The sequence below is a fragment of the Adelges cooleyi genome, unplaced genomic scaffold, assembly GCF_023614345.1.
Source record: "Adelges cooleyi isolate 19-005CV unplaced genomic scaffold, UGA_ACOO_1.1 ACOO_flye_CR_arks_rails_tigmint_CR_PRNA_11, whole genome shotgun sequence".
Classification (NCBI taxonomy): Eukaryota; Metazoa; Arthropoda; class Insecta; order Hemiptera; family Adelgidae; genus Adelges; species Adelges cooleyi.
Genome location: NW_026095763.1, coordinates 487866 through 558913, shown reverse-complemented (window position 1 = coordinate 558913; position 71048 = coordinate 487866). Strand labels below are relative to the sequence as shown.

At 34.8% G+C, this 71048-nt stretch overlaps 1 protein-coding gene and 1 long non-coding RNA gene across 3 annotated transcripts; one reads left to right on the top strand and one right to left on the bottom strand.

Annotated features, from left to right (window-relative positions):
- The first annotated feature begins 18823 nt into the window (after positions 1–18823).
- LOC126847612 (uncharacterized) lies at positions 18824–65781 on the top strand. 2 transcript variants are annotated; one of them, XM_050587919.1, is made up of 3 exons: positions 18824–19035; positions 64669–64801; positions 64926–65781. In XM_050587919.1, exons 1-3 carry the CDS (start codon positions 18973–18975, stop codon positions 65354–65356), a joined length of 627 nt encoding a protein of 208 aa, XP_050443876.1. In that variant the 5' UTR covers positions 18824–18972; the 3' UTR covers positions 65357–65781. The 2 variants fall into 2 exon arrangements, 1 of the variants encoding a protein (XP_050443876.1); XR_007687101.1 differs by lacking the exon at positions 64669–64801.
- Positions 55293–56489, bottom strand: LOC126847613 (uncharacterized). The gene is made up of 5 exons (XR_007687102.1): positions 56309–56489; positions 56127–56225; positions 55877–56068; positions 55698–55818; positions 55293–55629 (listed from the first exon to the last, which is right to left on the bottom strand). It is a non-coding gene; the product is annotated as an uncharacterized LOC126847613 (long non-coding RNA).
- Positions 65782–71048: the final 5267 nt, after the last annotated feature.

Genomic DNA, 71048 nt, shown 5'->3' with positions numbered 1-71048 from the left:
GAAATAAAAGACAAATGTAGTAAAATAGGTTTAAATGCGAATGACGCAGGGGATATAAATGTAGAAAACACGACATTGGAATGTATTGGGTCACAGAACAAGGATTTAGTCGATATAGACGGGGCTCATAATGATAGTAATGTAAATAAATTAGTAAAAAGCATATGTAATAAGTTTCATTTAGATGACAGGATAATAAACAATGTAAGTAGCGCAAAACTAAGCGACACAAAAAGTAGGCAGGTAGCCAAGAATAATGACGACGGTATAATACTGCAGCCGAGGTCAGAGACGGTCATAACAGTACCAATAGCTGATTTGGACGGGCAGGAGATATTAATACATAAACAAGAATTAGTTAGAGACGTATATTGTAGCAGCGCGATTTCTCTTGTCAAGGATGGTGGGTTTATAGTAGGACTATTAAATATCGGGGAAACCGAGACATGTTTAAGTAGACACGATTTAAGTAAAATAACTTATGAAGGACAAACCAGTTATAGTATTTACAATATTAATGTAGAAAATATCGAAGAAGACAGAATCAATAAGATTAAAACATTAATTAGGAGCGATCATATGAACGCTGAGGAAAAAGAATCTATTTTAGGAATATGTGGGGATTATGCAGATATATTTCATTTAGAGGGAGATAAATTATCTTGTACTAATACAATAGAACACGAAATTAGAATAAAACCAGATCAAAAGCCCGTGTACCTAAGACCGTATAGATTGCCTTTCGCGCAGCAAGAAGAAATAAGTAGACAGGTATCGCAAATGGAACAGGACGGGATAATACAGGAAAGCTTCTCTCCTTGGAATTCACCACTGTTGTTAGTAAAGAAAAAGTTAGACGCTAGTGGGATTCAAAAGTACCGTATAGTAGTTGATTTTCGGGGGTTAAATGCTGTTACATTAGATGAATTTTATCCGATACCTAATATTACCGAGATACTTGACCAACTAGGCCGAAGTCAGATTTTTAGCGTCCTAGATTTAGCCTCGGGATTTTATCAAATTCCCTTATCAGAAGCGTCACGGGAACTTACTGGATTCACCGTAATGAACTCCAGGCACGGAGCCAGACATTTTTCGTTTTCTAGAACAGTTATGGGACTTAAAGGAAGCCCTTTGACCTTTTCACGTCTTATGGCTACAGTACTATCAGAGCTAATAGGACTTAAGGCATTGCTATACATGGATGACATAATCGTGTATTCGAGCACGCTTACCGAGCATAACTCTAAGCTACGTGACGTTTTCGATCGGTTAAGACAGCATAATTTAAAGATTCAACCAGATAAATGCCATTTTATTCAAAGGGAATGTGTATTCCTCGGGCATGTTATTTCAGCTGATGGTATTCGTCCGGACCAATCGAAGGTCCAAGCGGTTCTAAACTTCCCTATCCCCAGAACGCCAAAAGAAATTAAGAGCTTTTTAGGTCTCTCAGGTTTCTATAGAAAATTTATTGATAAATATAGTAGCATTGCAAAACCATTAACTAATCTATTAAGAAAAGGGGTAAAATTTGTATGGACAGAAAGTTGTCAGGAAGCATTTGATACATTAAAAAACGCGCTATGTTCAGAACCCGTTTTGCAATACCCAGATTTTACTAGGCCATTTATATTAACTACGGATGCTAGTTTAAAGGGATTGGCAGCCATATTGTCACAGGGGGAGCCTAAAGAAGAAAAGCCTATAGCATATGCCTCTAGGACTTTAAATAAAAGTGAGAGTAACTACTCAACGACCGAACTCGAATGTTTAGCAATAGTATTTGGGGTAAAGACGTTCAGGCCTTATCTCTATGGACGAAAGTTCACAATATATTCAGATCACAGAGCTTTGCAGTGGCTCTTTAACTTAAAAGACCCTTTATCAAAATTAGCCCGATGGCGAATATTATTAGAAGAATACGATTATGAAATACGTTATAAGCCGGGAGTACAAAATTCGAACGTAGACGCGCTAAGCCGAGTATACAGTATTACGGAAGTTAAAGACTTAACGTACCCAGTTTTCCTTGAAAAATTTGAAACACAGTTGATTACTAATAAAAATGTATCCGAAGTAACGGGGGAATTAATAGACGCACCCGACGAATATCACATAGTGTCAGAGATCGCGAAGCAATTTAATTTTAGAACCGGTATTAACTACCAGTTAAACCAGAAATTCGGAGCCGACCAAAACGTACAGGCCGGTGATATTGGAGAAACGACTTTCATAAAAAATAGCGACCGGTACATTATATTTTTAATAACGAAAACACGCGATCAGCAGGTAACGACGTGTGAAAACCTGTTTTTATCGTTAGTAGCATTACGGCAGTTCTGTGAAGAAAACAACTTAAACAAACTAGCCATGAATAAATTAGGTCATGATGACGATGTAGACTGGTCACACGTGAGGTCAATGATACGGTATGTTTTCCGTGATACCGACATAAATATTATTATTTGTTCACGCATAGAGTTTACACCGGAAGAAAAACGTACTATTTTTGCGCAATATCATGACTCAAAGCTTGCCGGCGGTCATTCAGGTCTGCATGGGACGCTTAGAAAAATAAAGCAATACTTTAACTGGAAGGGGCTTAAGAAAGAACTAAAGGAATATATTAAAAAATGCGATTCTTGCCAGCGCAACAAAATATCGAATCACCACATCAAACAACCTCTTGCTATCACTAGTACAAGTTCACGAGTTTTTCAGACCATTCAATTAGATATAGTTGGCCCTATGAAGACCACTGAATTAGGCAACAGTTATATTTTGACTTTCAAAGATGATTTTTCTAAATTTGCCTGGGGAGTTGCTTTACCTGACCACAAAGCTAATACAGTCGCAGAAGCCCTTGTAATACATTTTGTGTGTTTACATGGACTTCCAGAGCGAATTTTGACCGATCAAGGGACGGATTTCTTATCAAAAACTTTTGCTCAAGTATGCAAGTTGCTAAATATAGATAAAGCTCAAACTTCAGCTCATCACGCGATGTCGCTTGGGTCCCTGGAACGATGGCACAGGAATTTGGCAGAATATCTGCGTGCTTATTCAAATAAGAACTTAGATGATTGGGATAAAAATCTAATGTACGCTATCTTTGTTTACAATAATACTGTGCATACGTCGACTAACTACAGCCCTTATCAATTGGTATATGGTAGAGCCATAGAAATACCTTTTAAATTACAGCGCGAACCAGAACCTCGTTATAATTATGATGATTACTATTTTGATTTAAAGCAGCGTATGCAAGTAGCTCATAAAATAGCTAGGGAAAATTTAATAAAGAAAAAAGTAGAGTCAAAGGAACGCTATGATAAGAAAATTAATCCAATAGAATTAGAGGTGGGAGACGACGTTTTGTTAATGGATCATACTCAAAGAAATAAATTAGCTCCACTTTGGAAAGGACCATATAAGGTAACAGAAGTAATAGGGTCCCACAACGTACAGATATTACGGGGAAACAGACACGTGGTTGTTCATAAAAATAATGTAAAGAAATATTTCAGTCATAGTTCCGATGAAGAAGAGTAATACTAAGACTGCCATGTTTCTATAATATTGCACTTTTAAATCAAATTAATAAAAAAAAAAAGAGAAAACACTTTTAGTTCACTAAAAAAAACACTGCACATAAATAAAATAGCTTTCACTAACCTGTAGTTGTTTCGCCATGATGAATATAAAACAAGTTCTTTAGTAAAGCCGGAATTCGGTGTGCGATTTGTCTCCCCGAGTAGGTCTATGATTTATTTTTTCAAAAAAAAATAGTAATGAAAAAAAAAATGGCGTAATGACGCCTGACGCATATTTTAAATATGAATTATTTTATATTATGCTATTACTTTAACGTTATGGTTATTAATTAATTTTCTGAAATACATTAATACATATTAATAATTATATAACTTAAAATATAACTTAAAAGAAAATATAAAATGTAAAATTTTATATTAAAACAACACAAAAACGTTTGAAATAATACTAACAACGGTATAAGAATATGGCGGGACACATACTAAACAGCGGCGAGAATCGAAAACCTGTGTAGGGCGATTTCATCACGATACTCTAAGACAGGTACACGCTGGACCAACAGAAGGTCGACAATAAAAACCGCATTCCTTTTGGGGTGTTACAACGTTGTCACGTTGTGTCACTACTCAAACCGTTTTTGGTGACACACGTAACACACAACGACCAGTTTAAACCGCTTACAACGAATAGTAAGGGCAGACCAGTTTATTGAGAAATGTACGGTAACATTCAAGTATTATAAACGTTTGGTATTTTCTGTATAACAGGTACCTTGCTTAAAAAAAAAAACGTAAAATTACAACTACGGTTCCAAAACATTTAGGACATCTTATATAATTTTAAACAAGGGGTTCTATAAAAAGTGTCTTTTAACGCATTGTTATATCACTTCTTTTCAGTCAATTGGACAAACGGAGAAAGCTAATAAATAATGTTCCACTATCTAATTACTTAATTTTCATTCCTAGAAAATAATCTTTTTCTAACTTAGACAGTAATACCTGTATTTTTGTTTTATTGACTGACGCAATAAGAATTGATTCACAATTTTACGGTTAAAATTTCAGAACACTACCACTACTATTTGTCGTACGACTGGTTAAGTCAACCACACCTTATCAAGATGACAGACTGTTAACCACTGCGGGTTTACTGTATGAAAGTTTGGGACAAATGAGAGTTCAACAAACAACTTACGATTTTACCGCATATCTAGATTTAAGCTATTATAATACTAATTCAGACCAATTAAAACTACGTATTACCGAATTAAAAGAATATTGTAAAAATTATGATAATCGCACCTTTGAATGGAATTCAATAAATAATGTCACTACTACTGATAAAACTCTATCACAGCGATGTGCCTTTATAGTAGATAAAATAGATTTTATTCGCGAAGAAGTTGGGCGAAAAATAGATTTAAGTCTAAAATCTGTAGGACATACTAAAGTCAGAAATCGACCATGGTCAACTTTGGCGAAAACAGCTAAGACCATCTTTGGGCTTTGTAGCGATACATGCTTAGAAAAATCCGAATCTCTTATAAAAAATTATCTAGACGGAGGCGAAACTGCCTTGCCGCAAAATACTAGAGTATTTAAAATATCACAGAATGTCAAACCTGGTCAAACTTTGCCACCACAAATAAAACCTCCAAATGACATCTTTACCACAGGGATGATGGAATTATTCCGCTTAGGTAATGTCGCTGAAATTGAATTGTTATTATCGCAATACATTTATGAATCTAATCTCATATTTGAAATACTACAATTAGCACGGTTAGGTCAACTTCATTCTAGTTTAATAAGTATTGACGAACTTCAGACGCAATTTGTTTTTATAGCAAACCAATTGGAATCAAATACTCAGCTTCCATTTGATACTAGTCTTGATCACTTAGCTGAAACAATTAAATTGTCACAAATTATTATTTATTATGCTGATGGGAAAATTGTATTTAAAATAAACTTACCAGTAATTTTAAAAGATCGGCTAATTTTGTACCACATTGTTCCTTTGCCAATTTGTAATAATCAGACTTGTATGTATATCAAGCCAAAATTTCACTATATTGCTGTAACAAACAATCATGAACGATATTCGACATTCGAAAAAATTGATCAGTTAAACTGTAAACGAAGCTTAAATTTCTTACTATGTGACGAATTATATCCACTCCATGCTTACAGCAATTTGCAAGTTTGTGAGCTTTTACTATTAAAACAACAAAGAATTGTTCCTAGTAATTGCAAAATCCTTTATAACAGAATATCTAGTACTATTTTCTATAAACTTACAAATAAAAATAAATGGCTGTATATTTCACCTGGGGAAACTATTTTTATAGCCTGTGGGGATCGCCCCGCAGAAAGGATACAATTAGAAAATAATGGGATACTAAGTTTAAATTCTTCTTGTAGAGCTTACAGTGACCAAGATGTATTAATACCAGGAAAAGAAATTATTTCTGAAGGATATAATGATTTTATTGCTAATATCACTATGCCTGAACCAACATATTTAAGTTCAAGGTTTAATAACCACTTTTTAAATGCCTTTCACACACAAGCTCGTTCAATTAGTGATCTTTTAACTAACGAGAAGTCAACAAGACAACTCGAAGCAGAAGCCGATAATTTTCATGTACCATTTATACAAAGTATTTATGTATACGTTTTGTTAGGTCTCAGCATAGCTAACCTAATAATAATTTTAGTAGTATTATATATAAACGATATATTACAGTATAATCGCTTAAGGCGAGCACGAGCCAATAGGATTGGACAAGCCGTGCGCGCAGGAGAGGAAATACCTTTGTAAAATATTAAGTAACAAAATAACAAGTAGCAAGTAGAAATATATAAATATTTAAATATATATATATAAGAAAAAAAAAATCATGGTGAAGGACGACTAATATACGTATGATGTTATATCTGTAGTAATGTAATGAAACCTGTTTTAGCGCAAACATAAAGATCATAGTGGCCGATTTCGAGTTTCTGCCGAAAGCTCACAGTGAATATGTCACTGTGTCGGGCTGCCTGTTGTCAACGCACAAAAATAATGACCCAGTGAAGCTATCGGGACATCCGATAGTGGTAACCACGAATTATGCGCCACGACAGGCTACATCACAGGAACTCAAATCGCTCACCCGCCAGTGCAATAGATTTAAGGAAACAAAACCAGCATTTGGCTCGTTATTAAACGAGTTAAATAAGGGACTGTGTCAAAAAGGGCCCTCGACGATGAATTTATCCTCCATCTCAAAGTATATCCACAAAGGTTCAAGGAAACCCATCGTAGTGTTTTGGAACGGTAACCATGACTACAAAATATTGCAGCAAATAGGACTAAAAAATGTCTATAAATACTTGAATATGACCGCCTGGGATAACAACAATGACGGGCGGTTCAATTTGAAGTTGATAAACATGGTGACCGGAAAAATCTATTACGATGAGTTTCTAGGGGAGGTAAAGAAGGGGGGAAGGGATCTGAACCTACGGGAAGCTCACGAATTAACGTGTACAGAAACACACCCTCCCCCCACATGAATTACCATAATCCGGTTTTTGACACGATTGCTTCTCGCTGTGTTTTGAACTATATTATTAGAAAATTAAGGCCAATTAGATTTTATAGATTAATTAAGGACATGCCTAGTTTAAGAAAAAAGAAAAAACAAAAAAAGAAAAAAAAACATAACTAACATTACGAAATAAGTAGCATAAGTGTCACTAACATTTAAATTCTAAAAAATATGTTTTAATGTTCTAGGTGAATGGAAAACTTTCCTACCTACATTAGCATTAATACATTAGACATAATGAGTACGAGCAATCCCCGTGTAGTCTTTATGAAAAAAATCATAAATCATGCTTTAAACAATTGCACTAACCATCTTGCACCCAGACACACATTGAAAACCATAATAACTGAAGTAAATTCAGAATTAATTATAAAATTTGATAAACAGTATTTGAAAAGCATTGAAAAAGATATTGCAAATTTAATGAGGGAACTTTATGGGTCGTTACGACCATACAACATCTCAATGGCACTCGTTATCGCGGCCATAGAGGGGGATAACCTATTAGATCCAATTTTTGAACATAAAAATGCGACAGATAGAGCAAAGTATTTTACTAGGGTACTGAGAATAGCCTTTGAAAACTGCACTATTTATAAAAGAAGACGAACACTTTGGGATATATTGGTAGAGGCTAATACAGTCAATTTTCCCAATAGTTTCCTTAAACGTACCGAAAAACAAGTTAAAACTACATTTAGAGAACGTTTTAGTAATTTACGACCCTATAACATTAGCATGGCCATAGTCATAGCTGTCCAAGACAGAAACTAATTAATATCACAAATTACGGGGGAACTACCTAATATGGATTATGAAGTGGACGAAATCATAGACTAGGCTATGCCTAAAAAGTTCTAAGGGGGACAGGACTTGTCTCTCTTCACACCGAACTGGTATGGCCCTGTCTTGATTAAGTCCACCCTTCCTTATTTATTTAAAGAAAATTGCTCGTACCTCATTTAATGAAGACGAAGGTGTTGTTCCCCATGGTTCTAGGAAAGGCAGGACTTGTCTTTTCTCACACCGAGCTCAAGGACACACACCGACGTCAGGTAGATTGTGATTAATAATAATTAATAAGATTATAACTCAGTCAAAATTATAAAGAGAAAAAGATGTTTTTATCATAGATTCTAAATTAACTGAAGATATTATCTAAGGTAATAAATTGTAATTGTATTTTAAAAATATTATAATGTCAATTTAAAAACTTTAACCTCACAAAATGTTGGAAATTCCACAAACTGACTTTGTCGCTTACTACTTAATGAAACAAAGTTGTACGCATTTCTAGCAAGATCCTCACGTCTAGGGAGCGATTTATATGCTTGACTAGAGCAAAGATGTAATGAATGACAAATACATTTGCAAATGAAAATATCAGGGAACATTTCTTTCAATTGACTCGATATAGAGTTGTTTTTTCCCATCATAGTTGCACAGCCATCACTACAAAAACCATAATATGGCTTGTTTTAACATTGTGTTTGTTTAAACTTGCAATGATGGAATTAAATAGGTTCTCTGCTGTTGCCTCCGCATTGGCAGCATTTGGATTATGGATATCATACACTTATATAACAAACATGATTCATAATGTAAATTTATATAAATAATAAAAACACCGCAAATTTTAGTAAATTTAAATACAGAAATTACATTGGTAGTGTAAACACTGCAGCGCAGCACCGACAGGATTCAGGACTTCAGTACACCACTTGTCAAAAGTATTTGTTTGGCACTATTTGTCTTCAAGGTTTAAGTCCATGAGTTTGTTTATTCAATATCCTTGACTTTTTCCTTATCATATACACTTGTCTTGCGTTTCGTTCGCACAGTGTACATAACTTTCTAAAGAACACGTGTCTTGCGATTTGTTCGCACCTTGTACCTATTCTATTTTCATTCAATCTTATTTAGCTCACTATGACAACAGTTCTTCGACATCTGAGAAGAAACCGGGCGACTAACCTTGACACTGTCAGCAACTCAACCAAGTCATAATGATGTTTTTCTCCACCCCGATAAAAGACTCAAATCAAGGCATCCAATATGGAACGCGGATATAGGACAAGAAACCCCACAAGAGTTATGGAAAAACAATGGAAAGAATCCGGCGTTAAAAACAGCTTTCTGGTTGACGACCCAAACATAAAACCGCCTGGTTTTGAGCTGCCTCGACCAATCTGGTCAACACTAAACAGGATCCGTTCTGACCAGGGAAGATGTAATTACATTTTATACAAATGGGGTTTCACAGAATCACCTGCTTGCACATGCGGAGCGGAACAAACAGTGAAGCACATCGTGCAGGAATGCCCTCAAACAAAATTTGAAGGTGGGATTGAAAGCATTCACGGGTGCGATTCCGAGGCAGTGGACTGGATGCGCGAACTGGATGTGCGTCTATAGTCCCCTATTTCTACCCACAACATCGTACTGCCTACCCCGGTTTCCACCTCAAGATATTGTATGCTACTTATTTTTCTTCTAATTTTGTACTGTTACTTAGTTAAAATTAAATTTATATTTATATCTATTAATTAATTTATATTCATATATTATTATTTATTATTATTGTAATTCGTATTACTTAATATTTTTCGCCGAAGCCATATGCATTAAAAATCAACAACGAATTTTATATTACGAACAGAAGAAAATTATAAAACCTTACAGTAACCTAAGTATTATTAGTGAAATGATACAGTAGAACATAATTATATATTTTAACAGCATCTCCATGATTATTTTAACTCGGTTCAACGCATGAATGCTTATACCAAAGGTGTGTCTGTATACATAGCGGATTTAAGTTACTTATGAGTTATGATGTTTGCAAAAAAATGATAACTAGTTGGACTACAACAATTAACAAGGCATCTTTGTACCAAATAAAAAATTATTTGTTATTTTTTTTGTTTTCATCAATTGACTAAGCGTAAACTGATGGTTAAGATCTAGATGTCCTTGCAGCTGTATTGCTGTAAACCACAACTCGTCTGGTACCTAGGTTGTCGCATATTGTACGGTCGCTTTTCTACCAGCTCAAACATATTACGGCTATATACAAAGCAGCGTCGCAAATGTAATTGTTTTTAAATTATGTGAACTATAAAAATACTGAATGTTTCTATGACTTGTTAAAAATAAAAAAATAAAACATAAATGGTACCATCTAACACAAATTGGACTCGTCAAACGCAGAGCAAGCTTTCGACACCTCAAATTTGGTACCAGAAAACGAATAGTTTATAATCCGGTCGAGTTGTAGATATGGTATTATAAAAATACATCAATAACAGATAGAAACAAAAGTGTGTGATCGGCCGAACCGCCATAAGACTTGACTCGGTCGTTAGTGGAGTCTCTGAAAAAATCTCATAGCTGTGTGTACAACAGCGTGCAAAGACCGTTTATTGAAAACGTGAAAGGCGTTCGTTTAACATTTAATTTTGCCCGGAAAACATTCGAACGGCACTTCGTTTTTAGTATTACAACAATCGCGATTAACTAGCTAAATAACAGACGTATCGATTCAACTGATATACAACCGAGCCCAAAAACTACGGCCGGATCGCAGTACGGATACGCCCCGGCAGCGCACTTGTCGCGTTCAGAAAAATATTAAAAATATAACCACGGGCGAGTGACCTTTTTCCCTATACTCGTCCTATGGGAAATTTTCTTAGCTTTTTGAATATATAAGTTTAATTAGCGGACTCGGCCCGGAAAATTTACCCGAGCCATAGACCTACGGCCGGGCCGCACTACGATTTTCGCACCGGGCCGCGCACTTGTCGCGTACACAAAAATATTAAAAATATAACCCCTGGCGAGTGACCTCTAATAAATATATATTTTATTATAAACACTACTAACTTACTTTAATATATTTTTTTATCTATAATGTATCTGTAATTTTTTGCCAGTATAGTTTTTAATTTAAAACATTTTAAAAACATATTATGTACAGTCGTCGTCAGATAACGTGGCACAGCTGAGGCGGTGTGAAAATTTCAAAGCCAGGGGCTCTCAGTATTTTATATTGTCTTTCTATTATGCCTTGTCGAAGCATAGTTGGTAGTTTATTTTTATAAAATGTTTTATAATAATAATAATAGTAATAGCTACAACAATAATAAAGAACCGTGGCGGCCGAACTATGATCGTCCTAGCCGACGGACGGTCGAGGAAAAAAACTAGTTTGGGCTACACTTGCTGAAAATCTTAATATTATATCGTATTAATATTATTATGTTATACCTAACCTAACCTAACCGTATTCAGAGATCCAATACAATTGTGTCGTGACCTGCTAGTAGAGATGGGAGAAAGTGACAAAATGTAATAACGGTTACAATGGTGACTTGTCACCACTTATTCTACTGATCGAATATTTAACATTTCACAAAGTCGCCATCACGTATCAGCCTAAGAACGGTCGCCGGTCAGCCGTCGCGTTCTGCGGCGAAGTGAGAAAGCGCCAGTGACCACAGCTGTCACGGACGGTTGTGTGTAACCATGGTTGAAATATACAGGTTATTGCATATCGTCTCGAATCGTTATCTTCAGAAAAAAAATTGCCGCGTAACGGGATATCAATTTAACTACTACTGTATATAAATACTTGTAGAAGCACACACTTGTGAAACAACAACCATCTGTTGTTTCAGGTAAGTACCTAACATTAAATAAGCCATGATATTATGTACATTTATATATATATATATATATATATGTATTAAATAACTACAAATAATATAGTATGTATTCATTGACAAATATTTAACTAAAAGTAGTATAATAAAATATACTACAATTTTTAAGCTGTAAATACTATTGGTAGTAGGTACACTAATAGTTATTATAATTATTATTGTTATAATTATATAAAACTATAGTCAAGTAAAATAAGTTAATAAATTTCAGATTATTTCAGAAAATCTAAATAATAGCCTAAGTAAGGTATTATAATACGTGAATTTTAACATGGTGGTATTTTCAGATTTTTCACTATTGCAATTAGTTTTAAATAAGGCTTTTGGTTTTTTCTGCCATGATATGGAAAATCTAAAAAGTATTCTACTTTCACATTTTTTTTAACATACACGTGATTGTGGTCACGTGACTTCCCCTCGTGTGATTTTGCCAATATTTTCAGCCTTATCGTCTTATGCCTTCTAAATATTCACATTGATTTCTTTAACAGCTAGTGTAAATCGTAAAAAAAACTATCTTAATTATAATTCATAAGATTTGTCATCTGTGTAATATTAAAATAAAGATAGTTCTACTTAAGTTATAACTGAATTTTATCATGAGTGACTCGAGAAAACGAACTAGTGAACTATGGCAGTTTTTTACTTATATTGACTCAAATCATGCCAAATGGGATGCATGTCATGTAAAAATTTCACATAAAACTACCATGTCTAATTTAAAAAAACTTATGGAAAGGAGGCATCCATTGGTTAATTTAGGAATACCCTCTACATTTGAGTTACCACAAGTAAGCTCAGACAAGTTTATTTTACTTGAATTTAGAGTTTTCTATAATTTATTTAAAATAATTATCAGTGTACTACCAATAGTATTTACAACTTAAAAATAATTGTATTATATTTTATCATACTATTTTTAGTTTAATATTTGACAATGAATACTTATCTATTTTATTTTTAATTATTTAGTATATATTTATTATATGTACATAATATCATGGCTCCTTTAACTTTAGGTACAACAACCACTTGTTGTTGCCTCTACAAGTGGTTGTCGCATGGATGTTGCCTCTACTAGTAGTTGTCGTATGGAAGAAAATGCGGACGATCCATTGGCTAATGAAGATACACCTACAATTAAAAAAGGGTATGTAGCTAAAAGAAAGGCTAGCAACCAACTTTCTTTACACGCTTATGTCCCAAAGAAAATATCTGCAAGCGGTAAAAAAACTTTAGATGATGGTTTATTAAAATTATTTTATATTGACTGTAGACAATTTAGTATGGTAGAAGACACAGGGTTCAAGAATTTTATTAAATTATTAAATCCATCATACACCCTGCCAAGTCGAAAGACTTTATCAAATACATCACTACCTTTTTTGTATGAGAAATGTGTAACCGATATGAAAATTAAAATGAAAGCAGAAGCGTTTTTTGTATGTTTAACAACAGATTGTTGGACTTCCATTAACAATCAAAGCTTCTTAGCGTTAACTGCCCATTATTTAGATAGTAACTTTAGTTTAAATTCGGTTTAGCTGCAATGTTCTCCTTTTGAAGAGACACATACTAGTTCAAATTTGAGTAAAGAAATGCAGACTATTATAACTGACTAGGAGCTAGATGACAAAATTGTATTAATTGTATCTGACAATGCCTATAATATTAAAGGAGCAATAGTTTGAAATAGTAAATAGCAAATAGTTTGAATCTAAAGCATTTTGGATGTTTGCCCATTCGCTCAATTTAATTGTCCAAGAATCTTTAAAAATAACTGAAATAACTAATATAATAATTTAAATTAAATCATTGGTGGGGCATTTCAAAAGAAGTGTGAATGCCTCTCATGAACTTGATAAATATCAACGAAATTTGGGAGCTACACCAAAAAAATATTGTAAGATGTAGCCACACGGTGGAATTCTACCTATTATATGTTAAGCCGTTTCATAGAATTGGAAAATGCGTTAAAAGCAACAGTTGCTATTCTCGATATTAATTTGCCCGCTTTATTACCAAATGATTAGAAAATTTGTAAGGAACTTTGTCTTATTTTAAAGCCATTTGAAGAAGTTACTAAAGCAGTAAGTGGAGAGAACTATATGAGTGCTTCTCTGGCAATTGTAATGGCTAATAGTCTAAAGGCAATAAGTGAAAAGATGTATATGAAAAATTATTATATTAATATTAAAAAAGTTATTTTAGAGTTAAAAAATGGACTAGACAAACGTTTCTCCAACTTAGAAAATAGTAACACTCTTACCAATTGTACATTTTTAGATCCCAGGTTTATACAGTTACCCATAAGTGAGAAAGTTGCCACCCGTACGAAAAATAGAACAATAAGTGCTACAGCAGACAAAGTTAAAATTAATAAAACAATACAAGATAATATGACAACAACTAGCTGCAATGAGGAGATAGAAAATGATGAGTTTAGTATTTGGAATAGTTTTGACATGATTAGATCAAATGTTACACCCCAAGGGATAAATACATCCAAAGGCATAATTGAGGTTAATAGATATTTAGAAGAAGATCTTTTGATTAGAACTGGTGATCCCTTGGCTTGGTGGAAAGAGCATGGGTACAACTACCCACATTTACGAATTTTGGCCCGAGAAAAGTGTTATACCATGCGAAAGAGTTTTTTCGAAGGCAGGATATGTGTTTAATGATCGCCGTAACCGCCTAAAACCAACTAAAGTCAACCAAATACTATTTTTCAACCATAATTATAAATTTTAAATATAATATTAATTAAAAAGAAAAGTTCTTTTTTTAAATTTAAATGTGTACATCTTGTACAAAGTATATAAGAGTAATAAAGATAATTAAATATAATATATTTTAACATAAGTAAAAAACATTACAAAAGTTTAAACTACAGAATAAAATTTCAATTTCTAACATCCATATTTTAATTGTTTTACAACAAATGTAAAATTAAGTGATTACAGATATTTACTATTTTTTAGTTTATCACGGTGATAGTGATAATATTATCGTAGTAGTGGGGTCACCACTGGCAGTGTCGCCACAAGTTTTGAATTTTTTTTTGTAAATATATATTTTACTACTTTAATCACCGGTCACCATATATTTTACCCAAGTGTCGCCGTGACAAAGTCGCAGCGACGAGTTTACTTACTCTACTCTACCTGCTAGTTCAATAGCAAAAACAAAATTGAAAATAAATATCATTAAACAAGAAATTAAAGAATGTACAATCACTATATATAACTAAAGTACTCTGGCAAAGCTTTTTATTTATTTATCATTATAATTGTTTTTTTTTGATACGACCAGGTGAAGTTCGAGAGGTGTCAACTGTCCACCAAAACATATTTGTAGTTTTCTCGGGTTTCTATTTAAAGGTCCCTAGCCTCTTGTTTTTGTTATTTTTATTATTTGTTTTAAAACGAATTTTACAAAATAAATACCAATCGCATTCGATTTCGGGTCACTAGATATTAAAAAAAAAAAATGTGTTATATGCAAAATTTCTTATTTTATACACACGTTCGCTGTCAATACTTATTTTACAATACGTCACTGACAAGTAAAGATCAAAATTAATTGAACTTATAAGAGGTCATACTGCGTTGTACGACTTGAGCGATGCAAAATATAGTGTCCTCTAGAATGTGTACTGATAAGAATTTTTAATTGAAACGTATTAGCATGGTAAACGTTAGATTTTTTATACGTTTTTTTGTTTTGTTTTAACGAATGTATTTGCCAATATTTTAAATATTTTTTCCTAAAATAATTTTTTTGAAGTTTAAAAAATGATGTATTAATCGTTTTAAAAACATTTTACTAATATTTTTTCGTGATCAATAAGTATCTACACTAGCATATTACCATGAGCGCAGTTAGAGTGGGGCTTAGGGGGTATTCGCACTCCGAATATTTTTCGTGTTTATGTATTAAAATCAGAAGTTTTTGCAGAGTTGATTACAGTATTTATTATTCAGTATTATTTATCAATTACATGTGGTTCTCACACATTCCATTTCTTCTGCATCTTTTGAATGTTCGTTTTCTGCTTTAAGAAAAATAAAGATTTGGCTTAGGGTTTGTCCATTAAGTCTGCCCAGACTATATAAAAAAAAGTAAATGACAAATTTGATTAATAAATTACTTAAACTACATTATTGCATTACCACATTTGCAGAATAAGCAAATTGTATAACTCTTGTATAAAATACTTGTTAATTGTAATGCTATATTATTTTTTGTTATAAAAATAAATTTCTAATAAACTTAAGTCTTTGCGGAGCACCCAACTGTTATTAAAAATATCTACTTGAAATTAATTCTATATTTTAAACGTTCTACAGAAATTCTGTATGATCGGGTAAACGCATTACCTCTCCCTTCAAAACTTCTCAAAGTAAACCATTTAAATATAAATTTTACTATTCATTATTGCTATCTAGAATATTTTCCTTGCACTAGAATTCCAATCGCTGGTTTGATTCACTGCAATGTGCATACTTTAACTTTAAATGGATCTGTTGGTTTTTTGTATGGCGTATAACGACAAATTGAGAAATTAGTATGAGTTGACTTACTTTTGATCAAGGTACGAAGTAGCCCTTAATGTTTCACTTTTTGTGTTTGTATTAAATACATAAGAAATAAATAACTATTTTTAAAAATATATAAAATATATACTTAGCTTCATTAAATTTGTAAAAAAATGTCCGTACTCTGTAATATACTATTACAAAAAAAATAATTATCTATAATTAGGCCAAGATATATTAATTCTTTAACATTTTCAAGTTTAACACATTTCGGACTAAATTTAGTATTCCAGTTAGGGATTACACTTTAGGTAATAAACTATTAAATGATTTCTATGTAATTCATTAGCGGCAGCCAGCATGTAGTTTAAAAGCATATAAATTTTGATTTTGGTCAGTTTAAATAATATTCTTTAGAACAAAGTTATTAACCGAAAAAATGCATAAGTTCTTGACAATACAGTTCTAAAACCAGTGTAAATTTTAGGTAGGTACCGTAAAATGGGGTGAATGGCAACACTTTTGAACTTTGAAGTGTAATTAAAACTGTTCTATTTGAGATACATAGTTCATCAATACGCCAAAATACTGGTCTCTGTGAGTATTTTAAGTATGTTTTATCAACATTTTTTCATATATCAAAAGAATATTTTATATATTTTTAATGTGCTCTGTTTCTATTCACCCGCAAAATGGTGTCAATAGAAACATTCATGGTTTTCTTATACATTTTTCTATTTTACAAACTGAATGATGAATAAAAACAATTTTTGATATTTAAAAAAAAAAAAAAGACAAAATTGTCAATGTAATAAAATGTTTTATTTAATTTTAACACTGGTATATAAACAAATTAATAAACATAACAATTGAGGCAAACTTAACACATTTAAAATACAGTTTTTAAATTTAATTTTGTCAGTCTAAGGGTTTCTTTCCCAGTTTTGGACGTGGTAATACAAATAGAACAAAAAATGTATTTTTAATCATAGTTCAAACGCTCAAGTTCAACTATGATTTCAACTAGATTTATGACTTAGGTTATACAAATAGATTAGGAATTTGATTTGCAATCATAGTTGAACTTGAACAGTCCTCTTCCGTTAAGAACAGGTTTTTCAAGTTTCCCTACAACTTGGGAAGTTTTGAACACACAAACATCTCTGACTTCTGGAAAACCATACACCATGCCTTTATGATCCCTGGTTGTTTTTGATCTTAAAAAAGTGCCTTCAAAAGTGGCTTTATCTATTTTTTTTATAATTTGGCCAATGTAGTACAAAAAGTTCATATTTTTACTCCCATTGTTTCTGTTTCTTTTCACCCCTAAAATGGCTTAAGTCATTAAAATTGACCTATTAAAATGTTTAAGTTATAACAGTAAATAATACTTACAATTAATTAAACTTAATAATATTTTAAATACTTTAAAAGTAAGAAAACAAAAAACTTTAACAAAACAACATCATAACGAGTAACTTAGATTTTAATAATAATATGATATGAAAATTATCACGAGTGCTTATCAATGTTTATCCGTATGGAGGTAAAAATAAATGCAACGTTTAGTATTACTCGAATTCTGTACTAATGTGAGTTCGATTTAATGAAGGTTTTAGATTGATAACTTGAAAACTCAACTGTGGGGACATCGAAGTAATAACTTTTCAGATTTTGTTTCTATTCACCCCTTTTTACGGTAGCCTTGTTTTGATACATTTTTCAAAAGTGTTTGATTAAGTTAATGATAGTGAGATCGGTCGATAGTTGCCACATGCAGCACTAGTCTTTACTCGTTAAACGTACAAGACGAAATTAAAAATGTCGAGAGTATTGAAAAATATGAACCATAAAGAATGGGAACAAACAATTTTTCAAAATATTAATATTTTTCGAGAAAACGAGTGCCTTGTACATCAGCGGTATTTGTCGTATACCTAACCAAATATATTATACCGATACATTTGTACCGTAGGACCATCCCTAGCCTTCGACCCTTGTACATCTATACATTTTATAAATTCTATGTAAACTGTGTGACGGCGACTTGCACCGCACCTTTCGACATTTTTTTACGTGCCTAGGTATAATAAATAATAGTATAGCATTATACTGTATACGGTACATATACTATAATAATGCTGTTGTCATTGTAAGAGTAAGACCCTTGGTCGTTTTATCAGTGTTCACATGTACCTACCACCTGCCGACGCCGGTTGTGTTTGGTTGGCAGGTAATAACGCGTAGAACGGGGCCCGGCCGTCGCGCCGATAACCATGTATAATACAACCATAGTAACCATGATATGACGCGGTGGGGAGAGCCACGACGTTCGTAGCGCTGTACAGCCGCCTGCTTTCCACATGTCGCTATCGGCGTACGCCCCGCACCGCCGTCCGGCGCCTTCAATTTACATTTGTCATTCGGGCTTGTAGTACGTCGACGGCGGTTTATAAATATTGTTACTGTTAATGAAAAATACTAACACCTATGTCTTGTCCGGTTCGAGTTAATTAAACATTTTAACAATTTACTATTTAACGCGACCATGCCGCTAGAATTATTGTTCAGTCACATTGCCGTTTTGCCGTCAACGCCATACGTCTCGTCGGTGAGTACCAGTAGTTGTTACAAAGTTATTTTATACAAACCAAAAAAAAAAAAAAATGACATGCGATTCGGAAGCGTCTGATTAGTACTTAAGTTTTTCCCACTTGATTAGATTTCAAAATGACATAATATCGTCACTAGGTAATACTGTGTTTTTTTTTAATAATTCGTAGATAATGTGTTACCATTTATGATCCATGTCGTTTAATCGATGGCCTTGATTTGAGTATTGTCTTAACATAAAATAAATGACATCTGTTATTTGTAAATTGAGTTCCTTCAACTTTCATATTTTCCCATTCACGTGTTAGTTTTCTAAACACTGTGCTCGCCTAGCAATATATAAAGAATTAGTAGGTTCTATTATATATAATAATATATATATATATATATGTGTGTATCTGTAGATTGTTAGATTGGGCCCAACTGATTGTTTTTTCATCTAAATCCGCATTACATATGACCAAATTTATATCTGTATCAAAAAATTTGTTTAATTGATACATAAGTTGTTTAATTTTGGTCAATCCATAAATCATTATATATTTTATATATGTATAATGATATAACAATAATATATCATGGTTATTATTCTTACTATATACTATTACTAATTTCATATACTATAATCTTTAATACTAAACATAGTTTCTTACTGTTTTACTGTAAACTGGTAAATTACTGAGAGTATGAAAATCATTACAATTACTGATATTGTTTTTTGGATCATGTGTGTCAGTAGTGGCTGGTATTGTACAGTCAAAAAAAATATGAGTGTCTTCAAATACCTAGAATTAATATTACAATAACTCGCATAATAAATAGATAATTAATAAGAGGCTAATTGACAATAAACACTATTCGTACCCCCATTCATGGGAATTAGTTTGATATGCTGTGGTGTTACCTTTTATGATCCATGTCGTTTAATCGATAGCCATAAGATTTGAGTATTGTTTTAACATATATTAAATGGCATCTGTTATTTATGAATAAAATCCGTGTAAACTGTCACATTGTGTGATTGTAGATGACGGAATGTGGACTGTGTTGAGAATCCAATGATTGTTTAACAAAAGTGTCGGCAAAAACAAATTATGTTAACAAAAATCCTTTATCCTTTACGTTAAAATGTGTTTGTGTAAAGGGTGTTGAAGGTTATGTACATAACAATATGAACTGTAGATAACATAAGGACATCTCTTATCTTTATCTTTACCTTTGCACTTACAAGCTTAAATGTTAGACCTTTTAGTAATTACTAATTTACATTCTCCTCTTCTTAATTTTTTATTTAAATTTAGTATACCAGGATAATTTGGATACAAATAAGAAAAAATAAAAAATGTATCCTTTTTTAAATAAAATATATGATTAAATAAAGAAAATTACCTAGACGTTCTGTCACCTTGTGTAATTAATAATTTACTGTAAGTACTGTTTCCACTAGTACACCACAAAACATGAAAAATAAAATATAGTTATACAAAGAGGACTTACAGAAATACAATTTATTTTAAACTAATAATATACTTCTTTCTTTTTGACGAGCAAACTGGTTTCAAACTTGTTCAGTATTAACCGTAATATCTCTATGGACACTTGTTAAAATAATTTAAGAGGAACACAAAAGAAATAATAAAAACAATTGAAGTAATAATACAGTTAGTATTGTATTTAAGTTATAACAGTTAAACTAATAATAATAAAAATTATAAGTAAAATACATCATAGAAAAATGCATACATCTATAGATACAAGCATAATGACGATATACTAGCTGTATAACGAGTGTATCGCTTTGTCCACGTACAAACGTATTTATATCCTATACCTAGGTCAAGTCAATATCTATAAAATAATTTTCTAAGATTTCACATACATAAGTGACATACTAAATTAGACATATTACACTGGCTTAGAATATTAATTATATTTCAACAAAACTTAATAGAGCTAGGCTGTCCTGTAAAATTCCATAAAAATGTCTTGACCCGTTTTAATGTAGAAAAAGTTTGTTCGAAAGTCGCTGTAGAAACTGGCAGTGTTGATAGTACTTTTAATAAAATATCAATATTTAGAAAAAGTTCACAATTTCAATATATGATTCAATTTCTAATTTACCCAATGCTAATTAGGTATTCATGCCGATAATTACAGACTCACTAAACACCTAGGCGGCCAAATATACTCTATTTTTTTCAAATGGCCCAGGATGTATGTGAGTAAGCTTAGGAGCCAATCTTATTTTAAGTTGACTCTCTTCATTATAAAATTGTTCGAGGTAGATACTGTCAGTAATTTCATCACGAATTTTTAAATAATGTTTGAAAAACATATTTCTTGTTGATTTTATCAAGTGTAGAGGATCAAATATATACATAATTTTATTGCTATCAACTATAAAATAAGTAAAAAATATCAAAATTTTAAACTGATAGTACTAAATAATTTTTCTTGAGTACCTAATGTATTTGAGTAAAAAATATTTAATACATATATAAGTATAAATTAACTATAATTTCTTTGACTAAAGGAAATGGAAAAAAGTATATTATATAACATAGTTGATGTTTTAAACTAAGTAACCAAAATGTAAATTATTAGTTTAAATTTTAGCAGAGTTTGTAAATGAAGTTGTTCGATAATTATAATCAGAAGTACCTAATCATATATATTGTATTCTATTAATTATCTCGATCAGTTAGAAATATCATTTGATATTTCTATTGTTTAATGCAAAAAATAAGAAAATGAATTGTACTTAAGTTAGAATTATAATTTGAATTAGTTTGAAATTAATGTTTGTTTTTCTTAACTGTGTTTTAAAAACTGAACATTATTTTTAGTCATTTAATATAGTACAACTAAAAACAAATAACGACTGTTAATTATAATAATAGTCAACAATTCATGCTGCTAGATAATTCTCATTAAAAAAAAAAAACTACCATAACGTAGCACATAATTTAATCTCCATATGTTTGGAATGTATGCTCAGAAAATAACATGAATTGTTGTCAATGATAACAAAAAGTGGGCAGTATTTTGGCAATATGGACATAACGCCACGTGAAGAGTACGCACTTTTTAAATATTTTGCATGTCGATTTGGCTACGACTAAAATTAGGCGGACAGTATTTTGGTAATATAGACATATTGTCATATCAAAAATACACGCTTTAAAAAATTGCCTTTGACTATGACAACATTGTCAACAACAGAATAATCAAAACTTTTGTTTTGTTACTGTTACGTTATGGGTATGATATAATGTCATGTATACAACTTCTGAAACTATGAAATTGAGAAATGGTTAAAAAAAAATCTTTATAATATAATGTTATATATATTTATTAAAGACAGTAACAAAGTTCAATATCAAATTTCATTTTGGTGTAACTAAGAGTTTATTGAGTGATAAAAGAAATATATATATATATATATATTAGCGGCATTACAGTAATTGTAGTAGTTTGTTATAAAACATATAGTTCAGTTTCAAATATCAACTAAGTACAATACTATAATGATAACAAATTAAAAAACAAATTATTGAAAATAAGGTTTTTATATTATCGACAACTTCATTTAGAAAATAATTAACACATAAGAATACAAATTCTAGGTTTATAGGTTTTGTGTTTAAAGCATTGACTTTTATTTTATATATTTTTTTTTACCTACAGGCATAATCATAACCACACAAATATTATATATTATTGTGTACATGGATATGTTTATATAATTAAATACCTCTATTCACAATTATCAAAACAATTATCTATAATTTAACAATAATACAAATAAGGAAAAAAATTAAATTACCAATTAACAATAATACAAGAATAGTAATAAAAAGAGAATAAGATTGAACATGATTTGGTTTTATATAAGTAGTTTTCAGATTAATTAAATCATGCAAATTTTGTATTGTTATATAATCAGAAATAATTGTGATAGGAAAATTGGATAAGGAATTATCTGTGTGTGTTAACATATCTGTAATAGGAATTACATCGGTATAATAATCATGAAATAAGGGAGTAGGAAGTAGGATATTGTTATGTCCATAAGCTGTACAAGACTCATTGAGAGTTAAAAGTCCTACACCCTCAATAGTAGCTGTAATTCTTTCTGTCACGTTTTCACACGTAATGGGAAGGAAATCCAATGGTGTAACGAACAGCCATTGATTTTTTGAATGCAATTTGTGAAAAATAGAATAGGATAGATTCAGATATTGGATATGGCAATTATTAGGAAAAACTCTTGTTGGATTCTAAAATAGTGTTATTTCACATGTAGGTTTTAAATTAGTTGGATGAAGAGTTTGAATTTCAGGACATAAAAGAAAAGATTTGGAAGTCTTACATTTAAATAAATCTAAATCAGAATAACTGGTATAGTATTCATATGATCGACTAATTGCTAAATAAGTAGAAGATGGTTTTTGACATAAACATACATTTTGTTATTATATAATTTAACTGGTTTAGCCAAAACAGAATACAAAGTGTGTTTGGTAAACTAAAGGTAATTTCATTAATAATACAATCAAAATACAATACAATTGTTTGAAAAAATGCTTATGTCTGACAATTACACTAGTTCACCTAAGTCCTGATCATTAATATCAACTGGTAAGTCTGTTCCTGGTGGAAGAGAGACTAATATCTTTTAGATTAATGATTAAGTCCTGTTTATTTAATACATACGGATGTATGTGCCCTGTTGTAGCGTAGTGTACTACATCTGCTAAAATAGTTGTATTATGCATGTATGCATTTAGAATTAATTTGACATGTGTATTATGATTTCCCATAATATTTGAAAATGTGTCTTCAGATGTACCCGATATATTTGCAATAGAGGTTGTTAAGAAAGATAGAGAATCGTTAAGAAAAGTTTGTTCTTTTTGTAGTAATTTAATAACTTTAGTCTGTCTATTAACCAGTTTTAATGTATTTAAATTTTGACTTTCTAGAGTAGAGATATACATATTGTGTTTTTTTAATTTTTTTTATTTTACATCAGAAATATACAATCTGTACAATGAGCACAATAAGCATATATGATAAAAGTAGAGATAAATTACAGACCAACATGTTACTGTAATAATAGGAAAAAAATAATTAAACAGGCGTGGAAGAAAGGATATTTTTTTATTAGAAAGATGGATGGATCATAAGTTTAATACTTGTTATGTGAGATTTATGCATATGTTGTTAGTTAGTCCTATCTCCCTATTAATTTCTATTATTACTTTAAAATTGTTATTATATTAAATTTTGCACTTACCTTGTTCTGGTCCAGCGATGCAGAAGAGTATCTTTGGTATTAAATATGCCGATTAAACTAACACTATTAAATAACGTATTGTCGTATAACTCTACACTTATCGTCCTTATAAGGTAACGATGTTTCTTACCGATTCGATTTATGTGTATTTATGCAAATTCACCTATATTAATTATGATCATATATATAAGTTTTTTAGGATTTAATATTTAGCTGTATTATCAAGGACTTAACGGCTTTCGAAGTCCATAGGGGTCAAGACTGTACAGCCGTCTCTCTAATCTAGTGACTGTATTGATTTGCCCAGCTATGACATAAGTCGATTATCACCACGTTCAACCGTACTGTACACCAGATCGTTGACTCTAGACACTTTAATAAGCTATGTTAACCTGCTTTCTGATTAGACGGCACACAATATTCTGTTGAGACACAAGGCTGTAAAAGCTTCCGAAGTATTTATGCGCAAGACTGCTAATGCTTTCAAGGCAACAGAATACTCAAGGCTGCTAAGACTTCCAAGACATCTACTGTCGATATATTGTTGCTTTTAACCAGACTGCGATTGTTTAAATAAAAGAAAAATAAATAAATATACGGAAGGAGAGAAGTTAAATAAATAACAACTCTCGATTTTGTGCTGATAAAATAATTTGCATAAACACTAAATAGAAACTTTATAAAATATAATTTAAACTGAGAAGAAGGATCATTCGGCAAAGCCTAACTTCTTCAACTAGGAAGTTGTAGAGAAGTCAAGCCATGTGCGAAGACTGGACGACGAATGCCTTGTTTCAGGCGGTTTTATGTGGTAAGAAGTGGGTGTGGCTTCTTTGTCAATTATATTTATACATGTTATATATTTGTCTTATAAAGTGCGGTATGTTCTTATAGTTAATTCATGTATGATTATGAACTAAGTTTGACAAACATTGTTAATAATATATTACACTACCTTACCATCACTAGAGAGATGATTACTGCCCTCACACAAACTTTCAGATTTTAAAACTGTTTGGTTAAGTGTAATCGAATCTTGTATAAAAGATTGTGTATTAAAGTATGCTGCCAGCGTCCATGTAGACGTAACAACCTTTACTGTACCCCTATTTTCGAAAAAAATTCCTGACGGCTGCGAGAGAGGTCTTGTAATGAATACTTGTTTTGTGACTTTGATACACATAAAATGGACCAAAATCTGAAAATTATGTCAAGTGATAATTAGAATTTTATAAAATGACTCGTAGTTTATTTATTAAAGAGTGAAATGATATTTTACGAATAATCTTATCCATAATGCACTTGGTAAGGCAAACGTCCAGTGATCCCCAAAAGGTCTAATATGTGACGATCATACTCCCCACACCAAGTGACAATTATGCTATTACCTGGGTTATAATTAACATAAGATTAGATATAGCTTCTGAAACTAAAATGAGATTGTCTTTGTTGAGGTATGTGAATTCGAAATCAATGATAGTGAAATTGATATCCGGTTTGAAAAAAAAACAACCAAATGACTATATATAAAAATATTCTGTTTTATTGATTAAAGAAAACTATTCGGACCATTTGTGAGTTTAAAAAAAAATTTTAAACAGTCCTGCAGATGTTAGTTCTTCAAAGACTGTTAACTCCGTTATGCTCTAAGTGTTTCTTCCGAAAATTTTGGTCAATTTCCTTTTAATTGTTATTACTTTCTCTATTAACTCATTACCGAGTCGAATGGGAATGCGACTGAATCATTAAAAAAAAATGTAAATTAGACGAATGATATATTCATAAAAACCTCGACTAAGACTGCTTATAGTATGTAAAACTAAACGATAGGAAAAAAATATTTATATATTGTGAGAGAGAATAAACGAGAAAAAAAAAAATATATATATATACTATTAATGTTTAACAACGTTTTTAGTCGTAAAAACGTTTTAAATTATTGACGTGGACACGTTTGTCCCGTCTACCTTGTCGAATTGTGACATTTTTATGATTATGTATTTCGATTATAGTAAAAGGCCCCACCCAATTGTCTGCTAACGAGTAAGCTTTAGATTGGTTTTTAATTAAAAATTTTTGGCCTACTTGAAATACTTGTTCTCTCGCTTTTTTATCATAATACGATTTATTACGGTGTTTAGATTGTATAATATTCTCGTTTGCGATTTTATGCGTCTCTTGCATTTTCCGTTTTAAATCCGTGACATAGTCATCAAAAGTATACATAGGGTCTGGATCCCTATAAAATACTGAAGGAATAACTGGTCGTCGGCCGTATAGGAGTTCGAATGGTTAGGAAGTCATTGCGAAAATTTCAATTGTTTTATAAATTTTATTTAGCTTAGGTAATTGTCTATCCCATAAATGAGATATGAAGAAAAGAAAAAAATTCTGTCTGGCAGCATAGCTTTACAATATCTTGCTTAGTTAAGTTTTTATTGAGACCAATTTGATAATTAGTTAAGAAAATTTGATTTAATTTTTTTGGTATTGTGAATTTCATTGAAAATATGGAGTTTGTCTGAATTTTCCGCATAAATGATCGTGATCAGCTACTTTTTGATTGGAATCCGTAAAACTACAATGACAGATTTCACAACTTATGGCAGCTGCACGCCTCTGAGCTTGTACATCATTAAATTTAATTTCTGTATTCGTCTGAAGTAGCACGCTTATAGTTGTCGCCACTTCAACGATTGCTTCCACAAAGCGTTTCGCTACTTCTACGGAATCTATTGTTTGCGATCCACGAAAACATATGGGTGTTAGAGGAATATTGTACTGTTTTTAAAGTTCTATAGGAATATTATCTGCAGCCTTTACATAAAATCCATATGACATTAATTTATGTTCGTCGATAATATTAGTGTTTCCGCCTTTGCTACCTGAATTATCGGGTTTGATCAAGAGAGCTTTAAAATCCGCGTACACGGCAAACGGATGTTGAACTATTTTGCCTCAAGCTTCGAATTTTAATGTTGAACCTGCTTCAGACATTACCGGAAAAATGATTTTATGTTTATTACAAATTTGATTGTGTTGATCGAGCGCTATAACCTCATTGAGATTGTACATTTTTTCTAATTTTCTATAATTTTCACCAATATGATTTTTATTCCTCGAAGACACGTGCTTTGATTAAATGGCCCATTTGAAACATTCATTGTCCTTCATGTTCATAGGATTAATGACTGCTTTTTTTCTTATAATATCTTTCGGTAGATATATGTTAAGTGTTGCCATATATTATCTGTGTTAAATTTTCCTATTTTTATAGCTAATAATCTGACAGATAATAAGTTGGCATAATTTATATACGTTAGTGTCATGGCGAAAATCTCAATTAATTTGTAAATTTTTGTAAAGTTTGATAAATATTTTCTGTCCCACAGATGACAGGTAAAAAATAGAAAAAATTCTGTTTGACAACATATGTTAAGGATTTTTTTTATGGAGAATCTTTTTGATATGCCTATTTGAAGGTTTTCATCAATTATACGAGCTAGAGAATTAATGGAGTGAACTTTATTATCCAAGTTGAAGAAGAAAAGGTTGTGTTTATCGTCACAGAAATGTATGTTAGTAGTGTGTATTGCAAAGAGTGAATTTTTATTAAATAGATTTTGTTTTGTTTCTGATTTAAGTATATACTCCAATTTCCTTATATTTATATCTTGTCTTGAGTAAGAGAAGTTGCTAATTGGTGGTGTTCCGCGGTTTTGTGCGGGATTAGTTAATTGAGAAGTAATTGGACCGTTATGTTGAGATATTAAGAAAGGATTGCCTGTTGCACACCAATAATATGTATCATAAAATCCACTAATTTGTGATCTATTTTTAAAGTATTAAAGCGTATTGAATATATGCGCGTTAATCATTTTGATTGATAATGAGAGTATCATAAAATTAATTTAAAAAATGTTTGAAGACAGTTGGACGAGCAATATGGTTACCGTGCTGTGATTTAAGTTTATTTTTTGTGGTTGATCTTGGAATTTTGTAGTGTTTGGCAGCTTCGCGTTGGCTCATTTGTTTCGACTTTATGGCTCCTTGGCATGCCTCCAACACTTCCGCCTTGTAATTTTGATAAGACCTCGTACCTCATTTTCGTACTGCATTCCGCGGCATGGTGGTCTGTTAAGAAAACAGGACGAGACAGATGAGAGGCCCTACAAATTAAGTACCTAGAGGGACTACATCAAGTTTATCAATGCCAAAAGAAATCGCAATTTCCATAAGTCCATCATGCCTTTTGTTTTTATTTTTGTATAGTGAATTAGTTGGGTGCCACAAAAAACTTCGATTACGATACATTTCAATAAAAGAAATTTTTTGTTCATCACTCCAATTCATCATGAATTAATGATAAAGTTAAATTAATAAAACTTAAAACCAAATAAATGCACTCAACAAAACTAACTAGAGTGAAAAGGTTTTCATAAGTTTTTGTTATAAGATAACATTATCAACAGTTAAGATAGCATTACAAAAGTTATATGATAACATTTGTTAAAAAGTATACGATAACATCAGCTGTAGCTTACAGTATTTTTTCTTTGTACAGAATATATTATACATTAACAGAAATACTATTATGTATAATAATATAATAAAACAATTACAATGATAATAATACTGATAACAATAATATGACATAATTACATTTGTATATATAGAGAAAATCTACACCGGCCCCGCATGACATTGAAATCTACACACCTAATATTGGATAGGGTTCAGAAATTGGGATAAAATAATTAAAATAAGCCCTGACTATTTCTGGTTTTAGGGTAAGGTTAGGGTTTGTGTCATGTATCATATTAAGATCTGTCAAGTTTACCCAGACCTCCAGTCTGGCCCCGCAAATTTCACATTTTTTTAAGTTTATTAAGTCCAATATTAGGTGCGCTGTTCGGAAAAGTTGTTTCCATGTGGCAACCCGTTCAAGGTCCCCTTCTGAAGTAATTGCAAACATAGTAATTTCTTCTCGTAGTCCTCTCCTCTAAATTTATACTGCGAACAGACCTGGGGCTGTACCCTCCCCCCTCATAGTTTAGAGGCCTTTTTCTTTTTCTTTACTATCGTCAAATATATCATGCAAATACCCCTCATTATCCAAGATTGCTTCCGGCTCGCCAAACTGTTCGATTTTATCTCTCGATCAGTTTGATCGACTTCTATGTCCAATAACTCGTACTCGCCTGCAGTAGTTTTGTTAACAAAGTAATTTGGCGGCATCTTTGACTTCGTAGATATTGTATTTGAACTGCTAACAATTCAAACTTAATTTCAATAATTCAATTAATATTTTTAAAATAAATATGTCGTAATACGAATGTGGGTAGAAGTTGGGATAAGAGTTGGGATTCCTCGAAGACACGTGCTTTGCTAAAATGGCCCATTTGAAACATTCATTGTCCTTCATGTTCATAGGATTAATGACTGCTTTTTTTCTTATAATATCTTTCGGTAGATATATATGAGATGACGCCCGTAACGGGGTAAATACATGCACACCCAGAAGTAAATCATCAATTGTCTGAAGGGAATAGCCAGAGCCCTTAGCAACATACTCATCTTCTTAAAGGCTTCTTAAAGGTTGAGCAATGTGTGTTGTGTTTGGTAGTAAGCAGATGAACTTTATATTATGTGTTTTACATAACGACAGCACACGTTCATTGATGTGGGACGCCAAATTATCCCCTATTAAAGCTCAAGGTCCGCCACAATTATTGGAATTAAACGACTCCTATTCAATTTAATTTGTGCTGTCATATTTGTTTCTATTTTCTCAACTATAGAATCTTGTTTATGGTCAAGTATTGATAAAAAATGGTCAGCATCTAGTATAGAAGATAGATGATAGTTCAATTGGGAATGATTTTGAAACGTCTAAAGTTAAAAAGAGTATGTTATTCTACTGTTAATTACAGAAAATATAATCATTTTAAAAATAGTTAGGTAATTACATAGAAAATAACTTAGTAAAAAAATATACCTATGAACTAGGTAATATGTTAAGTACAAGTTATAAGTTACAAGTTTTAGTTATAAAACTTAATGCATGTGTTTATTTTATTTTTTTACTAAACCATTTTCTGTTATAATTATTGTAATAGTTAAATCATTTAACACCTCTTGCTTTTTTCCAATTTGTGAAAGCAGTTGAAACAAAATGCCCCAGAGGTTGACTTCCTACTCCACCATGTTTAGCAAATAGGTAGCAAACAGTACTTGCAAAAATCTCCTTGTTTAGTCTCCGAGTAAGCAAGCCCAATTAAATTCTGCAAACCATTTATATTGAAATTTCAGACCTCTTGCTTTATATTTTTCCAATAATGGAAACTCATAGCTTATATTGATAAGTTTTAGGTATTATATACCTAATACTTTCAAGAATTATATGCACATGCACTACTAAAGCTATATAACCTTACCTGATTTGTCACATAAAAGTGCATGGATGCTATAGTGTATTCTAAATACATTTGAAAGCGTATATATTTTTTATAATATAATAACTATATCCTTTATATTTAAATCTCGTGAGTTTTGTGCATATGATATTTTTCTTCTGAGCGTCATTTATAAGATAATGAGCTCATATTTGTCATAAGCTGTATTTTTTTTTTGATGTGCAATTGTGCTTCGCATGTATCTTTATGTGTATGGTGTAGTTTTGTTAAGTAAATATTAATTGTTTAAATATTTCTTTTCCTTACTTTCATCAAATTATACTGTAGCAGGTTTTGATTTGCCGTGTTAATATATATATATATTTTTTTTTTTTGTTTAAGTTAGGTGTAATTAAATAAAGTTTGATAATAAAATTAATTAGTTGAAATATATGTTAATATTAACTTGTAATTTGTGATTTAAATATAATGTTTTATTAAAGTGGGTGAAGTTAATAGTGTAAAGTATGTTTTATTTGTGACTTAATATTGCGTGCTTTGTGTCTTTTTTTAGATAAAATTAAAGTTTAAAAGGAGTCGGTATAATAATATTAGTTCATAATTTTGCCAACCCATTTGGTTTATAATATTTTGTGCTTCATTAATTATATTAAATATTACAGTGAGCGGAGAATTTGTGGATGAAAGTAAATAAATGTTCCCGAGTTCGTTAGGGACCGATTGAGTGTTCTCAAAGTCGTTGGTTTTATAGGGAGTTAGTATGAGAGAACTGTTAAATATTTCATTTTGTATTATGGCTTCTTGTGGAATTGATGGGTGACTGAGACAGTGTGTATTATGGAAGTGCATGAGTGTGCGTACGATTATGGGGTGTAAATTATTTTTTTAAAAATAATTATATATTCTGTGATAGTTTCTGTTCCAATCAAAAAATAAATATTCATTACATTGGTTTCTTTCTAATAAGTGTTGCGATATATTATCCGTGTTAAATTTTCCTATTTTTATAGCTAATAATCTGACAGATAATAAGTTGGCATAATTTATATACGTTAGTGTCATAACGAAAATCTTAATTAATAATTGAATATTTGATTTAGATGTTTGATAGTTTGATTTTGATTTTTTTTTGTCTTATTGTTTTGATGTTATGAAAGTAATGGAGTATTTGATTAATTATTTAGATTAATTTAGAAGAATAGGTGTTCTACTGTATTATCTAAGTATGATTCTAGTTTGTCTAATCCTATTCTATTGATTAAGTATTTAAAAATGCAGTGTGTCATTGTAGTATCAATTTCTGGAAAGTGGGCGGGACCAATATTTATATGTTGGTTACAAATCATGCTGTGAGCTTCTTTTAAGTTGAGTAATCGTCCTGATTTGTTAAAGTGGCCTAGTGTTGTGTAAGTTATTATCTTTTTTGTGGTCATATCTTTTAGTATGAGATCAAAAATGCCATTGTTTTTTGTGTCATATACCGTTATTTCTAGATATTTGTGAATAATACCTAATGGTTGTAGAATTGTCTGTCTTGTCCATGTGGCCATTCCATAATACTATTATGAGTGTATGAGTGTTACTATATATATAATTGTTTATGTGTGCAGAATTTAGTGTTTCGTAGTCCGTTGTAATTGCTATATTTAGTTGTTCAGTGAATGCTTTTATTCTGTCTTGGGGTATGTGTTTTGACATATGTTTTAATAGTGGAACTATTTGTTTAAAAGGTAGATATGATGGCTGTGATTTTAGTATTAATGGTTTGCCTCTTAATTTGCCTATTGTGTGTTGTGAGAGTGCTAATTGTACTGCTCCGGATACTAATAAATGCGTCATTAGCAGGGGGGTGAAGTATGAAATGTTTCCTAGGATAATAATTCAAGCGTACAATTGTATGGTATGAGTCAGCATATGTTATGTGTCCTGTTTTATTTTAGTATATCCGTTTATACTTTTATAAAATATTGTATTTGAAATAATATACAAATAGTTGTGTGCGATATTATTATTTGTGCATACAATTTATCTTAGAATATAATATATTTTTGATTAGTGCAAATATTGAATTTAGTGCATATAATCTGATCATATATAAAGGTATTTTTAGTGCATACAATTTAATTATAAAATGTGTTATGTATTATGATATTACGTGTAAATGATTTAGTACATACAATATAATCATTACAAAGTGCCACTTTCGAATTTTGGACACGTCCCCGTGGCCTAATATAAAATATGTTTATTAAAAAAAGTGCTATTGAGGATTTAAATATTGCAATCTTTTTTTTACATTTCTTTTGCAATTAGGCTTAGCCTTCTTTTTTTTATGTCTTCTTAATCCTTTTTTTTTTTATTTTAGAAAGATTTTGTTTGTTTTTCAAAGTCTTAAAATTTACCGTTAAATTAGGTACCTGTGTAGGGTGTACTGTCGTCTGAATTATTTGTGGTTGTGGAGTTTGGAGAAAGAGTGTATTCTGTGCGATCTCCTCCTTATGTGTTGTTCTTATAAATGGCATCATGGCTTGGTTGATTGTTGGTGACTTGTTGGTTTCCAAGTGTCGCATTTTCCATTAAATTTGGCTCGCTGTCCCATGAATTTGTTAGCATTGGTTGGTTTCCGAATTTAACCGTCCATAATTTTTTTGTTTGATGTACATTTTCCTATTGTGTAAGGAAATTGATCAGGTCGAAGGTGATGTCTTCGTAAGTCCCTCTTCTTCCATCATATATGACCACACTCCGTGGACACATGGCAAGTGATTAGCATCCAATGATTTTTATCGAAGTTAAATGGGAAGAACAGATAATTTTTGAGGAATACGTCTTTGTTTTTTTTGATATGTTCAAATCCTTGGTCCAATAAGAAGTTGATGTGGAAGTAATAATTGTTATTGGTGTAGGCAATTATCAATTCCAAGTACTTCTCGATTGTATTTTCGGTATATAAGGATGTATTTGTTTCGAAAGACATGTTAGTATTAGTATAGTATTATTATAGTTGATGTTTGTGTATGTTCTGGCTCGCGGTAAGTCGAATACTGAAGTATTAGTAAATTGGATGGTCTTTTTTTTTTGAAATATATTTTTTGTATTTTGTCCTGGTGGTGAAATTTTTACTTAATTAATAGCTTGTGTTTCAGGGAGTGGGTAGTTTTTGTTATACGCCATTTGCTGTTTTATGCAGGTGAAGGAGATAAGATTGCCTTGTGGTTGGTTGTTTGATTTGATCCTTTGATGTTGTTTTCGTTTCCAGGTGTATTTAGAGTTGACAATACGCCCTTACAGGTTTGGTTAGCATTACAAATACAATGAAAAATAAATAAGCAAGATAAATAATTAATACACAATTGCCCCTTTGGCACAAAATAATAATAAATAACTCGCCTTCTTTAAAAAAATTAACTTTAATTGCTTCCCAGTTTATGATTAATTGGAAAAATTAGGTATGATAGTTAAAAAATAAAAATAATCACCAATATATTTATTCAAATTTATATTAAGTTTAAAAAAAACTGTTTTAAAGGTTTAATTTCGAAAATTGTGTGCCCAGTGCCCTAAGGCTTTTGATTTGTATCAACAAAAGTATTATTTTATACAATCTATTAAGAACAATTAATAATTAAGTTAGTTGCTTCCCAGTTTATGATTAATTGGCCAACTGCATAGTATAAGCTTCTCCGTCTTATTGAAATATGTGTAAGTACATTATTGAATTCTAACTGAACAAAATCAAAACATTCTTTTAATGACTGAACATTTTTTGCAATACCAGAAAATTCATTAAAAACTTAAATGACTAATGTTTCCACTTCATAAGACAATTTTGTCATGCAGTTTTTAGCTGCATTGTGTACAATACGAAAATTACGATTTGCTTTTATGACTGATGGTTGTAATTTTTGAAACACTGAACAATACAGTACTATACAACAACGAAAAAGGTTATTGCATTAATAATTTGGTAGAAAATTATATTAAGGTATATGATAAATCATTGGCAACATACATTTATTTATGAAAAATAAAATAACCGACCTTCTTATATGGCCGGTTTGATGCAAAACCGGCAGCTGGCCTAGATATTAAATAACCGATTAGGTCGGCTAAAAACCGGTCGGTTGGCAACCCTGGTTTTGATCCAGTTCTGTGTGTTTTGCTGCTCAGCAAATAATTTAGTGAAAAATGCCATGTCTTCAAATGATATAAGTGAGAAGTATCTGAGAAAAAATGTTATAGGTGGAAATGGCTCACTTGGAAATTATCTGTCCCGAAGAGTAGTAAAAACGATTTCTTTTGTAACAAGAGGCTTCGTTTCCCATCTAATATCTCTGTTATTCAAAGTACGGTATTAGGTTTGCTAGTTGGTAGAAAACACCTCATTCGAATATTTCTGCCTCGATGGAAACGGAGTCATCTCGCCCACGGAAGTTTTCCAAGAATGACCGTCAAAAAACCAAACACCGAAATTCCCGAGCGAAGAATGATGACATGTTCCGTCAGCGTATTGGCCAGAAAGTGGACTCCGATTACCGAGCTCAGCGAGATGCTAAATTTCAGTCCAAGTCGGAATCGGAATCGGCTGTTGCAGATAACCCACACAAATACTTTCAATATTTGGTTTCATCAGTTGTAAGGCAAATGTTTCCAAAAAGTCTGATCTTTTAGGTTTGTTGTCGATATTGTTATAAGTATACACATTTAAAGCATTTATACATGATATATTAATTAGATTAAAAAATATAGTAAGTGGCCAACGACGAGAATTTCTTGAAACATCATATAGACTACACATTTGATCTAATCTATCAACGCCATATTTGGTTTGGTTGTAAAATGTAATCATCTCTGGTTTTTGTTGATCGCCCGTGTCTTGATCGATTGAAGCGTCACTATGCAGAGTGAATAGCAATATAACTACTTTATTTTTTTTCGGGACATATGATGTGATTGTACAGTCATTTTGGAAAACAAATAATGACGAATTTATTTCCCTATCTTTTGAAATTGAAAAATCTTTTGGAATGCATGTTTTATTTTTTCTTAAAGTCCCCACTACTGTCAATTGTTTTTCAGATAATAAATATTTTACCACTGGAAGTGAAGTGAACCAATTATCCATGGTTATGTTCCTCCTAGTACCCTCCACTGGCTGAACCATTCTTTTGACAATACTTTCCGCATTATTATTCATTTTATAAGGGCCATCTGGTTGTTGTCCGGCATAAACCTCTAAATTGTACGTATATGCATTTTTTACGTCTACGAGAGCGAATATTTTTATTCCATAACGCGCAGGTTTATTTAGAATATATTGTCTGAACGAACATCTACCGCGGAAAGCAATTAATTGTTCATCTAATGTTAAATATTCGCTCGGAATAAAATTATTTTGAAAATGTTGGACTATAAGTTCAAAAAGTTCCCTTATAGGAGCCAATTTATCAATTTCCCTTCTTTCTGGACGGTTGGTAAAATCATCAAAACGCAAATTTCTTAATAAAAATCTAAAATGTTGAACATTCATTTTTTTTTCTGTTTGAATCGTAAACGGCCCCAGAACTCGCCTATTAAGCATTACTTTGGGGCCGCCTACATCGTTTATTGTGAAAATTACAACATACAATATAATACAATACAACATGCACATATAAATTATAACAAAACACAATACATCAATCAATCAAATATATAAAATAAATTTGCTTTTATCTCGTCTGGGACTTCTGCCCCGCGTCACAGACGCAGCCGGGCTTTACCTCCTGTCGTTGTCTGTGTGATCGTCGTCAGCTTCGTGGTAGGGCTACTGTTGAAGCTACCTTCCAGCCTTGGCCTTCCGGAACGCTTCGCATGCGCTGCTACCTGGATAGTGATCTTTTCTCTTAGACAGCTCCTCGCATAGTACACAGTGTTTGGGGGCCGTACAACCTCTAGCGAGATGGTCCGATCCCCCACATGACATACAGAGCTTGCTCCTGTCCTTACTGCTCTTGCAACCGGCCGCTTTGTGGCCGTAACCATGGCAGCGGAAACAGCGGTCCACGCGACGTTCTGCCAGACGAACACGACACGATATCCATCCGACTTTAATTCTACCCTTCTTGCATAAGTCTGTGGCTACTGCAACAGGCACCGCCACCAATGCCCTCTGCGTGCCCCCATATGAGGGCACGAGCCTTCGCACCGTAACATCTTCCATTTTAGCTCCGTCCCGACAGATGCCCGATATCACGTCGTCCGCGCTATCGTAGCATCCCACGCCTAAGACTTCCATGATAATGGGTCTAGCCGACTCTCGGATCACCGCGTCAGTGCCTAGAACCTTCTCTGCCTCTGCCTTCAGCTTCGCGGCTTTCTCGCCCTTCCGACGGTTAGGACAATTCGGCCTTCTTTGCTTCTCTTCATGCTCGTTATGGACACCTCAATAGCCGCAAGATTAACTCCTGCCGTTAGCATTTTGCCGACCACGGCTGGTCCCTCCGCTGGTGATCCAGCCACCGACGTCGTTGGTAACGCCATGAGGGTCAAATGCTATTACCACGTCGACCCTCTCCTCCGAGACCGTCTGGGTTAGGAGGTCCTGCGCAAGTCGGCAGTGGTTGAGGTTAATTTGCAGAAACCTCATGCACTGTCTCCCTACGCTCCCGATGTTGACTGGGAGTTCCGCTGCTCCCGGTCATCCTCGCTAACCCCTACGTCCTCGATTGTGACTGAGGGGGCTAGACGGTGGCGGCCCTCTTCACTCGAGTCGATACGCTTGGGTTGCTTGCCCCTGGCGATGGGCCCCTGGCAATCCTTGGCCATGTGGCCCGCCTCATGGCACCGGAAGCAGCACCCAGTGCGGTCCTGCCCTTTACATTCGGTGGCTATGTGGCCGCGTTGTAGGCACCTGAAGCACCTGGGTCCCCTGTCTTCGAGGACCCTGACACGACAGTTGCTCCAGCCGACTCTGATCTTCTTGGTCCTGGCCAATTGGACCGCCGATTTCATGGGGACTGCCATGTGGCTAAATCCGCCCCTGCCGGTTTCGCTTCGGGTGATCACCGGCAACGGTATTTCACCCTGGAGCTCTGCCGCCGGCCCTTCGCTCACGACTGATCTAATTGCCGCTTGCAAGTCCTCGGCCTCGACCCACTCCTGGACGTCTAGGATCAGGATCGACGCTTTCCTACTCGGTCTGCCGACCCTGATTTCCGATCCTAGTGCTCCCCTCAGCTTGGCGGCCACCTCGTCTGCTTGCGCGGGGGTGCATTTAAGCTGTAAAAGGACAGCGCCGTTGCGTGTGCGGGTGGAGCTATTGACGGTTACCCCGAGCGCAGACAAGTTAACGGCTGCAATAGCCTTCTTCATGGCCACACCATAGGACGTGCCGTCCGGTAGTGGTCCAATTACTATCGCCTCTGTCCTCGGTAGTTTCCTCTTCAGCTTCTCGGGGGTGGGGCCTCTTCTCTGGGGACCCATTCCATCAGGCCTTCTCCTGACCACCTCGCTCCACCGCTCGGTGGGCTCCACAAGCCTGACTCGCGGGTTATTCCGATTTGCAGCGACCGCGTTGGGCGAGACCGGGGCTCCTTGCTATTGCGGCGGTTGTTCTAGCTGGTTTTTAAGAGTGTCCTTCTCTTGTAGTCCTTTATTTCGTCCAGTTTTCTCGCAGTAATCCATCGTAACCTAACCTAACCTTTTTTTTATCGTGGTACCGCCAGGACGGGAGGAAGACCTTTGCTTCCGCTATGCTTCCCTCCCGACCAGACATCGTTTATTGATCAATTACAACTTTTATTTAACCGGTTCCCCGGTTGCACAATGATTTACAAGCACCGGAAAAAACAATTTAATGTATTTATTCTTCAGGATCCCTTTGCCTCAGCCTTTCCGCCTTCTCTCTTTCCGAAATCACTCGCTTGACGAAAGATGCCACCGCCATCCATACCGCTGCTGACCCAACCATTTTTTCCACTTGAGTATCAGGCTCCAACTCCTCTTCATCGATGTTGATCCGCAGCTCCCGCCTCCACCTTTCCCATGCGTCACAGCGAAAGATGGCATACTCAGCATCGTCTGGAACCATCCCGCACTGTGCACAGCCATCCACCTCAATCAACTTGAAGCGAAGGAGGTAACTTCCGAAACACCCGTGGCCCGTCAGCATCTGAGCTAAGTGGAAGTCCACCTCTCCATGCCTCCTGGTCGACCAAGCCTCAACGTCCGGAATCAGCCGATGGGTCCATCTTCCCTTTACGTCCGCATCCCACTGCGCTTGCCAACTTCGCAACAGCCGTCGCTTGCTCTCAGCTCGATCTTCACCGCGCCAAACACTGGCCCGCACATCCGCCAATAGTCGCAAAGGTGGCATACCAGCCACCACCCCTACCGCACCGTAAGACACAGTGCAATAGCAGCTCGCTACGCGCAGTGCCACGCGCCTGTGTACCGCCTCCATCCTGTTTAAAAGCGCTGGTGCTCATGGATGTAATCCAAAAAGGTGCTCCATACAGTAATTGTGACAATGCCACCGATGCCAACAGACTCCTAGCTCCCTGGCGAGGGCCCCGTACATTAGGCAATATATTCGTCAACCGCCGAGCCGTAACTGCGGTACGTTCTGATACCGCCGCTGATTGCTGCGCAAAATTAAGGCGTGTATCGACCAGAACTCCTAGATACTTCAAGCATGGTGCCGATGGAACCCGATGTTCTCCCATCGTTAGAACAAAATCCTTCAACCTGTTCCGCCTAGTCAACATGACTACTTCCGTCTTTTCGACTGCCAGCTTCAGCTTATTGTCGGCAAGCCAGGAGCAAGCTCTTGCCACCGCCTCCTCCAGCATTTCCTCCAGCTGCCATGGCACCACCACCGTCGCAACCACCGCCACATCGTCCGCGAACGCCAAAAGCTCCACTCCCCGGGGCTAAGGCACCTTTAAAAGTCCGTCGTACAGCGCATTCCATAGGCTGGCCCTAGAACAGACCCCTGAGGCACCCCACAGGTCATCGGGATAATCTTGGACTGGCCGGATTCTGTTCCATAGCTTAGGCGCCTCCCTTGTAAGTATGATCTCAATATTCCCAGAAGATATCTAGGTACTTCCTTTGCTTCCAGTGCCCTTATTATATTTTCCCAAGGGGCCGAATTAAAGGCGTTTTTGACATCTAACGTTACCATCCCGACGAATCTATAGTCTCTGGAGGGACCAGTGTTCGCCGCGTTGACTATAGCCCGGAGGCGTTCCAACGCGTTGAGAGTGGATCTGCCCTCCCTGAAGCCATACTGGTTATCCGCCAACTGTAAGTGCGGCCAGAGCCGCCTGGCCAGCATTTTCTCCAGCAACTTACCGACCGTGTCCAGTAGACATATGGGTCGGTAAGATGAGGGCTGCTCCAACGGTTTACCCGGTTTGGGCAACAACACCAGCTGAGCTAGCTTCCATCTTGTAGGAAAGCAGTTAGCCACCAGGCATCGATTGAAGAACGTCACGAAGCTCTGGGGTTCTGCCAACACCGCCACCCTGAAGGCTTCGTTCACTATTCCGTCTGATCCTGGCGCCTTTCCTTTTGGCAGACTTTTTACCGCCATTACCAGCTCGGGTACGTCGAAGAGGTTTCCCTGGGCAACCTCCTCTCTTTCGACTTCCTCCAACGACTCTACCGATGTCGGAAATAGCGCGGTGACGATGGAATCCAGCCTCCCTGGCAATTCGATCTCCGGTATTGGCCTCTTCTTTTTGAGCTTTTTGAACGCTATTTTATATGGCAAGCCCCAAGGGTCTTTGTCAATTGATGCGCACAATTCCGCCCAGCAACGTTCTTTGGCCGCCAGTATCGCCAATCTTAAATCTCTGCTTGCTTGCCGGTACCTATTTCTTTCCGGTACACAAGCTTCCTCGTTATGGCGCCTCCGCTTCCTCTGGTAGAGCCTCCTTGCCGCCAAGGACGCAGCCCTCAGCCTCGCCAAATCCTCGTTCCACCATGGGACTGGTGGTCTGCCAGGCCTTGACGCCCGACGGGGCATGCTGGCGTCACACGCCGCTGCGAGACAGCTATTCATGATCTCCGCGTCCTCTTCCGCGCTCCCCGCTTCCATTCTCTTATTCACCATGGCGCTAAACTTCCTCCTGAAAATATCCGTGTTCAGCTCCGCGTGGCCCATCCCTTGTGGGTTACTTGGTCTATTTCTCTCGGCCGACCCTCCATCAAGACATCAAAAACAATGTACCTGTGGAGACTAAGGGACTCCTCTTCCAGTATGGACCAGTTGATCACCTCAACGCCTCTGGAAGCCGCCGCTGTGTCCAGATGCGATCTCGAGGCGCCCCTCACGAATGTAGGCTCTGTGCCCGTGTTCACTACCCTTAGGTCCAACGAGGCTAAGAGATCTGAGAGTAGCCGACCCCGATCATTCTCCACCGGACTTCCCCATTCAGGAGACTTGGCATTAAAGTCGCCGGCAATAAGTATCCGATCATCCGTTGACCGCGCGCTCCTCTCCAAGCGAGCCAAGAATTGCTCAAATTCGACAAGCGGCACATTCGGGGAGCAATAGCAGCTGTAAATGGACAAGCCTCCCGTGCTTATCCACCAAAAGCCTGCGTCCTGCTCTGGGCCAATTTTGTCCACTCACAGGTCACTCGCGACCAGTAGTGCCGACCTGCCGGTCCGGTCAGCGTACCACCCGGCCTCCTCTTCACCCGCTTGGTTCTGTTCACTAAAAATGACTACATCCGAGTTTCTGGCCCTCGCCGTCTGCAGCGCCAACGCCTGCGCTGCTTGACTGACTCCTACGTTAATCTGCAGAAAACTGATCATCGGGACGAAGACGCCGCCAATACCTCCTGCCGGATCTTCTCCCTAAATTGGGCCACCGTCGCCGAGTCTGCGCCACAATCTTTGGCAAAGTGTTCCGCAACACCACACTTCCGACAACACTTGCTTCTGTCCACGCCGGTGCAATCGCGTGACTCGTGGCCTAAGCCCATACATCTAAAGCAGCGCTTCGTCTCCTGCCACAGACGCGTTCTACAGGAGACATAACCTACCCTCAGTCTCTCCTGAGCGATAATCCTAGCGATGACCTCCTGCCTGGCCGTGACCACAGCCAATTGCAACCATCGATCCTGTTTTACCAGCGAAATTTTTACGTCCCCGGCTTCTTCCACTGCCATGGACACCGCCTGAACGACCTCTTCAGCCGTCGCCAGCTCGGAACCTAACCTAACCTAACCTTTTTTTTTTTTTTTTTCCTCGGCATGTGCACCCATAGAGATTTTGGAAGGGAACTGACCAGGGCCACTACTTCCCTCCTGGTCTCCGGTGCCGTTTATTCATCACTTTATAATTAATACAATAAATTTGCAAAAAACCTATTTTCCTCTACAACGAGGCAGGTTCACAGTAATTATTACACCCGTTATTGACATTAACTAACATTAATTGTTTGCTTCATTTTCTAGCTTTGTCGATGGATTATATACCCTGTTGTCGGCGTCGCTCTTCCCGCTCCCTGGTCGACATCACTTTCCGAATGTAGTTCGTGATGGCTCTCCATTTTGTTCCGGACTTTAGCATCTCGACGACAAGGTTATCCGGGCCAAAGTCTTCAATCCCGTACTCGATGCAAAGCTGCCTCCTCCACGCATGCCACGCATCACAGTGAAAAATCGCATGCTCAGCGTCATCCGTATGGTGGTCACACTGAGCGCAACTTGGCGAGTTATCTCTTCCAAACTTGAAGAGATACGCTCTGAAGCAGCCATGTCCTGTCAGCACCTGGGTGGTGTGGAAGTCCACCGCCCCATGACCTCTGGAGCACCACCTTCTAACATCCCCAATGAGTCGATGCGTCCATCTTCCTGTTGTCGCAACGTCCCATTCCGCCTGCCACAACTCGAAATATCGCGTCTTGCTGCAACTCTATCTGTCCCGTGGTAGACTTCGCTTCTCTCTTCAGCCAGTCGCCTCAGAGGTGGAATGCTTGAGACCACGCTGATAGCTGCACTAGAGACGGTTCGATAACTCATCGCCACCCTTAATGCCACTCTTCGTTGTCCCGCTGCCATCATTTTGAAAGCACCTTCGTTAATGGATTTTATCCAGAAAGGTGCTCCGTAAAGTAATCGCGCGTTGACAACGCTGGCCAATAGTCTACGTCTTCCCTCACTTGGTCCGCGTAGATTTGGCATTAAGTAGCACAGCTGCCTTGATGCGTTCGCTGCCCTGTCAGCCGCTAAGGGAGCATGCTCGGCAAAATGAAGCCTTGCATCAACTTGGACACCGAGGTATCTAAGGCTCGGCTGTGACCTAATAGCATGCCCCTCCAAGTTCATTACGAAGGAGTTATGTACTCTCCGTCTGGTTAGACATACTGCCTCAGTTTTTTGAACCGCCAGTTCAAGCCTGTGGTCCGCCATCCACCTTTGGACAATAGTTAGTGCGATCGACAGCTTTTCTTCTACCTCTTGGCCGAGGACGCCTGAGGCTACTACTGCCACATCATCTGCAAAGGCCAACAACCTGACTCCTTCCGGCATCGGGGCTTCGAGTAGGCTATTGTAGAGGATGTTCCAGAGATCGGGTCCTAGCACCGACCCCTGTGGTACACCACTGGAAAGTTCTAGTTCCCGCCTTGGTCCATCCACTGTCTGCACCTGAAGGCTCCTGCCCCCAAGGTAGGATTTTATGAGGTTAACCAGGTATTCCGGCACCGCCATTGCAGTTAGCGCCTCGACTATACATCCCCACGGTGCGGAGTTTAAGGCATTTCGCACGTCAAGAGTCAGCATACCGACGATCTTATTATTCTGCCAGGTCATACCCTGCCCGTTTGCCTCTTCAACTAGCCGTCGTAGATGACTAAGAGCGTCCAGTGTTGACCGTCCGGCTCTGAACCCCTATTGATTCCGGTTAATCACCTCGTTTTGTTCCAGGTAGACTCGCAACCTTCTCACGATGATCTTTTCTAGTAGTTTCCCCACTGTGTTCAACAAACATATGGGGCGGTACGACGATGGATCCTCCAACGGCTTGTTAGGTTTCGGTAAAAGAACAAGCTTCGCCGCCTTCCATCTTCTCGGAAACCTAGCTTCAGCATTACACTTGTTGAACACCTGTAAAAAACGGTTTAAGTCAAGACGCACTGCAGACTTTACCACTTCGTTAGGAATACCGTCCGAGCCTGGAGCTTTGCCGGAAGGTAAAGTTTTCCCCGCCTCGAGCACTTCCGATACCGTGAAGAGTTCCGTCGGTGAAACATTTGGGCTCACTGCTTGCTGGTACACTGGAGGAGGGTGTGTGAGAAACAACCGCTCAATAATGTCATCTAACCGTCCAGGTAGATTTATTCCAGGGATGGGTCTCCTCCGATTTAGTCTCTTCATCACCGCACGGTAGGGTAGTCCCCAAGGGTCCCTGTCCACATCCCGACAAAGGTTAGACCAACACTGCTCCTTAGCTGATGCTATTGCCAGTTTAAGGTTCTTAGTAGCTAGTCTAAGTGCTTCAGCCTCATCCACGCACTGGTCCTCATCCAGCCTCCGTCTCCTTCGTAGGTATCGGCGACGTGCAGCCAGGCTCGATTTCCTTAGCGTTGCAATTTCGTCGTTCCACCATGGCACTGACTTTCGTTTTGCATCCATCCGACGCCTCGGCATAGCGGCATTTGAGGCATTAGTGAGCCATTGCTCAAGATCTTCGACCGATCCCTGGACTGGAGACGAATGAGCTATCAATGCGGCCCTTAGTCTCGCGCTGTTCAATTTGTATACCGCCCATCCAGAGAACGCGCCTTGTCTTTCCGTTGACCTATAACGGGTCATGGCAAGACTGAAAAACACATAACGGTGCAAACTCATGGACTCCTGATCCAAGACGGACCAGTCCTCCATTCTGGCAGCCAGTATCGGTGAGGCAAATGTGACGTCAATGAAGGACCTTGAGGCTCCCCGCACGAATGTGGGTTCCAGTCCTCTATTGCACACCAGGAGGTTGAGGGAAGCTGCAGTATCGGCTAGCAATCGTCCTTTGTTGCACTCAATAGGGCTTGACCATTCTGCCGACTTAAAGTTAAAATCTCCAGCGACTATAACAGGTGTTATTGCAGACCTAACGCTGTCTTCCAACCGTGATAAGAATTCTTCGAACGCTTGAAGTGGGGCATTCGGTGAGAAGTAGCAACTGTATACCCGTATACCGTCTACCTGCACCCACCTGAAGCCTTCCTCCGGCGGTCCTATGATATCAATCGGCAAGCTGGACGCAACAACGACTGCAGATCTCCCTGTGCGATCGTTATACCATCCGTTGTCCTCTTCACGGTTCTTATACTGTTCGCTGACAATGATGATGTCAACGTTTCTGTCCTGCGCCTCATGGATCATAAGATCTTGCGCCGCCCGGCACACTCCAACGTTGATTTGCAGGAATCTAATCATTGGGCAGAATTGGCACCCAATGCCTCCTGCCTTAGTATCTGCCGAAACCCTTCACAAGTTGCTCCATCCGCACTGCAATCCTTGGCGAAATGGTCGGCCAACCCACACTTTCTACAGCATTTAGACCTGTCCGCATATTTGCATTCCCTTGACTCGTGGCCGGAGCCCATGCATTTGAAGCAGCGCTTCGTCTCCTGCCAAAGTCGTGCTCTGCACGAAACATACCCGATCTTTAGTCTTCCAAGAGGATCCGGGAAATGACCTCCTGTCTAGCCGTGACTATCTCCAGTTGGAGTCCACGATCCTGCTTAACCAACGACACCTTGATTTCGCCGGCCTCCTCAACCGCTGTAGACACCGCCTGGGTAACCTCTTCCACTGTTGCCAGCTCGTCAAGGCCGAAGATTCCCATGCGCGCATCGTCGTACCTGTGGCCATCGACCCCGCATCATTAAGGCCTACGAAATCCTGCCTGCATTTTGCCTTAACCCTGTCAACCTCCGCTTCGACGTAGTTGATCCTAGCACTTCTCAGCGGCCCTAGCTTGCTCATAAGCGTTTCCGTCATATTACACATGGCGTGCACCGCATCTTTCACACCATCAGCCTTGACATTTACTAGCTTATTCGTCGTGGCCCGAAAAGAAAGTATCATCCGAGTGACTTCCCTGGCTATCGCCGTAATCTCGTCTTCTAGACTGTCGTGAATGGTCTTTGCCTCGATCGACGCAACCCATGCCTTAGAATAATCTAAATCCTCTCCAGTGAGGGAGTTAGATGGACTATTCATGTCATCAGCCGTTTAGCCCTCGGGCGTCTCGCTTGGTACGCTTTTCTTTTGCCGCTCGCAGGACTTCTTCTTCCTCTCTCCGTTCACGGTCGCTGGATGACGACCGGAGTGAGCCCGCTACATTAGGTCCGGTTTTTACACCATCATTCCCACTCACTCCTGTTGCCCCCTGAGTACCCGAGACCTCTGGGGGGGTAACTTTGTATTTTTTAAAACTGTCCATGTTCGATTTTGAAGCAAATTCTAGCTGGTTTTTAAGAGTGTCCTTCTCTTGTGGTCCTTTATTTCGTCCAAAGGTGGACCACGAACCTTGCCGACCCCAACTAATAAAATTAAGGGTCGGCTCTGAGTTGCCTTCTCCGTTAGCCAACCAATTAAGGTCATTTCCAACCGGCACCACGAGAAGGTGGAGATAGGACTTTGCCAGTCAACCTAACCTAACCTAACCTAACCTCTGAGGTCGCCCCACTGCTTAACTATGACCATAGTCTCTTCCACCCTGGCGATTAGCTCTCTCCTAGTATTGGCCGCGACGGAGACAGCGATGTCGTCGGCGTACGCTTGAATACATACATGGTCTGGCGTATGGTGGAGCAGTAGGTTCTCCATGGACACGCTCCATAGTACAAGGCCAAATAGTGAGCCTCGCGGGCATCCCTTGGTTAGGGTCACGGATTTCTTGTTACCGCCCATGTACAGAGTGGCAGTCCTGTCTGGTGAGGTAGCTCAGCGTCAGCGATCTTGTGTTATACGTGCAGCCAAGGCTGCGCATGTCCTCAAGAAGCGTGGACCACTTCAGGTTGTCAAAGGCCCCCGAGATATCCAGGAAGACGGAGATAACGTGTTTTTCGTTTCTTCCGTCTATCCATCTAAAAATATCATTAATAGCGCTCGAGGTCGACAACCCTCTAGTGAAACCATATTGACGACCGCTCACGTTAGGCCTGATCTCCTCACGAATCCTCTCGCAGATAATATATTCTACGGCTTTCGATAGAGTTGGCAGCAGACTAATTGGCCGGTAGGACTTCGGCAGAACCGGGTCCTGGTCTTTTCCCTTTCTGATGACCACTATGTTGACTTCCTTTCATGCAGAGGGAAATACCGAGGTGTCCAAAATGTCCCTCGCAATTCTGATTAGTTTGCTCGATATCAGTCTCCAGGCTGTCCTAGCAACCTTTGCAATCTTAGCAATCTCCTCTGCAGATACAAACCACGTTGGGGTTAAGGATTGCAATTGTGGCACCATGTTTTTGCGTGTTAGCTTCTCTGTAGGGTTTACCCAAAACCTAACCTAACCTAACCGAAATCGGAACATGAATGGCCACTCATTTAGTTCAGCGGTACCTTCAACTGTCTGTAGGCAGTCTCTCGCATCATATGTCGATTCGCATCCATCCAATGACCTTACTGTTTTATCTACATCGGGTAAAATACGATATTCGGTTACCGTTCTCGATTCTCCATCATTCGACAGCGAGACATTTTCGAGTGCGCGCACCTTCTCTTGCAAGGTGTCCAACAACTTGATTAAGTCTGTATAACTAGGTGCCCGTAAATTAGGGTCGGTTTCCCCCATCCTGGTCACGATGCACAAGGAATAACAAAAAGAAAACACACGAACTCAAAATAGTTTTTTATTTTTTGAAACTGAAAGTTTGTTTACTAACAACGGATCGTCTGATAATGCATTACAAGTTTTAGTTTGGAGAAACTTCTTTCAGCAGACGCTACTGTCACTGGAATTGTAAGAATGATTCTTAAACTGATTGCAATATTAGGATAAATTTCCTGAAGCTGATGATTATAAATGTATTCAAGATTTTTAATTGTAGAACTATTTGATTCTGTTAGTTGACAAAATAAATTTATTTCTTCAAATAATTCAATGGCATCAATATTCGTAGTATCATTTGATGATAGTAAAATCCCTAAATCTTTGCAATGCTTTAGTATGGTTCCATGCTCCCAAGACTTTAAAGTATTATACAAGAAACCAAAGTTAGAACAATGATTTTTTAACTGGAGAAATCTATCCTGCAGAGAATTGATAGCTCTATGTATATATCTATTATAGTATTAAAGAACTCTACTTCAAATTTTTTTTCTGGGTTATGAAGAGAAATATTATCTTTGTTTTGCTCATAGCTCTCTCCGTTTAGCATTACTGTATTATTATTTTTATTATTTTGACTATTATCAGGATTGGAATCACATTGATTTAACCATGCCTAGCCCCAACAATATATCAAAAGATTATACTTTATAGATTTTAATAATAAAAAGTGAACATTTTCAGTTTAAAGAATTTATAATAAGTTTCTATTAACCTGTACTTTATTTTTTTTTGAAGTGTCAATCTCATAACTATTTTTTTCATTTTTATTGAACTCAGTTTGTTTGTTATATAGACTTACATTTTTCTGGTTCTAAATAAATTAATAAAATTTGGTTAAAATTGAATCAAAAGCTAATTTTATTTTAAAATAAATTATTATTGTTAAAGTATAAGAAATATTAAATAGGAAATCTCACCTTCGCATATTTTTGAGAAGTAGCATTAAATTCATGAATTAAATTGCGACGCACTGGTACAGTAGCATCTGAAGAATCTTTTATACTAATATCTAAATAAATAATAATTTACAAATTTACTAAATTATGCCTAACAAATAAAATATTATATTATAATATTATTATTAAATAAAGTATTTTAGTTTACTTTTGGATAGAATACTTTAAATAATATTATTTGAACTGATATAATAATATCATTATATAATTCAAAACGCTTTACTTGCTTTGGGCCATACTTAAAAATTGTGCCATTCTTTTGGAAGTCATCTTGCAGGAACTATTATAACAATAAATTTAATTATATTATTTTAAACAAAAAATAACGCCTATTCAAAAAAACAAAAAAATACACATAAAAATATCGAGTATAAAATTGACTTATACCCTTTTTCACAAACTTTATTTTCATATCGCGACTTATGCCTTATCACAATGCAATTTTACGATATCTTTTAAAACAAATGGAATTTCTTTCAGTGCCACCATTCGATCCGGCGTGAAATGTGTTACAAAATTGATGCATAATGTCAAAATGATAAAAAAATGACTATACCCTTTGTCACGAACGCCGTCCATTTGGCGTATTCAAGTGTTTCAAATGGATTTGGTTCATGCAAAAAGAGTCCTTATCAATTTTTTTTAATTTTGAGAAAATTAAAAAAAACTTCCTAGTTCTTTGTTAATTTAAGATTTTTTAATGATTTTTTTTTTAGTGTTCACAAAGAACATATGGGTCAATAACGCAAATTGCTTTTGACTCTAGGTATTATAGTTAAAATAATAAAAAATAAAAAATGAATTGGACTAAGGTTCCTTTTTGCATAAATGGATAAAAGTGTGATAAAAAACATTTTTATATTGGTATTGGGGTTGGTTTTTATTTATTTAAATTTTAACGTAAGGGATTAATAATTTTTAAGTTCTTTAAGTGAAATTTTTGAATACTCATTTTAATTTAATATTTAAACAGTTCGCCATGGAATATCAGCTATTTGCACGATTCCATAAGTTCGATTCTCCAGCGAAGATCGTCCATAGTCCTACGGAATATAGGTTAAGTTTCCTTTTCTATAAGCTATGCCAAGTAATTTATCATGATAGGATTAAACAATACTGCAGGCATCATAAATCTTTAATGTGGTGCCTTTGTAGGGCAAATGAGCTTGGTAGCACATGGTTTAACAACACTGATTTGGTACAATTTGAAAGTCACTTAGTGTCAGCGGCTCAATTTTTATTAAATTGCGAAGACCGTAATAACGTACCTTTAGCACTCTTGTCTTTAGCACCAGGGATAAGCAATCCACACGCGTTGTTGCTTTTCCCTCAGGTGCCGATTAAATATCAGCTGCTAGGCGTATCACCTAGGTAACCTTCAATATTAGTAGAACCTGATCTAATAGCACCAAGGCCCATTAGCGTAGTAAAAGGAATCCCTAGAATATAATATATAAACTTATAATAAAAAAATAAAAATAAATTTATAAAAACTTATAAAAAAAAAAAATATTAACATTTTTTAATTATTTTACATACTAGATTAACTTATTTATTAACTAGAATTAGGTAAATTTTTACTTTTAACTATCATATTTTTTGCACCATATGTACGCACTTAGCTTTATATTATTATACTCAATACAATTCATTTTTATTATTACAAAACTGTATTGTACTAAATTCTTAATTAATCAATAATATTTAGATAACTCAAATCAATGTATTACAGTGAAGAATTCGTAATGAAAGTTGAAGAATTCATAATGTCAGGAATTTGCAATAGACCATCTTTTCCTACATCACCTGATGTCACGAAAAGAGATGATATTTATTTTAATAATTTTATACAGTTAACCCATCAGGATATCTATATGTCAGAACTTAGGGCTATTCCAGACGAATTACTAGCTCAAGCAAAATACATCTCTGTAGCAGTTTGTCTACTTATATTTTACATGTGCAATACATTTAAACTTATAATTTTAAAAGTCTTAAATTATTTACAAAATCCATCTTACTGAATTGGTTTCAACTTGAACAACTACAAATTTCTTAATAGTTTTTGATACTTGTATCGAGAACTATTACAAAAGGATAGGCCTTTATCACTCCTGGAGACGCGCTTCTATATCCTGTACTGGAATTATGGGCAGAGTGAGGTTTTGCATGAAATCAAACACAATGGCAGCAACCGTATCATCTGTATTATTTTTTTCGGCATCTAATTTCAACTTTGAATACAATTTTCGAGCTCTCCTTTTATGGATCATCAAATCAGCCTCAGCATTCCTCTTTGCTGCCTCATAAACATGTGAGTTTTTTATTTTAGTAGTGAGCATTTTACACTCACAGCAACAATCAACTTGAGGCTGACCGAATCCTGAGATTGAAATTATCTTTAAAAAATTGATAAAAAGTTGTAAACCCGACTGTACTTTCCCTATGTTTTTGGTTGTACATTTTCCATATAGTTTTAATATCAAGTCTTTCGTTCGGGTATTTAATCACAGTGCCAGTGTAGTGGCTAGTTTCTGTTGGGTAACTGCTGATGTGTGATTGCATTTTGAGCAAGACCTCAGCAGACAGAGCATTTAAACTTTCCGGCTTTCCCCTCATATCCTTGGGTGAAACCCCTAAGTTGGCTAGTTTGTTGATTCTCTTCAGACGTTTTAGAGAAATTGAATAAAGAGATAAAAAAGCATTTCGACAAACCTCTATGGTTTTTTCCCCAAGCAAAATATTATATGTAAGTACCATCCGAGAAAGTGGCTGTTGTCCTCCACGATTTCGTTTTCTTGCAGCATGAGTTCGTTTGACAAGGTTTTGTAAGAATACATCTTGCTCGTCCTTTGAGTTTAAATTTAAAAAACGCTGGAGTATATCTTTTTTGTCATTATTGGAAAGTGCCATGCAAACCTTTTTGCACCTATTAATAACAATACATCTCCTATCAATAAAATATTCATGAAAAGAAATAAAAAATTTATTAACTTACTTGCACGTGTTCGGTCCGGATTGCTTAGCAGGAACCTGCTATTAGGAAAGGATTGCCTTTAGTGTTAACATAAGGCAAACCGCTTTTTCTCGCTTTCTTGGCAATATTACGTTTCCAAAGAGATGGATCGCCTTTTAGCTTTTTTGATGGATTATTAAATTCTTCATCCATAATGAGCACAATATTATGCACAATTATTATTTTTTGTTAGTAAATAATTAAGCGCACAATACAGTTCTTAAACCACGTTGTTTATTAACGAGTAAACAAAAAAAAAAGTTTTCTTGTACCATAATAAATTGATATTAAATATCAAGAGATAATAATACAAAAAAAACATCAATTGATAGTAGAATAACACTACATGATTATAAGACAGACGAAATAAAAGATAAGTGATAAAATAGACGAGATACAACAATAGAAATTTAGAATGAATGTAAAAAGGGACCTTAGTCCATAAATAAGGCCCCTTTTCGCATGAATCGGAAATTAAACAAGCTGTTTTCTAGACCACGGAATGTCTGAATAAGGTCCTTTCTAGCACAAATCGTTGAATCTACCCCCTAACAATAAAAATCCGTGGTTAACCCGTTCAGACCTGGAATTAATTTTTTTGAGCTAGATTTTATTTGTTGATCAATCCTCAGTAATGGGATGCTTAATGAGTTAAAACAATTTTTTTTTTTTTTTTTACCTAATTTGCATAGGAAATAATGAGGTAGGGGGCATCAGGCGTATTCGAAGACAACAATACAACTTATATTAAAATACAAATAGTATTATTATAGTGTAAAAATTATAACTAACTTTTACAAATTCTTAATTAATATTACACTCTTACCCTCACCATGAGCTCTTTTGTTTGTATACACTTTATTATAAACATCTTCTTTTAAAAGGAAACAGAATTCTTATAACTTGTTAGTTTTCATGAAATTTGTTGTAATATACATAATCACAGTAACTGTTATAATAGTAACTTCTCCTTACAAATTTGAAAAATAAAAAAAATTACTTATGAAAAAAAATAATCATAACAGTAAAAATTAACAAAAACAGTAGGCAACCCTTATAATGAGTAAATAGTAAAAAGTTTTTACCACATTAGTTATACAATACATATCACAGTAACTGTTACAATAGTAATTGCTCATTACAAATTTGAAAAAATAAATAAAAAGTAACATGAAAAAAAAATAATCAAAATAGTAAAAATCAACAGAAACAGTAATTTTCTATTTCAATAAGAAAATTATAAAAAATTACTTATTGGGTATGTTTTGAACGGAAACACTCTCTTCCAGGCACAAAACATAAATGTATGTTGCATTTAATGCAATATACATGTGTCTTATATTTACAATACTTACACCTAGTACTGTTGGGCTTGTTATCAAAAGTGGGAATATGATTTAGCTGATCTTTAACAGTTTCTTCATAGGCGAATGAATCTACAGATCTTGGTTTGGTTTTTGATCGTTCTACTGACTGTTGCACTGGAGATGGTGTTAGGGAAAGTAGAAGGGGAATGTATGTACTGGAACAATGTGGGGATTGGGGATTAGCCTTGGATATTAGTTTTGGGGATTGGGGATTACGCAAGTGGTGATCGGATAATTCACAGCTGTCTTGTACCCCGCCTCACGTCGTCTTGTAGGTGTCTCGGCCGCCGCCCGGAGAATGGCCGTCGGCCGCCGCGGAGATGAATGGATGACGGTGTAACAATGAACTCCGCCTCGTTGACCCTAACCTTACCTAACCTAACCCAATCGGCAAATTTTAATGTATTATATTTAAAGAAAAAAATCTTTATTATTTTTATCAAATTATATCAATTTTTATATTATTATTTTTAACAGCTAATTTTTTTTTAATTTTCAATCTAACCTTACCTTTTTTTTTTTTTTGTGTTATAATCGTAGCGCTGTAGAGGGGAACTTTACCTTATAGGTCATCCTTCCCTCTACATCCACATCATTTATTAATAAATGTAATACTGTTACAACTTAGCAATATTTTTACAAAATAGTTGGAGGGCTCTTCCCTCCTGCTGTGGCCTTCGGCCTATAATAGATTTTTAACTAAAGTAATATGTATCTTTCTTCTTTCTGGCGTGTTCTTTCCTCTTCTTCCCTCTTTGTAAGTATGCCACTGACAAACTGTCCGACTGCGTTCCAGTTGTCTCGGTTCTTCAACATCAGGTCCACCATTACTTCTGGCTCCAGTGTCTTTTCCATCTTGGCCTCTAGGTCCCGTCTCTGTCTCCACCATCGATCGCAATGGAAGATTGCATGATCAGCATTGTCTCTCGGAGCAGAGCAGTCCAAGCACCTGGGGTCCGTCGTTCTCTTAAATCTGTGTAGATAATCCCGGAAGCAACCATGCCCGGTGAGCATTTGTGTAAGGTGAAAATTGATCTCTCCATGTTTCCTCGTTGCCCATTTTTTCACGTCTGGAATCATCCTCCTGGTCCATCTGCCCGACTCCGCATCATTCCTTACCTAACCTAACCTAACCTTTCACCGATGTTTTAAGCTGTTATAATTTTTAACGGCCATTTCTTATTAATATTATTTTTGGATAATACATATAAAATATTATATTACTTTTAAATTTTCTTATAACAAACTAATGATTTTATAACTTACATTAGTTTATAATGTCCATAAGGTAAATTATGTATACGGTCAGGTAATACAACTCTCTTGTCGTCATGTCGATTTAACGCTAGCTTGAGGGTTGAAATGGTTTTAATATTATGTTTATAAGAACGGAATGAGTTCATCGTACGGTATGGATTGAATGCAGCAGGGTCTTTTCCATTGATACCTTGGAATAAACAATCCATATGATCCTCAAATGTCATGTGGTTCTTTATTACATGGTAAGCAACGCCCTTAGCTTTAATATGCTCATGTCCAACCTGTATGTAACCATACGATTTTGGTTTTAGAGCCACTTGTTCTGAGATAATTTCACCTCCAGTCCCATCTAAAACATATTAGAATTATTATCTATATACAATTAAAAAAAAAGAAACTTATATTGTATAACTAACCTGTGAAAGTTCCGGGAACTTTTTTTCTCTCGATTCTATAACACGGATGAGATGGCGGGAAATTAGATGTATCCAATTTTTCCAGAAAACCTGATTTGGTTAGCATGTCATGGTAAAAGTCATCTGTCTTAATTAAATACATTAGAGAATCTGAAAATATTAATAATAAATATATATAATAGTTCTTCAATAAAAAAAAAAATAAATAATAGTATTACCTGTATCCATGTATAACAGTTCTATGTCACATCCATAGTATTTTTTCATTACATTGTAATGAAAATTATACATTAAAGTCTTGGAGATTTCCAAGACAGTAAATCCTACATAAATAGGTTTATCAAAAGTTAAAACTGCCTTGTGGAGGTGTACCGCATACAAGTTTTCATTGTATTGCGTTACACCCTTAAATGTAGGCTTGTTTATCAGTTTTTGAAAAGCTACAGGATTGCAAACAAGAGACATCTTCATACGATTGCGCACATTCTCCATGGTTTTACCTATTAAAATAATTAAGATGATATTATTTTTTAAAAAAATTATTTTTTTTTAAATATAATTATATATACACATATACCAAAAACTGCGTTGTTCATAAGTTTAAAGAAGTCCTTTTGGAAATCGTCGGTTGCTTTTTTCCTCATTTCCGTATTGAGTGAAATATAGCTAGCTAACCAAGGGCTTTAGTCAAATTGAAGTACCTTATGCACCTTTTTTAAAACAAGACCCTCCTTCAGAGCCTGCTTTAAAATTGAGTGGTGCACAATATACTTTTTTTTATCGTTTAACGTCAAGATTAATTTTTTTATCTTTGAACCAGGAGGGGTAATCTTCTCACACATAAACGGCAGATCTGAATGTTGATCATGAAGGGATTTCGGGTATTCGACATCAACCTCTAAAATCAACCCGTTTTCCGATTTGTCATCTATTCTGTCTAAACGGTTTTTAACAGATTGTACAGAAAGATTTCCTTCGTACCATTTGAAGTTACCAGTTGGTATCGTTTGTGACATTGCCCAACCATATCTAAAATAATTATATGAAAATTAAAAAAAATAAACTATAAATACAGTTTTCACATTATTATTACTCACAGATTTGTTGCATCAAGATATGTTATCCATCTGTTTGGTTCTTCAGGATTGTATACGGGTGCCTTGCTGTGGTTAGCTTTAGAGTATCTCTTTGAAGCTTGACAGATTCCTCCTCTTACACCTAAATTAGATAACGATTGTTAAAGATGTAATATCAGCGAAACTATAATTGTTATTACCTTGCTCGAACATAAGTAACATGTCATAGTCTGATATCAATTCCAACTTGGCTTCAGTGTATTTCAAACAAACATCGAAACTCATACCAGGGATAGTATAATAATGACAACAATCGATTTCATGTTTTTAAACAGAGCTCCCTAAAAGCTTCAAAAACATCACATAAAATATGTACATCCAATTCATTATACCTGAAAAATATAAATAATTGTCAGACTAAGATAGAATACTATTAAATATATCACATACCATAAGCTGTATTCGCTTAAAGTTTTGAATTTAAAACGTTTCCATACATTTTGAGCGTGTTTATAGTCATCTTGGGAAATATTTTTCTCAGTCAGTGAACTAAAAAAAAAAAAAATTGTTTTTAATTTATTTTATTATTATTATTATTATTATTTTTATGTAATATAATTATTATAATTCACCTGTAAAACTGTTCTATAGGCGGTAGACACTGTTCTTCCAATTTTTCCCATGAGTCAGTATAATCGTAACAGTAAACACCTTTACGAGTAACCATATCCAAATCATCTTCACCATATGCATTTATCACAGAACGGAACTTTGTCTTATCGGATCGAGCAAGGTTATTGGCTAATTTTTCCAAACTACTAGTCATAAAACGATAACTATCCATAAAACGTATGGAAAACCTATTCGAAATATATTTTGAAAAAGATATAAATTTTTCTTCACTATTCAGAATAACGTTTATTGTATGCGGATCGTGCCCTAATTCGTTTATTATTATATGACTATCATAACTTGAGAGATTATGCATGATACAACTTACGAACTTTGAAGTTTGCATCTTTAAGTTACACCTATTACAGACAGTCTGTCTATATCTACCGCTTAAATGGTGGTGATCACGTACCGGATTATTTGTTAATGAAAATTTACATTTACAAAGAGGACATTTACCACCGTTCACGATAGACTTATGGTTACTTTCGTTCTGTGATGTCATACATATAGGAGTGTTGATTTTTAAAAGCTGTTCAATTTTACGTGCCACATTAGTAATGCTCTGTATAAAATGCTTTGGTACATCGTTAGCCTCAGAATTTGCATTACCTTTGTATACAACCGGGGATTGCGGTATGTCGAATTGATCCATTAGCTCTGTTGGTACATCCTCGCTAGCTTTAACTAAATAACAATAACTCATGGGAACATGTTCTTGAGTGACAGTTGTTTTCCCAAAATGGTTATCCCCTACAGGTTTCTTCAACAAACACTCGAAATCTGCTTAAATAACAAAATCGATTTTTTGTGTGTTACCCCAGTTCTCAAACTGCATGTACGTATTTGGCGGTGGTAGAATTGGAGTTACTGACTCGTTCTTGACGCATATTCGTTTATGATCTTCAAGTCTAGCTTCTTTATCAATTTTACCCGGTTCATCGATGTACACCTTAAAACAGCGTCTGCAGATGGCTTTTTCCTTGGTGTTTTTAGACAATTGACATCCAACCAATCTTGCAAGATTCTTGATGTAACAGTAGTGATATACTCCCTCTCCGTTGCTGAAATATAATAAATCGTAATGATCGGGTAGTTCACGGTCACACGCCTTGTACGGGATAATAATGAATTCGTTTTTTTCTGCTTTTTGAGACGTCTGGCCGTTGTTATTCTTAGATTTATTTTTATACGTTAAACTCCCCTTCTTGAAGCCGTACACGTTTATCGATACCCCTGGATTATTTTTTTCAAAATGTTTCACCTCAGATAATGGCATGGGGAATGTAATTCCCGAAAAATTGTGTCTGCTTGGTACATTCTGATAATGTGTGATACAGGGATGATGGGGTTTGGTGCAGTAACGTCCTTAGCCATAATGCTGTATTTGAAGCACATATTGTCATTATTTTGTACGTTTATTGTTGCCTTACGATTTTCAATTGTTTCCGGAAGCGGTATAAAAGCTGAACCTCCAAGGGGTGTATATTTAAATATATCGAGTAGTACACCGTCAATTTTCTCTAAAGAAAACCCGGATCCTTTCCCCTCCATCTCAGCCTCTTCAGAAATTAACTTAGCAAAATCCTCGTCTATTGCCGATTCAATGTTTGTGTCTTGAAATAGAGTTCTTGCTGATGTCTTGAATGCTTTATTTTCCAAAACTTCTGTAGAAGGGATTTTATACGTCGATTCTAGTTTTAATGTATACTTAACCGCATTTTCGGCTACAAGTGTTCTTAATAATTCGAATAGTTGCGGTTTGGTATCAGCCAGGAAAGAGTCATAATCAGCTAACTGATTAAAATTTCTTCTGTAGAAAGTTTTACAAAGCCCGTTGAATCCACTGTTAGTTAATACAAATCCATCTACTTGAGTAGCAGCTAGTCGATGCAGCTAGTTTAAATCGGGTGTTAGATTGGTTGATGTTGTCTCTTTGTCGTTTACCTACACCTAATAATAAAGTAATATTCCCTACTTAATATAATACGTTTACTATAATTTTCTAATCAACTTAAATAAAAACTAAAAAAATATCAGGCGTTGAAGATAGGCAATTTTTATGTAAATATTTTATCGTTTAAAAATAATTTCAGTTAAAATAAAAAACGATCGTAGGCGGTGATCGATTTTTATATAAATAGTTTATCGTTTAAAATTTGTAAATCACTTTGCAGAGTTCTATTTAATTAATATGAGAAATATTTATACATTTAATCGTAAAACAAATTAAAATAATGGTTTTACTAATAATTTAACCAAGTTGTAATAATATCTATTTAAACGATTAGATTTATTTCTAATATATTATTAACTAAATTTTAATCTAACTATATCCTATCGTTTCACTTGTAACAAACTATATTATTGACTAACCTGATCCACTTGCCGAGGTTGATTGTATATGTTCGGGAGTCTGTATGCAGTCCGGTAAATTTGCCGATGTTGTTGGAATATTATCATACGCTTGAATACATAATTCATCACCTTCACTATCGAAGAAGCTTTTATGTGATGTGTCCCTTTGTCCTAAAAAAAAAAATTTACTTAATAATATTTACTATTTTACAAAAAAAAATGTTTATACTAACCTAATGTTGGATGTGTGTTGTATAACGCTAGTACGTTGCTGTAAACGCTCGTGTCTTCCATCCTGACCAGCTCCGGCTGTATGAAAATATATATTTATTTAATTAAATCACTAAATTTTTTTAAATTAAAAAAAATGTATCTTATTTTAAATAATTCACATACCATGCTTCCTTTTGCAGTGTCGAGTAAGATTGATTTTAATTTCGCAATCATATTCACATTCACCGCAGTAAGATCGAACACCATCATGAGTTTTAAGATGACGGTTTAAATTATGCTTTAAAGAGTACACCTTTTTACAAATATTACATTGATACATGATTAAAAATTTAATATGATCAATATAATATTAATAATATAATAATAATTGATTAATATTAATATATTATGTTAAATGCGTAAAAAAAAATGAATTTCGTTATAAAGTTAGTAAGCAATATCTTATATAAGCGTTAATATATTGTATGCGTTAGTATGTTAAATTTATGCGAAAGCGAAAATATATTTAAAATTAACAATAATAATAATATTAAATATGATAATTTGTTTTTAAAAAAACACAAAACCGATAATATTAAAATTAAACACTGAAAAATAAATGTAATATTTTAACGGAGTGAAAACTAAGATGCACTTGCTAACGTTTTCGCTGTAGAACCAAATCTGACGTTGTTAGAAATATTGGTTCACTAGCATGGTCTAAGATTTAATCATAAACTCCCTCCAACAAGCAAAATAATCATCCCTCCCAACTCGTTGGAAGGGATGATATTTCGTTTCAGATTGCATCTACCAAACATTAGCACTGGTCTGAACCTGATTTTTTTTGAGTGCGTTATAAGATTCTATGGAAAGACCTTTCGTTGACCGAAACGAAATTTATGTGTATATTTTTACACGTAAATACTATTTTAAAATGACCATACGCATCGCCACATGGGGAGGATTTTTTAAGCAAACAACCCAAATTCTTCGATAACATGGTTACACGGTAAATTTACGATTTATATTTATAAAGAAAAAAACTGGGTTGACCTTTTCTGACGATATATTAGTATAGTACATAGTATACATTATTTTAAAATAACCTTACACGTCGCTACATGTGGGAGGATGATCTTTACGTGACCAATCCAAATTCTTCAGTTTTACATCATGTATAACTTAACCTAACGGTAAATTTACTATCTACATTTATAAAGAAAACTTCTCGGGTACATACACAATATTTTTTTTGAATCTATATATCCTGGAAAATAATTAGATACGTAAATCAACATTTACTGTTAACCATTTCAGTGAACAACCCGTGTATTTTTTTTAACTTAAAATATTAGCAAATTAACTATGTCAAGTCTATCAGAAATTTATACAAGAAACGATATATTTACCTCACGTTTTGTTTTTGAGCGTATATCTCAATATCCTCTAAAATACGGGGTAGATCATATACGACGATATTCAAGTGCGTTTACCGAATGGAATGCCGCGTATTGTTGTAAACGTTTCAACAGTTGCGATTATATATGCAATGAACGCCCGTGTTGGAGTATTTTTGTAGGCATAGAAAGACAACCTGAATTTGGGGTAAGATCATTTGCCATCAACGATATTAATGGACTTTTCGCATTTATGCGTTTAATGCATTGTAAACAATGCAGACGTCCACTGTACCGATGGCTCACACTCGATAGACCAATCGCCAGGAATTGGAGCCTGTTTACATTAGAGAAGTTCGTAAATTACGTTGATCTACCTATTGAATATGTTAGCTTGTAATTTTTTTTTACTAAAATTAGATTTAAGAAACCAGAGTTATTTAATGTAAATTTTTTTTATTAATATTAGATTTTAAGAGGTATGATTGTGACTTAAATATTTTACCTAAAAGAAACTTTTTTTTAAAAAAACAATAAATCCTCATTTTTTTTAGTTAACTATGTATTTAATTTAATTGAATTTAATAAATTTATTTAAACTAAATTACCATGACTCGTCTATGAACTAAATATCTATCCTTATTATTTTTAAAAAAATGTAGCCTGGATTAATCGTTTCTATAACACTATGGTTAGTAAGAATTGTAAAAAAAAAAAAAAAAATCTTACCATAATATTTACATAATTTCACCTGTCTGTGAGCTTAAGGTGTGGGTGTGTATGCATGATTTCTATGCGTTATAAGGATAAAATATTGTACTAAATGGAAACTTACCATTTTTACTTGTAAGGTTTGTATTAAATAAAATATCGTATTCTATGACATCAGCTAAACAGTGTGTTAAAACAAAATTTAAAAGTAATATAATATTTTATATGTATTATCCATAAATAATATTATTAAGAAATGGCTTTTAAAAATTATAACAGCTTAAAACATCGGTGAAAGGTTAGGTTAGGTTAGGTTAGGTTAGGTTAGGTTAGGATAAATATTATAAAAATAACTAGCTGTTAAAAATAATAATATAAAAATTTATATAAGTTGATAAAAATAATAAAGATTTTTTTTCTTTAAATATAATACATTAAAATTTGCCGATTGGGTTAGGTTAGGTAAGGATAGGGTCAACGAGGCGGAGTTCATTGTTACACCGTCATCCATTCATCCCCGCGGCGGCCGAAGGCCATTCTCCGGGCGGCGGCCGAGACACCTACAAGACGACGTGAGGCGGGGTACAAGACAGCTGTGAATTATCCGATCGCCACCTGCGTAATCCCAAATCCCCAAAACTAATCTCCAAGGCTAATCCCCCAGTTAATCACCAATCCCCAATCCCCAATCACCCCATTGTTCCAGTACATACATTCCCCTTTTACTAGGGAAGGTCTACCTCTTTTCCTTGCTGGAGTTATTATTGTTGTAGATTTGCCTATTACTATAAGAGTTTTTCCTAAACGTTCTTTGAATGCTTATAAGTCCATTGTATCTTTTTTTCCAAGTTTATGATGTAGAGCATCTTTCCTATATTCCAACCAACTATTGACAGCAGTCATATCAAACGAATGCACAACCATTCTTAAAGTCCATTTGCGTGACTTCATAAATATTCTATAAAAACTTACTAACTGGTCATGAACATCAACCCCGCCCATTGATTTATTGTATAGGCCAATAATCTCAGGTCTTTCAACATCTACAAATTCTTTGTTCTTCTTGTCCCAACGTTTAATGGTTTCAGGTTTACCAGATGTTATGAAGTTTGAACCCATAACAACACCTTTATTATCGAACCATTTTATCAGCCCAACTTAATTTTTTTGGTGTTCTACAGTTCCTGTTATTTCATATGATGTGCCACGACCCATTTTTGACAAGCATTTATCTGTGATGAGTGGAGGATTGGGAAATCTGGGCACGCGTACAGTCCCAGCTGCATGTTTTTTTTTATCTGCTAGAACTGAGAGTAAATTGTAAGATGTAAAAAAGTTATCAAAATAGACAAAGTGTCTGTCTCTTTTTAGACGTTCAATAAAATGCATAACTACAACTCCGCCTTGGCCAAATATTTTTTGTACATCAGGGTCTAATTCAGTAGTACTTCCTTGAAACATTATAAAGTCATACACAATACCACTAGAACCACACATTAAAAATATTTTAATTCCCTAAGGATGAGGTTTTCCTCTCATGTATTTGCTTAGGACCAAATTTTCCTTTAAATAGAACTCTTTGTTCATCGATACTTATATTGCGTTCTATTGGTAGATCATAAAACCTTTTTTTTAAAAGAATAAATAGAGGTCTCACTTTTACAAACTTATCTGTGTTTGTAAGAGGAATCTCTTTATTAATTATAACACGAAAATGTGAAATTCATTCTGATCTAGTCTTTGTCCAGCAAAGTTATTTATTTTATTATTTTAGCTACTCTACTAATATAAAGTAGTATTCCAATACTAATTAGTCATTAGTGTACATAGTCATAGTTTCTAGTTCAGAGTAATAGAATAAAACTATAGTAGAGAAAATATTGCCAATAATCCAAAAGATCTACATTAGTCAATGAATGTTATTTGTAAAAATGAATAAGAACAACAGTATTTTATAATTATATATGCCGCAGTTTATTATGTAGGCACAAAATATAAACGATTATTTGTGATGCAAATATCATCTCTAGGAACACAATGTAGAGAATATGTCTCTACTTCATCCCTAGGCATTGCATATGGTCGGGCTTAGGCCTGCGCGATAGTCATTCATTATGGTCGATAGTCGATGGTGTTAAAATAATCGATAGTATTGGATAAAAATGAAAAAAAATCGGTTACCTCCCCAAAAAAAAACCAAAAATTATAACTGCCAATTTTTTACATCATAAAAACTAAAAAGTAACACATCTCTCGTATTCTCGTAATTAGAAGCTAAAGGATTATCCCGAAATTTGCATTTTAAAGAGGGGCTCAAAAAGGGATTTTAAGATTCACGAAGGAAAAAAAGTATATATAAAATCAACAAGTAGGTATTTATAATTTGACTATTAAATAAATCAGTAAACTTCGCTTAAAACATAAAAAAAAATAAGAACAAAATAACATTTTTGTTCTGTCAACTTGACAACAAATATAAATAATTCTTTCTGCTTTGATACTTAAAATAACATAAGTAATCACAATATTAACAGCTTAAAATTTGTAAATGTAACATAAAAATAAAATTAATAGAAGATCAAAATATTCATATCAGTCTGAATGTTTCATATCTTAAACTGTAGGCTTAGGAACATAGTCCTTGTTCATTGATAAAATAACTAATTGACTTGCATGTTCACTTGAAAGTGAAGCTCTATGGTCTGTAACTACTAACCCACCTTTGCTGAACACTCTTTCAGATGCAACACTTGTCGCTTGAATACATAGATATTTTTTTAGCCAGAACACTCAAAAGTGGATATGTGCCATTATTTAATGCCCACCATTTTAATGGGTCTTGTTCATACGGCACCTTTGAAAATTCAACATATGATTTTATTTCTTTCTCTATTTTTGAGAGTATAGTTATTTCAGTTTCTTCGTCATTCTAAAAATAATAAAAATATGTAATACCTAAAGAATTAATTTAAGAGAATTAACTAATAACTATAAGACAACTTTTATATTCTTACTTCATTATTGATGGATTCATCAAAAATGACAGAGAGCCCAGTCTTTGTTTTTTTCTGAGTATTAGGATTATTCAATTGGAATATAGAATTAGCTGCATCACTAGTTCTAGTGTTGGTAGACCATTCTATCCATGATTCCAGGCATTTTTCACAAATAATTTTTTTTATTAATTCGATTCTATCGATATATCCGATTAATCGATATATATATATTTTTAATTATATCGATTAATCGATACTATCTAGCATGAAAAACGATTAATCGGTATATCGGCACAGGCCTAGTTGGGCTTGAAATACACGGTAGTCGGGCTTTCGAAGACACTTAATTGAGGTTTATTAAAGTAATTAATATCCACCTTACACAAGCGATGCTTATTTTTTGGGGGTAAATTAAAATAATCGGAAAAAATGTATTTATTTTTATGTACAGTGATGTACTAACAGGGGGGTTCGGGTTCAAACCCCCAAAGCCAAAAAAGAAATTGTGTTTTAAGTATATTATAGGTATTTATTATATAATTGTTACAATGTTACTCTCTGAAGTAATTTAGAACTTGAAGTAAATAAATAAAAAATTGTCAAATAATGTATTTTAAGCTGGATAATACGTTATTCCATAAGTTACAGTACAAAAATGAGTGGTTGTACGTAGCTAAGGAAGACTCGATCGTCATTGCTTGTACTGAATTCAAGGAATCAAAGAACTCACACGGTTCAAGGAGTGGAGACATTGCATCTAGATCCTACCTGCAAGGTTTATGCAACACACGACGTGTTGATTCCTATTTCTGTGAAAATCACTAAGGAATTTGCAGATTTTATACCTAGTACTAAGTTGTCAGTGGATAAATCGTTATTTAATAAAATACATTTTCTAGTTCCGGAAGCCAAATCTATTTTAAACACGAATCAGTTTGACGACTTACCAGCAGTGGGCAAGTCGTTGTCTCATTTGCGGGAATTAATCAGCGCAACGGTGAATCTGGAACAAGGCCAAGAACAACAGCCGGTGTACAACTATGTGATTTCGGCGGCCTTGGTCATGATCATTGCAATCGGCTGTGCAGTTGGGGTCATTATCATCCGAAAGGGACGATTCATAGTCAGCTGTCAGCCAGCCAACAGAGTCAAAGCCATCGACGAGGCTTATGAGCTTCCAACAGCAGCCAACATCAGTGAACAAACTGACGAGTCAATATCAACAGACATCACCAACGAACCGCAAACTGATTCGCGTTTATCTAATCCTACAATCTCCTATCTTAATATTTTATATCCAGGTATGAAAATGTATTCAATATCTAACTAACCCAAGCATTAAGTAATGTTTATATAATGAAAATAATTAATTTTTACTAGGGTACTATTTTGTGTTTTTCGAGTGTGTATAAATTAATTTTTTAAATAATGTTTGTTTCAAAATATTATTTTCAATAATATTTTTTATCTTAAGAGGGGAGGAACTATGGGGAGGAAATATGTACTGGTCCTCGTATTTTTTAGATAGTAGTTATATAGATAGTAGATATTTAGATAGTAAGTATATTTAGACACCGTGCCGTGTGCAAAACCCTGCGGACGTGTGTATAGTTAGACTAACGATATATAAGGGATTCCGCACCGTATGGTCGGGATCCACTTGTTGTTCTAGCTATGTAACGTAGATTATATATTAAATTTAGTGTGATCATTACAAAGTATTCAGAAGCTGTCCGTCTCTCGCTTACGGGGAAATCTTACGTGTTAGATTGATTATTGTAACTCCGTGACGAGAACGACAGTGTTCTTTTTATGTGTTTTTACTTATTGTGTTTATTAAATATAATCGATTGATTAACTACATATCCATATCTTTTGAACAATCAACCTTCGTCTACACAAGAGCTCTATTTTTCTACGTGTACTGGCAAGTCATCCTGGCCCAGTACATTACTCATTATATGTCTTGAAGATAACAACTGGACTGCATTAGTTATATTAGCAGCATTGTCATGACTGATTCCTGAAACTGTATTTTCTAAACCCCAATCAGATAATAAAGTTTCAATTGATTCTGATAAATGTTCAGATGTATGACTTAGGGTAAGTTCAAAAGTTGACATATTAAGGGGATGTAATTTCCATTTATCGTCTAAGTAATGGCCAGTTACAGTCATGTATGAATCTATACTTCTAGAGGTCCAGCAGTCTGTATTTAAGCCCGCTGACTCGATTGACAACAGTTTAGCTTTTATTGAATCTATTTTCTCTGAATCGTATGCTTGTATACGAGTTTGAATTGTTTTCCTACACGGTATCTTATAATTCGGCTCAATGACATTAAATTATTTTTTAAAGCCTCCATGTTCAACAGTATTTATTGGCATTAAATCTACACATATTATGATACACATTGCCTGTGTTATCAGTTCAGAACAGCTTTTCGATACGTGTCGTGTTATAGCAGATGCAGTGACATTAGATACGCGATTTCTTATTTACATGATAATTAGACATAGATGTACTGGGATTACTAGGCGGAACTAAAATAGTAGACGATTCATTAGATGTAGTGACCTGTTCTTCAATTATTTCGCTATCGGAATCTAACAAATCGACACTGTCTGAAATGTGTATTTTATATATTTGTTTAATGAGTACGGTTGTTATATGTAATAGTATAGTGTATGATTAATGATATTAATCATACACTATACTATTATGCTGTATGATAACATAGTTTTGTTGTAGAAAGGAATGAGTTTATATGTCACTTTTTGTCAATATTGGTATATTTAATAATTAAACCTACTAGCGTGCTTTTGAATAGTGTTGTATATTTTTGTGGGTTGGGAATTATATTGTTACACCGAATATGTTAATGAGACACTAAACTTGTGTATATTTCTTTTTGATACAACAACTAATACAACAATTTTTGATAAGAATGAGTAACAACAAAATGACAGTGTTGCCATTATCACTATAAATATTTTTAATACATAATAATCTCCTAGGCTTAATTATGTAACACACATATATATAAAAACAAAATAAATTATTCAAAAATTCAAACAAGATTAATCTTTTATAAGTTCATTCTTGAAACGGGGTAACGTTCTCTTTGTGAACGGCGGGTGATCTAAAACAAACGAGTTGGTTTATTTCCTGGATGAGCCTGTTGTTGGTTGGTATTTGTTGCTGTTGTATTTTGTTGATCCAAGGGAATGGCAATACGGCGGAGTTGATTTGTGTGGCGTTTTATTGTGAAACCGTCGTCTAATTTGACTAGGTAATGTAGACGACCAAGGATTTGTACTACGGTGCCATAACGCCACAATTTGGATGATGTATAATTTCGAGACTGTACTCGTTCTCCCAGACGTAAAGAGATATCTACTGCAGGTTGAACTAAAGGTCCATTGTAGAATGTTCGACATTTTAGAAGATCAAAGCGAATTCGTAGTTTCCTTTGTAGAAAAAGTTCAGCTGGTGATTTGTCCGTAGTTGAAAGTGGTGTAGCTCGATAGTATAGGAAAATTTCTTAAAGTTTTTCATAAAAGGTACCTGGATCAGTACTCATGCACTATAGGCGATGTTTCAGTGTTTGAACATAGCATTCTGCTTGCCCATTTGTTGCAGGATGTCCAGGAGCAATGAACTTTTGTTGAATTCCATTCCTTGTGCAGAATGATTTGAATTCTTCAGAAGTAAATATTGTTGCATTGTCGCTTACAAGAATAGTTGGAATTCCATTTCGGGCAAAAATTTCCTGAAGGGCATTTATTGTAGAAGATGAAGTAGGTGTACTTTTTGACATGATGATTGCAGGCCATTTAGAACTGGCGTCAACTGTAACAAAAAAATTATGGTCCAGAAAGGGTCCGGCATAATCAATATGTACTCTTTCCCAGTTTCCACTTGGGACATCCCAAATATGAGGTGGAGCTTTCTTCGGATTTTTCTGTTGATCAATACAAGCTTTACAAGATTTAGTGACTTTTTCTATATCTTGATCAATATTTTTCCAGTAGCAATAACGTCGAGCTAGTGCTTTCATCCGAACGATGCCTTGATGAGTTGAATGTAATTCCTTTAAAATTAATGTTTGTAAGGATTTAGGAATAATAATACAAGTACCTCGGAGTAGTATGCCTTCATGTAAACTAAATTCTGTTGACAGCGTTTTTCCTAATAGAAGGTCATTTTTAAGCCGTAATAACTCTTCATCTTTGTCAGTTTCTTCTTTAATAGTTTTATAAGTTACTAAATCTGTAGTAATATGGTGTATTGTAGCATTTTTTGTGTCTTTGAGGATCTGTACATTCCATTTCTTCACCGTCATGTCTCTTAGCCTGTCTAATCTCTTGAAAACTACATTACATTTCATCATTAGAAGATTGTGGTCGCTATCAGCATCCGCTCCTGGGTACGTTTTGCATCTGTGGATTTGGTTTCTGAATCGTTTCCTTATCAGTATATAATCAATTTGATATCTTGCAATGTCTCCAGGCATTTTCCACGTATATCTTCGTCTTCGGTGTATGTTCTGAAATGTATTAGCTATCGACATATCATATTGCTTACAGAAATCTACTAACCGCTCTCCCCTGTCGTTTCTCTCTCCAAGTCCATAATGACCAACTGCTTGGCCATCAACTCCTTCTCCTACTACTGCATTCCAATCACCCATTCTGACTGTTGTTATCTAAGACTATAATAAGAAAACTTGTCACTATTGCTGAACTGCACTCTACAGTACCTACTATTTTTAGTAACAAAAGGTACGATTCCATTTGTTTGTATGAACCTACGTATATGAGATAATAAAGTTTTTATTATAGTAAATCTAGTATATCTATTTATATATTATTCTTCAATTAATTCAAAATCAATACAAAAAAAAACAACAAAAATGCAGCAATACAATAAATACTAATTTTTAAATACAAATTAATTTTATCCCTTAAAAATTCTCTGTGCAATTTACGTTATTTTTATCATAATAAGTACAACGGGAATAAAGATAATAAATCGTAGAGATCGGGTGTTAATTTAAATATATACAATTTTTTAACGAGGAAGGCTTTGTTAAAAGTGTATTTACCTATAATCTTCAAGCAATAAATGTATGGATTCTGGAATACAAGTATTATTTTCACCCGGTCAGATCCAGATGGTTAAAAAAGGCAAAAAATTGACGACTCAAAATAGCTTGACGAAAAATAAAATATTAGTTAATACCCAACTTGATTTAATGTTACAAAAATAGTTTTAACTCAGCTCTACTGAATCGAAGTCAATCCAGTAAGTTACATTTATTTTATTGGAATAGATCGGTCCAGGCTGAGTAGAATTGGACTGATAAAATTTTGAAGTGCTACCTTAACACTCTTCTACATCGATCAAAGTAGGAGTTATACTCCTCTAAATAGGAATGTATACAATTTTCAACTATTCGAATATTCGAATAATTATTAGAATATTCGAATACTCGAATCTTTAAAAATTAGGTATTCGAATCCGAGTATTATAATCCTTCGATGATTCAAATCCAAATTACAACACTAATTCGTACAGCTCAAGAAGTTATAGGTGAACATACAGTTGAAGCCAATTTAGCATTTATGAAATCAAATTTTTCTTACTTATCTTCTTCTTTAACATCTCTCGAAGAAAGGGGGAATAGTTTATCGAATTCCGTTGCCATCATCAGTGTCGTTTTGGAAAAATGATCGATTGCAGCATTAACTCCTCAAGGCAAACTGGTATATATTAAATGACAAAAAGTGTTAGAAAAAAATTCTATTTTAAAATTTTATCAAAAATGTCTAAAATATTAGATGGCGAAATAGATTCATTAGACGGTCTTCCGAAAAATATTGAAACAAGCGATATTGTTCATTTTAAGTACGCACCACTCAACTAGGTAGACGTAAAGCGATCATTTTCAACTTATAAAAACATATTGTCGGAACTTCGGAGATCCTTTAAGTTCGAAAACATCAGCAAAACAATTGTTATTCAATGTAATTCTGACTTATAAAAATATTATTTAAATACTTAATCAACAAGGCATTCCACTCTATTGGAACTATTTCCAGCTAAAAATTAAAAAATTAACTTTTTTCGTGTCTGCTTGCTTTTTTTTAATTTTTACACAAATAGAAAGTGGTCGTTTAGGATTGAAGCAAAACGAGTTCTTTGGCATTTTTCCGTACTTTCTGACAAAAATATTTGCAATTACGTCAAACCATTTTTTACCCCAAAAGAATTAATTTGAAAAACATTTTTGTAATTTTCGGCTCTGGACCTTTTTTATTTTTTTGGAGTAAAAAATGGTTTGACGTAATTGCAAATATTTTTATCTTGAAGTACAGAAAAATGCTAAGGAACTCGTTGTTTTTCAATACTAGGTGACCACTTTTTATTTGTGTAAAAATTTGTGTAAAAAGAAAACGGGCGGACATGAGTTTGACTTAGAAATTTTAGGTGGGAACACTTGGAATGGAATGCTACCTATACAAAATAATATTGAAGATATTATTCTAGTAAATAGACTGTTTAAAAAATTTTTTTTGTAATTAATCAACCTATGTAAAATTGTATTTTTTAATATTATGCCAGCCAATTTGGCTACTTTTTTTATTAATTAAAATTACCTATGTAAAATTGTATTTTTTAATATTGTGCCAGCCAAGTCGGCTTTGTTTTTTATTAGTTAAGTCAGGAATTTAAAAAAACATGCCTACATTTTAATAAAAAGAATATAATTGCATATTTTGGCAATTTCAAATGTATATTTGAATACGTTTTTGTTTATTAACATCCGAGCTCTAGTAATGAGCTACATACATATTTTTCAAATGTATTTATATATTCCTGAATTTAATTATTATCGTCTTTTGATAACATTAATCAGAGATATTTTTAAGATGACCAGTGGAAGAAGAAATTAAAAGGGGTACAGATGTGATAGCTGTAATTTTTTTTTGTAAAACTTTGCTTAAATTTTTTTTATA

Coding starts and splice junctions, on each gene's coding strand:
- LOC126847612 (XM_050587919.1), top strand. CDS start 18,973: ATGCCGCTAGAATTATTGTTCAGTCACATTGCCGTTTTGCCGTCAACG. Junction 19,036..64,668: donor CAACGCCATACGTCTCGTCG/GTGAGTACCAGT, acceptor TTATTCCATAAG/TTACAGTACAAAAATGAGTG. Junction 64,802..64,925: donor ATCTAGATCCTACCTGCAAG/GTTTATGCAACA, acceptor TACATTTTCTAG/TTCCGGAAGCCAAATCTATT.